General features: G+C 38.7%; 10 protein-coding genes across 10 annotated transcripts; 5 read left to right on the top strand and 5 right to left on the bottom strand.

Moving 5' to 3' along the window:
- Window positions 1–25572: 25572 nt before the first annotated feature.
- Window positions 25573–26031, top strand: EsH8_XIII_000028 (uncharacterized protein; the record flags this gene model as incomplete). Its single annotated transcript, XM_083273739.1, has 1 exon — window positions 25573–26031. The coding sequence occupies one exon, from the start codon at window positions 25573–25575 to the stop codon at window positions 26029–26031; it is 459 nt and encodes a 152-aa protein (XP_083120502.1).
- Window positions 26032–27998: 1967 nt separating this feature from the next.
- Window positions 27999–28311, bottom strand: EsH8_XIII_000029 (uncharacterized protein; the record flags this gene model as incomplete). The annotated part of the gene is made up of 2 exons (XM_083273740.1): window positions 27999–28246; window positions 28302–28311. The coding sequence occupies 2 exons, from the start codon at window positions 28309–28311 to the stop codon at window positions 27999–28001; spliced, it is 258 nt and encodes an 85-aa protein (XP_083120503.1).
- A 1249-nt stretch (window positions 28312–29560) lies between these two features.
- Window positions 29561–30913, top strand: EsH8_XIII_000030 (uncharacterized protein; the record flags this gene model as incomplete). Its single annotated transcript, XM_083273741.1, has 1 exon — window positions 29561–30913. One exon carries the CDS (start codon window positions 29561–29563, stop codon window positions 30911–30913), a length of 1353 nt encoding a protein of 450 aa, XP_083120504.1.
- Window positions 30914–32312: 1399 nt separating this feature from the next.
- On the top strand, window positions 32313–33128 carry EsH8_XIII_000031 (uncharacterized protein; the record flags this gene model as incomplete). Its single annotated transcript, XM_083273742.1, has 2 exons — window positions 32313–32363; window positions 32787–33128. 2 exons carry the CDS (start codon window positions 32313–32315, stop codon window positions 33126–33128), a joined length of 393 nt encoding a protein of 130 aa, XP_083120505.1.
- Window positions 33129–33998: 870 nt separating this feature from the next.
- EsH8_XIII_000032 (uncharacterized protein) lies at window positions 33999–34841 on the bottom strand (the record flags this gene model as incomplete). Its single annotated transcript, XM_083273743.1, has 1 exon — window positions 33999–34841. One exon carries the CDS (start codon window positions 34839–34841, stop codon window positions 33999–34001), a length of 843 nt encoding a protein of 280 aa, XP_083120506.1.
- Window positions 34842–35300: 459 nt separating this feature from the next.
- EsH8_XIII_000033 (uncharacterized protein) lies at window positions 35301–36251 on the bottom strand (the record flags this gene model as incomplete). The annotated part of the gene is made up of 1 exon (XM_083273744.1): window positions 35301–36251. The coding sequence occupies one exon, from the start codon at window positions 36249–36251 to the stop codon at window positions 35301–35303; it is 951 nt and encodes a 316-aa protein (XP_083120507.1).
- Window positions 36252–36876: 625 nt separating this feature from the next.
- EsH8_XIII_000034 (uncharacterized protein) lies at window positions 36877–38883 on the top strand (the record flags this gene model as incomplete). Its single annotated transcript, XM_083273745.1, has 3 exons — window positions 36877–38109; window positions 38199–38460; window positions 38534–38883. The coding sequence occupies 3 exons, from the start codon at window positions 36877–36879 to the stop codon at window positions 38881–38883; spliced, it is 1845 nt and encodes a 614-aa protein (XP_083120508.1).
- Window positions 38884–39159: 276 nt separating this feature from the next.
- EsH8_XIII_000035 (uncharacterized protein) lies at window positions 39160–41493 on the bottom strand (the record flags this gene model as incomplete). The annotated part of the gene is made up of 1 exon (XM_083273746.1): window positions 39160–41493. One exon carries the CDS (start codon window positions 41491–41493, stop codon window positions 39160–39162), a length of 2334 nt encoding a protein of 777 aa, XP_083120509.1.
- A 2674-nt stretch (window positions 41494–44167) lies between these two features.
- EsH8_XIII_000036 (uncharacterized protein) lies at window positions 44168–45277 on the bottom strand (the record flags this gene model as incomplete). The annotated part of the gene is made up of 1 exon (XM_083273747.1): window positions 44168–45277. One exon carries the CDS (start codon window positions 45275–45277, stop codon window positions 44168–44170), a length of 1110 nt encoding a protein of 369 aa, XP_083120510.1.
- A 588-nt stretch (window positions 45278–45865) lies between these two features.
- Window positions 45866–46796, top strand: EsH8_XIII_000037 (uncharacterized protein; the record flags this gene model as incomplete). Its single annotated transcript, XM_083273748.1, has 2 exons — window positions 45866–46298; window positions 46360–46796. 2 exons carry the CDS (start codon window positions 45866–45868, stop codon window positions 46794–46796), a joined length of 870 nt encoding a protein of 289 aa, XP_083120511.1.
- Window positions 46797–52379: the final 5583 nt, after the last annotated feature.

Consider the following 52379-nt stretch of genomic DNA (forward strand, 5'->3'; position numbering starts at 1 on the left):
TATTAGATAATTTATTTAAAGGTTGTGTAATATAGAGAGAAATATACTGTATTAAGATTTATTTATTTATATTAATAAAACAGCACATTATATAAATTAAATATTAAAGAAGAAAGAATCTTTATAATTATTATATACTTTAAAGTATAATAATAAAAAAATAAAGATTATAGCTAAAGAAATTAAAAGCTCTACAATAGAAAGAAGAATAAAAGATGGTTACAAACAGCAAGGTAAGGCTGCTGAAAAATAGAATAAAAAAGAGAGTATATTTTTAAAGTAATGTATTATATATACTATTATTTTAAAACCTATATAAAGTGAAATTATATAACTATAATAGCATATTATAATATTAAACGGTATTATTTTAACAACATAAAAAACAGATAACTTATATTATATATAGATAATAAAAGCTTATAATATAACTAGATAGGGAAAAGCTGTATGTTAAATAGAGAAGAAATATTTTTATAAAGATAGACTTCTTATCTTATAGATAGAATTACTAGAGATAAATATTATCTAGTATTATTGTAATAACTTGAAGTTAAACTATATATATATCTTTAAACTAACTAAACTAATTAAAAAAGAAACTCTATAAGTATTTATAGTTATTTTTATTATTAATATTTTTATTATAAAATAAATAAAAACTTTATTATTAGACTATTACTACTAGTAAGCTATTATAATAAAAGCAATTTATATAATATAATTCTACTTATTATTTATAGAATATATAATCTTCAAAATATTTATTTTATTTATAAATAAGTAGAATATAATATAATTTATAAAGAGGCTTTATAGGAAAGTTAAACATTATTTAAGTACTCTAAAAGAGGTAATAAGTAATAGAGATAAGGTTTAATTAACTTGTTTTAAAAAAAGTATATAGGTAAACAAATATATAAACGCTAACTAGTAATTATAAAGTACTTATAAGTATGTAAGTAGATAGAAAGATACAATAAACACGAAACTGTTATATATAGTTATTTACTAGATATATTTTATGTTTTTATATACTCTAACTATTTTAATTTAATTTATATTTAATAGTACCTAATACTTAGTATAAGTTAGTTTATACTTTTTAATAGCTTTATTTAACATAACTTTAAGTATATAAAGTATTTCTCTAAGGGAAATAATATAATAGCTATAAACAATATATTAAAACAATACTTAGATATAGCTATAAATAGTAAACAAATTAGAGATAATTAGAGATAGGTGTTTAAAAGTTAAACAAACACTTCGTTAATATTTAGGCAGTATACTTAAACTATATATAACAATATAATTAGATTCCTATATATACTATAAACCTAACTTGAATATTTTAAAAAGTTAAAGACTAATATTTTATAGCGACTAACTATACTAAAGCCTATTTACTACTAGTTAGTAATAACTTTAAGTTATTATGGATTAATAGAAGTAAAAAAAAACTTAAGTCTATAGATTAAGAGATATAGAGTTTTTATTTTTTTCAGTTTAAATTAACTACTATAACCTAATATATAAATAGTAAGTAGTTAAACGTTAAAACAATATTTTGTTATAAATAAATTAGACTCCTACTATCACCTTATAAATAAAACCTTTAAAGAAAGGTTAATATATAATATAACGAAAGAAAATTATTTATACTACTATATATTTTTATAATTTAGATATTATATAAGCTAAGCACTATATAAGATAGAATATTAAATTATTAATAATTATATTATTTACGATTTTAAATAGTTGACGTTAGTTTTAAAATTAATATATAGAGAATAATATTTAAAGAAATCTCTTAAAATATAATAAATAGAAGTACTTAACTTAGTGTTATAGAGTATATATATTTTTAGATATAACGTTTAATATAGACTTTATATATATATAATAAGTAATATGTAGCCTAATTTATAAATAGTAGCTTAAAAAGTATCTCTTAAGTATTTTTAAAATATATATATTATATACTTTATTGATTAAATATAATATATACTTCTAAAACAGCTTATATATAAGTTTTAAAAAACCGATATATTAAATATATAAAAGCTATTTAATAGGCTTTATAAAACAATTTAATTTCTAAAGGTGTAATTAATAATAGTAAAAGAACTTTAATAACTACTTAATACTATTTAAAAAATACTATCTTCTATTAAAGCTTTAATCAAACAGTTATATAATTTATAAATAGTAAAACTAGTTTTAATAAAAATAACTTAACTAATTAAATAAATATAGTATACTATAAAAATTATTTTATTAAAAATATAGGTTATATAATAAGTAAGAAGCTTTTAATAACTACCTTACTAATAGTAAATAATACTAGTGTATATAGAAACTTTTTTATATAACTTACTATTAAGTTAAAAAACTAACACTCTTATATTTTTAAATATCTTTAATAATTATATAGAGGACTTATAATTATATTATATTAAAATACTAAGTATATACTGTATTATAAATTACTAAGTATATAATATATTTAAAAAAATAGTATATATATACTTTAATATTAATATTAACTATACTTAATAATCAATAAAGTAAATAACTATAACTTTAATATATATATTAGTTAAATAGAATAATCTAACTATATTAACAATTAAAGTACTAAAAGTACTACTTAATAATTTACAGCTTATAAAATAAGCTTTAGTAAAAGGGTATTCTAGAGAACTATCTCTTTATATAGTAGTTTTATAAATAAAATATAAGATATTAATAGTAAAATCTATTTAATTATATTAAAACCTAATATATATATTGTTATTTTTAGACTAATAAATATCTTTTAATATATAAATAACTAAATATATATCTACCTTATATAGTTTTAACTTTATAAATAGGTATTATAACTTAAAATTTAAATACTATTTAAAAATAAATAGATAATAAAAGAAAATATTATATAATGAATTATATTATATTAGTAAAACTTATTATATAAACAAAACTAATAGAATCTATATTTTAACTACTTTAATATAGGTAATAAAGAGTATTCTATTACTAAAAAAGAATACTACTTTTTAATAAGCTACTTTAAAGTAAAAAGAAAGTATATACTAGATTAATATTTTAAATCTATAAAATACTAAACTAATTAACTTTATATAATAGTAAGCCGTTATAAGCTTTAAAAAAAATAACCTAATATATCTAAATATCTAAATATCTAACTATAATAAAATTATTTATAGTTAGTATACTATATGTTATAGTATACCTATTAAAGTATCTTATATTAAAGTATCTTTACATTAAAGTGTCCTAAACACTAAAATAAATAGATATATAATTTAGAGTCTATAAATCTATTTATTAATTAAAACTAGTAAAATAGAACCTTTTATTAAAATAACTTATATACTATATTTAAAATATAGTAACTTGTCTTTCACTTTAATTATATAGTATAAATAATCTAAAAGCTGACTTTAAGAACACTTAGTATACTAGTTGAAGTAAAATAAAGGGTTTCTTTATAAAATGCTAATTTAAAGATTATATTAACGTTCTAAACACGTTTATATAAAATAGTTTGATTAACTATAGAGATAAACTAGTTAATATAGTAAAATCAAACAATTATAAAGAATATATAAAAGTTTTATTGCTATTAATAATTATATAACTAGATCTTTTAATGTTTAATACTTACTAGTAAAGATCAACCCTATTCTAACTATAAGATTTAAAAAATTATTATATATATATATAAAGTAAAGATTCTTAATATTATAAATATAAAGATAAATGTTTTAAATACATCCCTATAGTATTTCTATAGATATAAAATATATTAAACGATCTATATTACTTTAAAGTTTAATTAATATAAAACTTATAAATAGACTATATAAATTTATTTAATAATCTTATAATAGTTTAGACTTAAAATTAATACCTAAATTTTAATAATTTAGTAAAAGAAATATAATTAGAAGTATATTAAGCACTAGAAAAATTTAGAGAATTATATAAACAGTTAATATATATATTATTATAATATTATTATTACTATAGACATAATGAAATTAAATATTAAAAAGATGTTAACCTATTTAAAAATATAGTTACTTTAACTATTATTAAATTAGTATTCTTTATATTTAAAACATATTTAAAGAATAGAATAAGTTTTATACTATCATTTTAAATAATATAATATTAAAAAGCTGTTTCAAAGACTAGAAATCAAAAGACTTTAATTATTAAAATAGAAATTAAACTTATTTACATAATAAATATTTAAAATAAACTAAATATTAATAAAATATTTTTATTTATGCTTTATTATAGAATATTTATAAGAAGGAAGAAAAGAATAACTATATTTATATAAATTTTTAAGTTAAATAGATATATTCTTATAGCTAATAAAATAAAACAATGTATTTAGTTTTATATAATATATATTAAAGACATTATAATATAAACAAACTTAAATTATTAAGTTAAAAAGCTATATAATACTTTAAAAAAGTTAATAAATAAAAAGTAAAAACCTTAAGAAATAGTTTATATAATGTTTATTAGAAATCTATAGTATATAAAAAATAGAAAATAACTATAACTTTATACTTCAACTTTATTTAACTACTATTAATATAATGTTAAATAGACTATATAAAAGGTTAAATATATTTAAAACTAATATATTAATTAAGTAAAGACTTTTTAAACATATATACTCTAACTTTAATAAGTATAACTACTTCAAGATTTAAAAAACCTATATAATACTAATAATTAAAAACAAAAATATTAACTTAATAAAGAAATTTAAGTTAAAATATAAAAGTATAAAAACAAAAGAAAATAAAGCATATTAAAAATAATACTTTATATATAATAGATAAAGTAAAAGCTAGTTTTAACTTTAAAGCTAAGACTTATATACATCTTCTTTAGAATAAAATTAGAACTTAAAAAAGTATTTTATTTATATATCTAATTATATAATCTATTAGTAAATAGTATTCTTATATAATTATTTCTAAAAGTTTAAACCTAATATTTTAAAGATATATAAATATATTTAATAAAGCTATTATGTAAACTAAATGAGTTAAAGCTATATTAGTTTAGAGTATACTATAATTATTATTATATATATTTAGATATAATAATATTATTATTAATTTATATTAACTGTATGCTATAAGCAGCTTTAAATTCTTTAGAATTATAGGTATCTAGATAGAATACACTTTTAGCTTTATTATTATATTCTTTCTATAAAGGTTAAAAAAAGCTAGTTAAAACTGATTTTAATATAATTAAGTAATTTTAAATTAAAACTAAAATATTAACTTTAATAATAGATAAACTAAACTTTCAAAAAGTAGTAATATATCTAGTTTAAAAAGATAACTTAAGTAGCTTTTAATAGTTAATATATAAATATGTAATATATAATAATAGTATATTAACTAATATTTATAAATTATACATCTTATACTTATCTAGTAGCTAGGAGTTTTATATAACTTATTAGCTGTAATATAAATTTAGTAATAAAGAAAAAAGAATAAGTTTCTTAATATATTACTATAACCCTAACTTAATAATTTTAATAGAAGGTTAATATATAACTCTACTAATAGAATATTAATGAATAATCATAACCTTCTATTATAATTAAATTCTACAACTATTTTAAGTTTAAAATTTAAAAGTATATAATATTTATTAAAGCTTTAAAAAATAAAAAACATTTATTAAAGATATACTAGCAAGCAACCTATATAGTATAACTATAACGTCTAGTATTAGTATTACGTTAAGTATAATGTTTATAAAAATTTAATTATAGAAAAAACTATTAAAAACTATAAAAAATTAAATTGTAAAAAGAACATAATTAAAAAGCTATTAAGAAAATAAGTATAACATTATTTATATATAAAAGGCAAAAATACTATATAGAGAGTATTTTAAAAATAAAATAAGTTAATATTGTAGTAACAAATACCTACTATATTTAATTTTATCTTAATATATTTGCTATAAAGTAAATTTTAAAGTTTTTCTAAAAAGAAATTATTATTAATATATATATAACTAAATAAGTTAATATATAAAAGAAATTTATAACTAGTTTATTACTTAAAAAACAAGATAAAGAGGATAAAACTATATAAAAGAAAACGTCTATAAAAAGAATAATATATATATTAAAGTTAAGTATAAAAATACTAAAATAATACTAAATATTTAGCTGCTATAAAATACTACTAAGAGTAATAAGTATAAACAATAAAACTTATAGTTAGAGCTAATATTCATTAAATTAATTTATTTACTTCTAGCTTAGAAAATTAAGGCTATAACAAAGAAGATAAAGAAAACAAGGCTAATTAGGAACTCTTTAGTTAAAAGACTATATATCTATAATAATAAAAGAAATATTAAAAGTCTAAATAGCCTAAATCTTTAAGCTTTAGTCTTTTACTATAGCTATACCTACTTCTTTACTATTAATCTTATTTAATTTCAAGATTATACCTAGCTATACCTCTTATAATATTCTAATTAGTAAAGGTCTTCTATATATTTAGCTACTATATTAATTCTATTAAATTACTAGCTAATATAATATATTATATATATATCAAAAATAAAAGAAATTCTATAAGATTTAATAGTATTATCTTATTAATTATTATTTTATATCTATTATAAAACCATTTTACTTATATATAATATTTTAAATATCTTATATCTAATATAATATGTTCTTTTAATTTTTATCTTTTAATTATTATATAGAAGATATTAAAAGGCTTAAGATGTAAAATATTTTATTTATTAGTACTTAAGATATTTATTATCTATTTAATTTTTAATATATACTAACAAACTCTTAATGTTATTTTAAGCACTATAGCTATAATAAAAATAACTATACTAATAGCTAATTTATTAATATATATAAAGTATTTAGATATAATTAAATATAAATATATTTAAAGTTAATTAGATTTCTTTTTCTTACTATTTTTTTAATAACTTACCCTTTATTATATATTCTATAATGTAGTATGTAGATAAATCTAGTATACTAAGTCTTTAGTTTATATAAAAGGCCTTTTTATATAGCATTAATATAGAGACTCTAAAGTAATAATAATATCTTTTAGTTTAAAGATAACTATAGAGAACCTAATAAGGCTATTTACAAGTTTTTTATAATTTATATTTAATACTACTCTAGTAAATAACGTTAGAAACCTACTTTTAAGCTACCCCTCTATTTCAGACACCTAAAAACACCTTATCGACTACTTTATTATTTCTAATTACTTATTACTAACATCACCAATACCTAATAGAATCCTATTCTTTTTAGTAAGCCTGTTATCTACCTTATAATGTTACCTAATTCAAGCCTATAGCTAAACCTGTTATAATAAGTAGGGTCTTATTTATAGTAAAAGTATATATCTACCTTTTAAACTATTAAAGTATATTACTAAATAGTATTAATAAAAGAGGTATCTTGCTGTTTATTTACCGGCTTATATATATTACATATTTATATTTATAAATTTATTTAAAAGTAGAAAGTAAGTAAAAATAATATATATATATTATTATTACAATACATATAGTGTGAATTAAATATGATTTAAATATAAGCCAATATTTTTTAAAGGTAATTACTTCTTTATATAGTATAAATTTAATAATAAAGAGAAGTTTTACTAACTAAATATTGTTTATATTACCTTTATCTTTTATTTTATATATCTCTTTTAATCTATATATAAGCTTTTAGGTTTATATTTCTTTTAGAGTATAGTATGAAAGTAAATATTATTTAGTATTTTATAGTAAAGATTTAATAGCCTTTCTTTAATAGTTACAACTTTAAGGGGTTAAATACATTAAGAATCTTTTAAACTTATAGTTGTAATATATTTTAAAGTATATATAAGCATAATATATTTATCTAATAAATAGTATCTATCTAATAGTTTTTAAATTTTTAGCCTATTAAATAGATTTTATTTATATTAAGAAATAATTCAGTATCGTTAAGGTTGTTTAACTTTATAATTTAATTTAATAATAATAACTATTATTTTATAAAAGTATATATATATATTATAATGGTTGCTATATATAGTTTCTTATAGATATTATTTACTTAAAGAGCTCTCTATATATAAATCCTTACTTTCTACTATATAAGGTATCTATTTTAATAGTAGAGGCTTTATATTTAGAATACTAGCTTTATTAATAATCTTTTAGGTATTAAGTCATTAAAATTTATAAATGTCTTACTATATTATATTATAAAAAACTGTTTATAAGTCAAAAGGTGCTTTATTAAATTAGTTTTAAAGTTAAAATAATTTTATTAGATTATCTTTATAAGGTTATTTATTTATTTATAAATAAAGTATTTAGTAGATTATTAGTTTATATAAGGTAATATATTTATATAAGGGGTTATTAATTACCTTCTATTAATTAGGTAAAAAGTTGTTAAAAAGTAGTTTCATAATTTTAGTTATCTTTTATAAAAGAATAAAAAAAGACCTACCTTAAGGATTTCTTTACAGCTTTAAAGGTAGCACCCTCTTTTTAATTCTAAATGTAGTATATAAAACCATAATTATATATTATTTAGAAAGTTATTTATTTTATTGGTGTATTCTTATATTTACTAAGCTATAGTCTAAATATATATACTAAAAACCAACCCTTAGAATTAATAGTAGTTTTATATTTAAACTATATAACTATATAGTTTTATATAAAGCTAGCCGAATTAGTTTAAGTTGTTAAAATTTACTTATATTATTAAACGGTATATATATATATATATATATATATATATATTACATTTAGCCTTTAGTTAATAGCGGCTTATAGCTAGTATACTATTATAGCTATTATTATTTTCTTTTATATAAAGTCTAATAACTGATCTATTAGTATAGTTACGTATTTTATTTAAAAGGTTGCTTTAATTAGTAAAGATAAAAATTAAACTTCCTTTAAAGCTAGCGTTGGTTTAAAAGTTAAAACCTAGTACTATATTTATAGCGTTATTATTATTTAAAGGTTTAACATCTTAAGTTGTCTTCTCTTTTAATAATTAGTAAGGGCTTTATATATACTATAAGTTAATATTATTACTATACTTATATCTATTATCTTAATTAACTTAAGTTTATCTATAAATAAATCCTATATATACTTATTAAATTTTATATATTTTAAACTAAAATAAGTATAATTATATCTAACGCTTTATTAATATTAGTTATAAGGTAAAACTTGATTTTATAAAAACAGATATCCTAATAATAATAACCTATTTTAGTAAAAATTTCTAGATCTTATAAAGGTTATATATATCTTATATATTGTTTTAGATATCTAATATACTTGTAAAGTTTAAGTTTTATTTACCTTTATTTTCTATCTTTTTTATAATTCTTTATTAAGAACTAGGCTTATAAGCTATATATATAAATATCTAGGCTTAATATATATATAACTTATATATAAATACTATTATAAATGCTAATACCTATTAAAAGACATACTATTGTATTTCCTAATATTTACTAGTATAAATACTTTATAAAGTATGCTTCTTTTTTAAAATTAATATAGTCTAATTATTATATAATTATAAGCTTATATTACATAGTTTAAAATATCTTAGTTAATTTAATACTTATTATATATAGTATATATTTCTTTCTAGTTTTTAAAACTATATTATTACTAAAACTTATAATATAAGTACTAATATATAAATATATTAAAAGATAAACTTTAAAAATATAGTAAGTTGTTAAAAAAGAAAGATTAATCTATAATAACTATAACTACTTTATTTAATAGAAAGGGTATAATATTTAACTTATAAACTTTCTTTTCTTTACTTATTGTTGTTTTTTATCTCTATATAAAAAGCTTATTTATTTATTAAAACATTATTTAATAACGCTATAAGTGTTACTAACAACTTATATATTGTTTTTTAATTTACTATAAAAAGTATAATTATAAGTCTATAGTTTATTAGCTTTTAAATAAAGTTAATATATTTATATAGATATTTAGTATAGTTGATATTATCTTAGTTTTAACTAACTACTAAAAATTATATATTCTATTTAGTTTATATAACTTCAATAAATTTATATATAATAGATTTTTAAGAAAGAAAGTTTTTTTATAACTTTTAAGAAAATATTAGTTTTTAACTTATTTTTATTTAGGAATAGTTTTTAGTTTATATATTATTTAAGAAAAGATTATAATTTACAACTCTACTCTATATAGAAACTTTCAAGAGTAAAACATTAATATACTTTAGTAATACTATAAATATTAAATTAAAGGTAAATACTATATTGTTTTAATAACTAAACTAATAAGTTAGTACTAAATAAAGCCTTTTAAATATCTTTTTATATCTTTTTTTATAAGTTTATTTATAGTCTTACTAGTTAATATAAGTTTTATTTAAAACATTTTAATACTTTTCTATATATTAAGATCTCTTAGTTTTTTTAAATTCTTATAAATATATAATCTTTTAAATATCTAATAAGACTATTAATAATAATAATAATAAATAAAGTTATATATTTAATATTATTAAGAAAGTTTTGTTTTATTGTTTTATAACTATTTTTTAATTTTAATCCCTCTACTTTATATAGTAAAAGCTATAAGTTTCTAAAGAGATTTTTATATTAGAAGTTAATCTATAAGAGTTAATAAAGTAAATAAATATTTTATTAATTAACATACTCTAGAGTAGTTTCTCTCTAGCTTTTTATTTTATTTTAGAATATAGGTTTATAAAGAGATATTTTCTACTAAGTTTTAAAAAAGAGTTAATACCGTCTAGACTAATATACCTATAGACTTTATATTTATATAGAGTAGATCTTAATATATAAGACTATACTTGTTAATTGTTATAACTACACCGAGGGCGGTGTGGCGCGGTGTGGCGCCCGCCTGCAGGCACAAGTGGCTGTGGGACACTTCCACTAAGCCTATTACTAAGCGCCTGGCTCTATATATATTCCACTACGCGCGGCGCAACAGCCTTCTAATATAACCAACCACTTTTGCCTATAAGAACCTCGTTCCTACGCTCCCAGCTCGTCACATTAATCTTTACATATTAAAACAGGTCTTTATAACCTTATTATAGTATATAATCTTACGTTTATATATTATAATATTTTAAGTTAGTTCTTTAGGTAGAATAAAATGATATAATCTCTATAGCAGTAAAATATATAAATTATTAAATTTGCTAGAAGTTTAATTATTAGTATAGTAAATTTTAATTAATCTATTATAATAACTTTATTTTTTTCTATATATTTACTTTAAAGTTAAACTTGCTTTTTAAATTTATTATTACTAATTATATCTTTATATTACTAAACTAAAACTAGTAGCATTAATAATAGAATTTAGCTTATAAAACGTTATTACTAATAAAATAATAATAGACTATTAATACTTACTGCTAATAGTAATTCTCTTAATAAACTTGTTTTATAATATAAATAATAATTTAAAAAGGCTTATAGCCTAGTTTTATATCTATAAAACTATTATTTATAAAGATTTTCATCTTAACCTGCTACTATATCTACTAACAGCTATTTAGCTATATAACTCGCCAGCTTATACCTTAGTTATTAATTACACCTTTACTGTCTACTGTTAAGATAAACCTAATAATTTAGAATAAACCTCTAGCTAAACCGATTCAACCGGTTTCTATTATTGTTAGCAGTAGACCTCTATATACTATAGCTAAACTAATACAACCTACTAATGTTTAACTTCTTTAAAGACCTAACTTTATAGTATTTATCCCTTTAATAGCTTATATAGCGGCATCTATAACGTCTTTAAAGTACTTAAAATAGCTAGCGTTATTAAAGCTATTAACTAAAAAAGGCTTTTATTATAGATAAGAAATATAGGTATAAATTAACAGCCTTCTTTTCCTATTGTTATCTTTAGCTAGAAGCTTAAGGCTGAAAATAGTAATATTAAGCTTTAGATTTATTAAAAGCTTAAGAAACGACGTCTCCTTATTAACCGCCTAAAGTCTAAGACTTTTAGTAATTACGCCTATTTATAGTAGATCTCTATAGGTAGTATATAGAGTATAGTAATCGTTAGGCTATAAAAGATGCTATAGGTTGTAGGGAGTACTTCTTAATAATATTATAAAGTTTTCTAGTTATCTACTTTAGATTATTTACTTTTACTTATATTAGTTTAAAATTAAAGATAGAGAATAAGCTAAAAGCTTAGCCTACTTTTATATGTATATACTTATATTAAGCTTTTCTATAAGGTTCTAAAGGACTTTAGGTGAAAGCACTCTCTATTAAGCGTAACTTACACTATAAGGTTTTTAATAACCTTAGTAGAAGGTTTAATAAAGCTATTGCCGTTAAGGTGGCAGCTAGGGCTCTTATTAGTACTACGTCTATATACTACTCCAGCTTCGTTTACGTTTATATAGTAATAGTTAAAGTAATATCTAAACTAGCAGTAGTTTTATACTATTAAGTTTTTTAACTATATTAAAATACTAAGATTTAGTATAGGCTAGAGGTGTTATTATAGGGTTATATATACTATAATTTACTTTTAGATAAGATGAACTATACTAGACTGCTTGTAGAGGGCTAGAATATTAACTACTACTAAATAATAAATAAAAAAACCTTACAAGCAAGCTTTTATTTAGTCTAGTATAAAATAACTATTTCTGTCACGAGGCGAAATTGGGCAGGTTGACACACTGCTGTATTGACCTATTTGCGAAGACTTGAAGGTGAAGAAGGAAAGATTCTCTACAGCGGAGCTGGGCTGGCCAGCTGTCCCTTTGTGGGCTGCAGCAAACGACCTCCCGTCACGTGCCCCGTCACGTGATCACAAGTCGGCCTCGTCCAGCAGTCCTCCCCATGCGTTCCACCAGCGCCGTGACATTTCTTTATATATTATTAATTATACTATATACTAGTTAATTTTAAACTCTATTTTAATACCCTTTTTAAAAAAGGCTAGTTAGCTTTTAACTTACTGTTTTAATATTAATTCTAATAAATATAAAACAATATCTTATTAAAAATCTAGCTTCTATTTGAAATATAGATTTCTATAATATAAACTATCTTTCTAACTAATATTTATGTTTTAAATCTTAATAGAATATAGGTTATCTTCTAGTTAAAAATCATTAAAGCCAACTTAGTCTTTTTAACTAATTATATAATAGTTTAATATACCTTTATACTTTATTAGTTAGGTTATTAAGATAAATAAATATAAAAGCTCTATAGAAGGGTAAAACAATTATTATATATTAGAATTTTAATATAGTTAATATAACTACAAGTCTAGCTTTAAGGTATCTATATACTTACTTACTATATTTCTATCTATATAATTAAAATTACTACTAAGACTATAGGTTTATAAGTTAAGATTAATACTAGTAATATAGTATTGTTTAATAGTAGTTTTCTAATTCTTTACTTATCTACTAAGATATTTATAATAATAAAGCTCTTATAAGCTAAAAAGAACAAGATGCTAATTTAAAAGCTATATTATAAAACGTAATAAGCAACCTATATACTTAATAGAGTAGCTAGCAGCTAAAACCTATAAAGAGGTCTATTAAAAGGCTATTTAAGATTTATAAAAATAGAAAATAGGTATATACATTAGGTTCTATAATCTTAAATATAAACATAGTAGGTAGACCTTTAGTTTAAAAACCTACTTTTACTATTATTATATAGTTACATCTATAGTTCTAGAAATTTTATAACTAAGTAAACAGGATATTTATTATATAATTATAGAACTTATCCTGCTTTATTAGTTTATAACACTATATTAACTTTTATAATTAAACCGCTAATGTTTAAAATATTATTTAAATTAAAATATATTATTATAAGAATTTATTATTTTTATACTATTTAATATCAGTTCTTAATAAATATTAAATAAATTAAAGAATACATTATATAGTCTACTAAGGTATTTAATTTAATATCTATCTACTTTCAGCTTATAGAAATCTTTTTATCTATATAAGCTTATTCTTAATTAAAGCTTCTAATTGTTAATTAGTTTTTATATAATATTAATAAGTTGATATTAGTAATTAAAACAATTAAAATATTACTTTTAGCATTATTGTTTAATAATATATTAAAAGTAATATAAATGTTATACCTTATATACTTTTAAATACTATAATATTTTTAATGTATTTCTTATAATATATATATTATATAGAGGTATTAAAAAGCTGAAACTAACTATAAAAAGATAGATAGATATATATTATCTATTATATTATTTTAGTTATTAATATATTTAGGATTTTATATAATATTTAAAAAAAAAACCTAAAAGGAAAAACTACTTTATTTGCTTTTTATATATATATATATATATTTAAAAATATAAGTAAGTTAATAAAGTAACCAGCTTTACTAATATATATAACATTAATCACTTAAACGTTTTATTATTTAATTTACTAAATAAATATATGTTAAATCTATGTTAAATATAGCATCTAGTTTTATTTAAATATAAGCAGCAAAAGTCTTATATTTATTTTAATAAATATCTATTAGCTAAGTAAATAATACTTTATTTACTAATTAATCATTATTATAATCTATAATAAGTAGATAAAAGCGATACTAAATAAATAGCTCCCTAACGTCTAATAACAGCTTTATATTTATTATAAACTTAATAACTAAAATTTAATTTAAATGCCTTTAAACTAGATATATTTATATTAAAGTATAGTAAATATATTATAATAATTAGAAATTAGTTAAGCCTTAATATTTATATTAGTTTGAAAATATAATTAAATATTACTATTATTAATAGCTATTATTTTAATTATTTTAATTATCTTTATTACTTTATTAACGTTATATAAATGTAATTATACTTAAAACCTATTCTTTAAGTAAGTTTTTTAAAAAAATAAGGTTAAAAGTATATAAGTAGAATTTAAAATGTTTTAGTAAGCTTGATATAATGTATTCTTTAATATAGTTTAATTTAATTTAAAAGCAATACTAAGTATTAAAAAAGCAATATCTATTCCTAATAAGCTATTTTATTTTCCTTTTAAAAATATAATAGTTATTATTTTATTTAATATAAGTTTAATCCTTTATATTAGTATATTATCTATTTACAAATAACTAAATTATCTATTTTTATCTAATAAGAAAGTATAGTTTTATTGAAGTCTTTAGAAGTTAACTTTTTCTAGTTTATAGTATTAAATTTCTAACCTAAATAGTATTAATTAGAAGTTTTAATAATAAGGTTTTTAAAGAAGTAGGTAAATAATTTATAATATAAAAGATATTATATAGTTAGACTTTCTATAGTTTATATAACTAGATATAATTAGGCTGTAACTTTAGTTTTAATACATCTTAAGAGAGAGTGACTTAGAAGTACTTTAAATAAAAAATGGAAAGGAAAATACTAATATACTTATCTTTACTATCTTAATAAAAGTATATTACACCCTTTACCTTATTAAAAAGCTAAGTAGCAACGCCTCTCTATATAAGAGTAATATCGAAATATTAATTTATATTATCAAAAACTAAAATATAAATACTAGAGTATAAAATATATAATTAAAGTAGTAAATTAAGAACTTTAAAAGAGGGCTACTACGTATTTAATTTAAAACAAAATTTATATAAGGAGATATATCTTTAATAGTATTTTTTAAAAATAATAATCTTCTATTGTAATTAGCATCTATAATTATTAACTTAAAAATATAAAGTAGTATTATCTATTAAAGACTTAAAATTATATAAATGTAAAAACAAGTATACTAGTAAGTAAGTTATATAAATTTACTACTAGATTTAATAACTACTATATTTAATAAATAATATATCGCTATTCATTTTATATTAATAAATATTAGCCAAAGTTTATATATTATAAAAGATAATAGAGATATATGATAATAGGTAAAGCTTTTATGAATATATATTAATTATTATTACTAGTATATAGATAAATGTATTAGTTATTATTTTTACTGAAGATAGCAACTTAGTAAAAATTAAATAAAATAGTTATTAGCGTTATTAATCCTAAAAGCTATATTAATACTTATATAATAAGACTATAAATAATTCAGTAAGTATAATATTAATAAAACTAACATAATATATAAAAAGTAAGTAGTTAAAGATATTAATATAAGTATATATTTTATTAGTATTTATAAAAAAAGGAAGATAGATATTAAAAATACATCTTAAAAGAAGAAAAATATAGTTAGTAAAAAGGTTAAGTCTATAAGAAACAGAAGAAGAATAGGAGTTTTTTAGAAAGTTTTATTTAAACTACTAAAAAGTATTATATAGTTATTAATAATAAATGTTTTAAAATAAACCCCTTTATATAGTTTTTCTAAAGAGGCCTAAAATATATTATAGCTTTTTTGCTTTTAAATGCTAAATATAATAGCTATTGTAATAAAGAGTAATTTAAAAAGCCATCTCTATATATATTATCTATTTTGTTATTAATTCTCTAGTAGATTAAAATATTAATACTTAACTCGAAATATAGATTATTATTTTACTCTATTTATCAACCTTTAGATAAACCCTTATTAATTTTATTTTTAATATATATTTATCTAGTTTGTTTACTACTAATTATAGCTAATATTAACTAAAAAGAATTTACGTAGTATATTATATATTTTACTTTACTGTTAATGTAATTTAATAAAATATAAATAGAAAACTTTTATATAATCTATAAAGATGTTAAAAAGTATATAATATTAATTCTTTATAATTTAAAGTCTCTAGTATATTTTAAGAAAGATTTAAGCTTTATTAAAGAATATATTATATAGGTTTTTAATATAATTTCTATTCTTTCTTTATTTTATTTAGAAGATAGAGATCTTCTGTAGACTGTTTATTTTAATAAAATGTTATATATTCTATCTTTTAGATATATTTATATTATCTACTATTATTAAAGTATCTATAGAAAACGTTTAAATTTATATAAACTTTATTTTAAGTAAAATGTTTAATATAACTAAAAAGTTTTATTTAGTTAGCTTAGTTACTACTATATAATATATTTTAATAACTATTTAGTTATTTATAGATTATATAGTTATTTAATTATAGTCTAAATAAAAGACAGTATTTTTTATAAAATATAATTTATAATTTATAGTTCTTTACTACTTTAACTACATCTTAAATATTTCTATTATTTTATATAGTTTTACTTATAGTTTCTATATATTTATAATCTAGATAACTTTTTTTAAAACTAATTTAAACTCCTTTATAAATATATAATTTACTTAATTAAATTAATATACTATCCATTATTTAAATCTTATAGAAGCTAGTTCTTAAAGTATCTTTTATAAAGTTGACTAGATAATATCTATTATATATATATATAAAGTATTAAGCTCTAACTATAATAGCTCTTTTTTATTACTAATTTATAAATCTTATAATATAAAGTTAATATATTTCTTTTGTTATAATAATAGGATTTTACTTTTTTAGTTAAAAGTATAGTTTAGTTTATAAACTTAAAGTGTTTATTAGTAATATTATTAGTTACCTATTATATTATTTTATATTATATCTAGCCTATATAGATATATAGTAGTATATATAATGTTTTCTAGGTGTTATATATTCTAGACTTTTATTTGGTTTTTATATAAAAAGACATAGTAGATAATTAAGTTATATAGGAAGTATAATAGATTATTACTATATAGTTTAATTACTTAGTTTAAACTTACTAAGTGATAGTATTTAATTTTAAAAGAACGTATAAAGAGTATATAACTCTATTATTTACACTTAAATCTTATTACTTTACTTTTACTAATCTATAATTACCTAAAGTAATTACTAATTAGTACTTAATAGACTCTAATATATATGTATACTTAGTTTTATAAGTATAATAGCTTTTAATTAGGTATTCTCTTACTAAGTCGTTATATATACGTAGCTAGAGATTAACTTAATATATAGTTAATCTCTAATTACCTACCTTTAATTATCTCTAGCTGTATTAAATTATATATTTTTACTAAAGTGCTATTTTAATAATTTAGTTTTATTATTAATAAAAGGCTAAAGCAATAGTAATTTCTCTAAGTAAGTATTTACTAAGTTACTAACTAATGTTTAATTTACTTTAGTTTCCTATTATTGTTACTAGCTGTAATAGGTAAGTAAAGGCTATAATTTATATACCGTTGTTAAAAGTCTATTAAAAGCTTTACATCTAATATATTAACTTTAACATTATATTTAAAGATAAATAAAATATAATAAATGTTTTATTTATAGTAATAATAATAATAACTTTTATAATAAAGACAATAAAATAAATAAATTAGTAATATAAACTATAACTAAATTTAATAATAATACTAAATATATATAGTATAATATATTACTAAATTATATTACTCTTTATATTTATTATAATATCTTTATAATATAAAAGCTAGTTTTTTATTATTTATTAAATTATTTATAAAATAATATAAACTTACTTCTATAAGAAGTTTAATTATAAGTAACTTATTGTTTTATATTTATATATAATATATTAACGTATAAAAGCTTATTAATCTAACTACTTTATTTATAAGTATTAAAGCTTTAGTATTTATATTAATTTTTATATATAGCTAAAATTTAATAATAATATTAAGATGTATTTCTTAATATTTTAAATACTTTAATTAATAAACTAATACTATATAGAGTATATATAATAACTTAAAGCTATACTTTATATAAGCTAGTATAGTATATAATTTTTTTTAAAGCTATAAATATATAGGTATTTATTTAAAGTACCTTAGTATAATTTAAATAATATTTTCTAAATATACTTTAAGTTAATTATAAAGTAATACTAACTATTATTAAAATTAATACCTCTTATAATAAGATTATTTCTATAATCTTAAAAAAAAGTATAATAATAGATATATTATATTTAATTAAACTAAATATTCTTCACTATTATAAAATATATTTAAAGATAGTAAATTTAATAAAAATTAGTAAGTAGAAAGCCTATCTTCAATAGCATTAATTTAAAATATTTTCTTTTAGTCTATATTACTAGATTTTTAAGTTTAAATCTATAAATTAAATTTATAGCTAGCTAAAAAATATAATATATCAAGTTTTATTAAATAATAAATAGGTAGCTAGATAGATTAGTAGACTATATATTAGCTAAATAGTAACTATATATTAGGCTGTTTTAAAGCTAGAATATACTAATAATAGCTAGACTTATATAGTAAGTAAGTTAACTAAATTAGCTAAATTAAAGTTAGACTTTAATATTATTTTATTAAGAAATAAAAGGCTTATTTAATACTCTAACTAGATAGAGAAGAATATATTATTATATAAATTTATACCTATTATAACTAAATATATAAGATAGTATTAAAATGTAAATTAATACTCTATAATAGTAGTAAGTAGTCTAAATAACTATATTAACTATAAGTAGCTAGTTACTTAGTAATACAAATACTTTATATTTCAACTTAAAATACTAAAAAGATATTTCTTTATAGCTATAAAGGTAATAGTTTTTAGAGGTAGATCTTTATAGCTATAGAAAGTAAAACCTACCTCTTTCTTATAACTATAAAGAGTTAGCCTTCTAAATAGTATTTTATAGCTATAAAAAAGCTTTATAGTAGTGTTCTAATATAGTATAAGATAGCGGTATATTATTATACTTTATATTAGTTATAAGCCTAGCTTTAGCTTATTTATAAGCGATAATATCTTACCTATTATAAAGTAGTATATTTCCTAATACTACCTTTTTTATCTATTTTCTTCTTAATAATCTTTTTATATAAAGAGCTAACTTAGAATATCATCTTATATAAACGTTAGATTACCTATTATAATAAGGATTTAAAGACCCCTCTTAATATTTAAATATTAACAGCTATAGTATAATATATTAAAATTTACTATATATAAATAGAAAGTCTAGAAATATATTAATCTAGATAATACTACTATTCTTTTAGAATTTATAGAAAGTATTTCTCTAGAGGCCTATATTTTAGAATAAAATATAAAGCTATAAAGGAATTACTTTATATAACTCTAAGTATATTAAGCTTTTATCTTATCTACTACTATAAATAAACTTATAAAGTAAAAACCTCTTTAAAAACTAATAGCTTTTATTATATAAGGGAAAGGCGTTAAAGATATATTTATTTTATATATCTAATAGTTATAAAATTATATAAATAAGCTTTATAAACGCTAATAAATATATAATTTAAACTTGTTTTAGATCTTTTTAATAGTTTTATTAAATATTATAGAGATAGTTTATCTAAAGCTTTTTAACAACTTTAAAGATCTAAGTATTTATAAGATTATTAAACTACTTTAAATAAGATTTATATCTATTAGTAATATATTAAATAAACTTATAAAAGAAAGATATAATAAAGCTATTAGAAAGCCTTTATTTAGTATTAACCTATGAACTTAGTTATTAAAATAGTATAACGCCTTTTTATAGGCTAAATCTTATAGGATTATAAAAGTATATAAAACGCTTGCTATTAAGACCTTTTTTTATATAGTAGAACTATAAATCACCTTATTATAAATAATAGTTAAACTAAATAATATTACTAAATAGAAATAAGTTAAAAAAGTAATATTTACCTTAAAGTAGTATAAAGACCTCTTTAAAGATATATTATATATAAACCTACTAAAGTTATATAAAGTAACTAAGAGATATATAACCTTTAGAGGTTAGCTATAATTAAAAACTACTAACTATATTAATTACCTATATAAACGCTTTAACTATATCTAGAAGCTAGTTAACTATATATTTATTAAATTCGCCTTATATAGTAAATTAACAATATATAAAGAGAAGCTTTTTAATAAAGCCTATAACGCTGTTAAGAAGAAGGTCTTAATAAATAAATAGGCTTCCCTTTATATAAAGATAATAAGTTAGTTAATATAGAATTCCTATTAATTAAGATAATTATATTTATAATAGATTTATTTCTACTTTATAACAACCTATCTTTTTCTTTTAACTTATTACTTAACGTATTTATATCTCTAGTATTTAGCCCTTATTCTTTTAATAATAATATAGTTTTAGATAACTATAAAGAAGCTTATATTATAAATAATAAGGCCTTTTTTAAGCCTAGTTTATTTAGACTTTATATAGATAGTAGCAGGATTAAATTAAGTATTATATTATACATAGTAGAAGGATATAAATATTAGTTATAAAGAACCTTATAGATAGAATTAATAGTCTATTAACTATTAACCTTATATTAGAAAACGTTACCTTTATTTCTAGATTCTATATTAATATAGTATTAAAAGGCCTTTTATATAAATTAGAGATAGCTTAACTATATACTTTAGTTTAAAACATATAAAAAAAAGCTAGATAGTAAAGCAACTAGTTAAAAAAAGAAACCTTATTTTCTTTAAATATGAACCTATTTAACTATATCTAGATTCTATAAATATACTTAATAAACTACTTATTAGTCTAGCTATATTTATAACTACTATAGTTTTTATAATAACCTTTAAACTATCTTAATATATACTAAAGGATTAAAAAAAAAAGATATCTCTAACACCATTAAATAAGATATCTTAAACCTAAAGCTTTTATATATCTTTTATATTATACTTAAAGGGTGAAGATTAAAAGACTAAATTATATTAAATATTAGTATTATATAGTAGTATATATAAGTAAGGTAATCTTGTAAAATATATTAGGATCTTTTTAACTTTCTAGACGCTTGTAATAAATTACGTTAGCTGCTAGTTATATAAAATAAAAATACTAACTAAGATATATAATAAAGTATTTCTAGTAATTAGACGCTTTAAAGTATAAGTTAGCTAGTAATATAGCGTAAAGATCTATAAGATTAAATAAGATAATAAGATTATAATAATTAGTATTAAAGGTAGTATTAAATATAAATACTAAATAAATAAACTAGATATTAATTTTAAACTGCTACCTATAAATATAAAAGAACTAGTAGGTAGTAGTAAACATATAGGCTAGAAAATTATTATAAAGGTAGTAAAGATGCTTTTAATATCTAGCTTACTAAAAGATCTCTAGCTTAAAGTAGCGTTAGTAGGGATCTATGTATATAATATAAGCTTATTATAATATAATAAGTAGATTATACTAATTAAAAAAAAGAAGTATAGTTTGGATAATACTTTTACTAGTAGATACTAGTATATATAACAGCTTTTATATATAACTTATTTCTATATTAAGGCTAGATATATATATATATATATATAGCTATTAAGTCTATCTTTTAATAGAAGACTATAAAAAAGGTATTAAATAATAATAGTTTAAGGTTAAACCTTAAAGATATATTAGATATCTAATAGGATATATATAAAATATATATAATCTTTATAAGATTTAGATCCCTTTACTATAGTAGATTATTATTATAAGAAATATATACTTTAATAAATTAAAAATTTATTTTATAAATAATATTAAAGAAGTATTAAAACCAACTGAAGTAATATAGGTTGTAAATATTATTAAAGATAATAAATATATAAGATTTATTTATAGATATATTTATATTAATTAATATAATAAATATAACTATAGTAATAATACTAACTTTATAATAAATAGAAGACCTTTATTGGTAATAAATAAAGAAGATAACTTAAAACGTTAAGCCTATTAATAATAGTAATATTATATAAAGGTAATAATAGGTTTTAACTTTTAAATTAACGCTAGCTCTAAAGAAAGTATACCTTTTAGCTGTATTAATTAAAAGTAACCTTCTAAATAAAGTACCTAACTACACTAGTAGATAAACAGTAGGACTTTATATATAAAGAGATAGTAATAGCTATAATAATATACCGGCTATAAGCTGTTTTAAATTAAAGGCTAGATACGTAATATATATATAGATTAAACCGGTTAATAATATAAGTTACTTCTAATAATCTAATCTAACTAGGCTAGCTTTATATAAACTTATATAGCTATATAACGTAAGTATAAAGCTAGTATTAGAATTAAGGTCTAATCTATAATATATATATTTAGATTATAGCTAACTAATTATAAGAATAAGCTAATAGATTAAATAGCTATCTAAACGATATATAGAGCTAGTAATATATATATAACCTCTAGATATAAGAAAAAAGGTAGTAACCTTAAAGCTATAAGGGAATCCTTTAGGTAGGCCTTTTTTTATCCTTTTATAAAGGATAACTATAATAATAAGCTGACTTCTTTAACACCTTTTTATCTAATTAATAGAAGGCAACTAATAAAGCCTTATATAGATATATTATACTATATATAGTATTTTATACCGCCTTATATAAACCGGTAAACTATTAGTTACCTTACTTACAACTAAATAAATAATACTATTAAGATAGTTTTATAAAGACACCTTAATTCTAAAAAGAACTTAGTAAACTACCTTTTAACCTCTAGGAGATATATAATTTAGATAATAATAGATATTATAATAAATAGGTAGTAAATAGAAGTAGTAATAAAAAGAATAATAATATAAAGAAGAAAATAAATTAGTAAAAGCTTATAGAGAGGTAGATAAAAGTAAAAAGTAAAAAAAAAAAACTTATAAAAAACTAAAAATAAAGTCAGTAAGGGATTATAAAAGGTTAGAAAAATTAAAATAAACTTATATAGTAATAAAAAAAGAAGTTAAAAGTAATAGCTAGTTAGAAAAAAGAAAGAAAATATACACCTAACAACTTAATATATCAACTAGACGACTACCTAGTAGAAAGTAGTTAAAGTATTTATTATATATTTACCGCTAAGTAAACGTAAGGTTGTTACTAAAGAAAAGATAAATAATAATATTATTATAAATATATATTTACTACTAGATAGACGTAAGACTATTAGTAAAAGGTTATATAAGGAATAATAATATTATTATAATTATAGTAGACTAAAATATATAAAAACTTTAGAAGTTTTATTTATTATATAAATAAAAACCTAAAGATAATAAAAGAAAAAAAGAAAGTAATAATAAAGAAGCTATAAAGACCTATTACTAGAGTAGTAGACTAATAATAATATAGAGAACTATAAAGATAATAGATATAAAGGTTGTTATCTATAAGGGCCTATATATAGGCTTAGTAAACTAATTAGGTAAGTTATATAGCCTTAAGAATTAAAGCTAGATGGGAAGAGAATAATTATAAGAAATATAGAAGTACTAACACCTATTAGTAAATCTTTAGTAAAAGATTAATTATTTATATCTAGAAAAGAAAGATCTATAGCTATAAGGGTTATAATCTTTAAGCTTTAGTCTTATAATATAGTAATATCTAACTATTTACATCTATTCTTTTTACCTAATTTAAGCCTATAGCTAAACCTATTATATCTACTTTTTATAATAGAAGATATAAGTAGAGGGCTGGTAATAAATAATATAAAATTATATATAACTAATTAGTTAAAAACTAGATAAAATATAGTTAGATAAAAGTATAAAAGCATCTAGGTAATAGTTTTAAATGCTAATTAGCTGGAATTAATGTTTTAAAGCTCTAATTAGCTAAATAGAACGTCTATAATACTAATTAGTTAAAATTAAAATATAAGATATTAATTAGCTAAAGGGAAGCTGCAACTAATAAATATTAATTTTTACTTATAGAGGCGATTAAGATATAAATCTTTTTTCCTCCTTATGGATAAAAAAGTTAACCTTTCCTAACGGAAGGTATAAAGCTTTTTTTTATCTTATAAGTAGATAAAGAAGTTAACCTTTTCTAACAAAAGGTATTTACTTATCGTCACTAACCTAACTATTAATCTAGCCCGTCTTAAAAACTCTTAAGTATAAATAGAAGGCGTTATTATAAAATTTTTATTATAATAGCCTTATTCTATTAAGCCTTTTCTTTAGCTACAACACTTAATAGTATATATATCTTATACGCCTATATATAACTAGCTTATAGGATCCCTACTTATATAAGCTCTTTATTATCTTTTTACTTATAGAGAATATAAGATACTTTTCCCTATAAATCTCTTATACCTGCTGTAAGCTCTCTCGTTACAATATTTTACTACAAGTAAGAAATTAGCGGAATATATTAAACTAATCCTAAAATAGATTAAGTCCGTTTTAACCTATTTCGCTCCCTCTAGGCGACTAGTTCTAATTAAACAACACCTTATTAAGCGCAGCGACACCGCCCCCTTTTCCCTCCCTACGCCCTCACCTGATTTATTTATTTTGGCCTCCCTCCTACTTGAACGCAATCACAACCAACCATGACAGAACCTACCGGCGACAACCTCACTAAGCTCCCCAGATGGATCCACACTCCTCCTGCCCCGCGTTTCACCGGCATCACCGACCCTGAGACCACACGCGACGTTCGTAACCGCTTGGAAACTGTCTTCAACGTCTGTCATGGCCACAAACCTGAACACTGGGGCTTTGCCGTGGTGCGCACAGTCTACTCGCCCGGCTCCGACGAGCGTTTCCAACACGCAATCGCTCTCATTCAACGCGTAGCTAGGGTGTACAACGATGGAGAGATCGCGTCCGTAGTTAATCAACTCGAGCGGGTACGGAGCGATGGCCCAATCCACCTCAAAAACTTTCCCCTAGATGTCGACCGCCGTCTTAATAACGAGTTTAAGCGCCGCTATCATATTGACGTCCTCCAAGACCAGGACCGACTAGATGGCGCCGATGTGGCTGTTGTACGAGCATACTTCAACTAATGGACGGTAGAGATAGGGGGTAGACCAAACACAGGAGACATTCGCTTTGCTTCATGTATTTTGCTTGACGACGAGACACTAGAGCATCTCGCTAATGTGCCTCGAGAATATCCCTCTGCCGATGAGCCGCTGTATGGCTCGCCATACTGGGTTAAGATGGTGGAGGCAGAACGCAAGCCGGAGCAGCCGTTCCGCGTCCACCTCTTTGGGGAGTTCGGCCTAGAACCATACTGGTTTAACCAGAACATCACCCGCAATGTTATGGAAATGCTTGGCGTGACGGATCCGCAGGACCCTAGCATCCGCTATTATGGCATAGCACGCCCGTCTGTTCCCGCAGAGCTCCTACTCCCAGGTTTTCCAAGTCTTATAGGCTTTTAATAAGGAAATGGAGAGGATAATTCATAGTCGTCGTTTTGTGTAAATTGACTGTATGGGGCCTGCCTGCGCCCTATGGACGATGTATCTGGCCCCTCGCGCGTTTGATAACGCCATGTCTGTAGTGTCGTCAACATCGCCGCCGCCCACTACTGCCTGTTTAGGCTATTAGGTAAAGACAATTAACTTGTCAGTTCGTATGGCGCCGAGTCAAGTTTGGCCCATTGGCCGCGGACGAACCCCATGCACCTTGAAGATTGGGAATTAAGTCCAGGCACACATGTGCCCACGACAACACTCCGTCCGCTAAGTGTCTTTTAGTTACAGAGAGACAGACATAATAGTGTATGTGACGAATACACCCACCTCAAAGGTAACAGTCGGTGGATGCACTGCTGCTGTCGTTCCAGAAAACATGAGTACAGACGTGCGGCTATAGTTGCACCTGATGCGGCGAACTTCCGAAAGCCTTCGGGGTAGATCTCCTATAGATTTCCGACAGACGCTGGCCAAGTCCGACCAATGTCGTGGCAGAAAACTCGGAGCTGGCTGTTGTTCCAAACACTGGCCGCTTCTCCGCGCCGGCTGGTGGCGATAACAGCACCAGAGGCAACAGCACGGTCGCCGGACGCCACGGCGTATACTTGCAACAGCTAAACTTCTTCCCAGGATGTGCGTGATAGTTTAATACCTCCAGGGCGCCATTCAACAGCTAGTCCCGAGCCGCAGATCGTGGGCCAAAGCGGACGGTGGCGTTCGCGACAAAACCGGGACGCTGGTGCCCCTACCTCTTGGTTGGATTCCCATCCGCGATGGTGTTGGTCATGCTGCACGTCTTCCTCGGGAACCTTTCAGGGTCAACGAAGAGCAAAAATACCAACGCTGTCACGGGCTGGGGCCGTCCTAGGCGGACGGCACACTGCGTCGACTGCTACTGAGTCTCAACTGCAGGCCTCCCCAGCCACACCCACAAGAAATAACTTGATGGTGGTCCACTGAGGGCATTAGGGCGTTTGTTTCAAGTTAAAGTATCCTGCTGGATGGAAGGGGGAGAGGGGCGGGGGAGGCGGCGATGTGGGCATCGTGGACGCGTTATTTTCGACGGTATCATAGTATATAAGCCGTGGAAACAGGAGCCCTGGGTGCGTGCAAGGAGCAAAGACACTATCTTGTACGCAGTCAGCCAAAGACACAAACAGAGTCCAGGATGGAGTAGGAATGCATCGATCAACTAACAAGCTACTCTCCCTGCTAGAATACTGAGCCTTTTGGGGTCTGCTAACTGTTTAAACTAGCCCGTAAACGTCATGTTGGAACCCCCTCCCTGTTTCATTGCACCCCTGGAGCTGCTTACGAGGTCGGGGCAAGACTGGCGAAGACTGATCTGCAACCACTGCGAAGAAATTTACAGACTGCCGCTGCAGCATGGATAGTTCCAAGCGACCCACCCCGTAAGTGCTGTTGCACCTCGACCTCATCCATCTGCCGCAGCAAGGGGCTTAAGAACATGCCCCACCCCCTCCGCGTTGGTGGCTCCATGGCGGCCCGGCTCTCGTCCCGTCGCAGCTCAGGAGGTGCCATCACGTCCTTCAGTCGCCGTCGTTCTCGGGGAAGTCAGCGATGCCGACAACGGTTTCTGCGGCGGCGGCGGCGGCGCATAGGATGGCGGCAGTGGGGCTCTTGAACCTGCGGGCCGAGGGGCCGAGGGCGGCAATTGCGCGCGACAGCTGGACCCAGATGTCGAAGAGCGCGGCGTCGTCGGCATGGGTCGCGCAGGATACGAGCTCCTTGAGTGGCGCCGGGAGGCTGCGGAGGTCGAGGACGGATGGGGGCGTAGCTGCTCCGCGTTGGTTAGCGGCGGGAGATGCGAGGGAGGAAAGGGGCCGACTTACGGGTGGGCATTTTAGGGCGGCAGGCCGGTATGTGGCTGGAGGGTGTGAGATGCGTGAGATTTCGAGGGGTTGCGGATTTGCAAATGTGTGTTGCGTGCGCCGCTCGCTGTTCCATAGGTAGTCAAGTCACGATGCAGACCCTTTTTTGCCCTGAGGGCTGGCCGCTTGCAAATAGACGGCAGCGAATCAAGAAGGAGACGGATGCGCAGAGTGGCTTATTTATTGCCTGTTGGCTTGGTTGTTTTGGATGACGCGGACAAGGATGAACGGGTGCGGCGAGGTTGATGGAGGGTCGGTGGGCGGTTGATGATGGTGGCAGCGGCGAGATGGTTGGATGGTTGGATGGTTATATAAGCACAACCAGCCAACTGGGCATGACCACCGGGTGGAAGGGAGTAGGCGACGCTACTTCTTGCCATGCGTAGCCGACTTGTTTGTAGAGGAGGAAGAACCGTTCGTTCTCTTCACGAAGACATGCGCCGGTGAAGGGCAGGCACAGGGCGGAGGTGAGAGCAGTCGCGACGCGATGCGAGATGGGCGCGGCGGGTGTAAGTGAAGTAGGCGGGTGTACGTACTATGTACCGTGGAGTACGTATACTACTACCTAGGTAAGGTAGGTAGGTAGATGGGTGTACGGGTGGGTGGGTGGATGGATGGGTCAGCCCAGATCGGGGTGTCCCATGACTAAGGACGGACTTTGCCCAGTGCCCAAGAAAACAACCCCCCCCGGGGGGGTGAGTGCGGTCGGAGCCGATAGTTGGCCGGGGTGGGGCCGAAGATGATGCCGCTGACAGGCAGTCGAGCCCTAGACAGCATCAGTCTCAGCACCAGCCTCAGACCAAATACTCCAGCGCCGCACACAACGACTTACAACAACAGAACGCCATGGTGACTACCAACACACAACACCTGCCCCGACGCAGCCTTGGGCATTGACTGCAATGGTTATGCCCTCAATGCCCCCCGCGGTTCCTCTGTCCCTCATGCCTGCTTGACAACCGCATAAGTCTATACATCGCAGCTCCCTCGGTTGACAATGCAAGCACCGTAAGGTACGTCCCCCATCGTCCCATAGCAATGGCAGTGTTGATGTTGACTTATTCTCTCCTCTCCCCAACTGGAAAAACCCTCCTAGATGACGACGACGACGACAACGTCGCCATCACCACCATTCCCTCGTTTTCGTCTTGATAACCGTTGTCTTTTCGCTCTGCCTCCGCGCGCGCACAAACGCACACACACACACACACACACACACAATGGGCCCCCGTGTCCGCCTAGAGACTGAGCGCGACATCTCCCGCTCCCTCGGCCAGCTCCGCCAGGCCCAGAGCCTCCACGCCGAGATGCAGACCGGCCGCAACGCCATCCCCGCCGTCTGGGCCGACCTGCGCCAGCAGTTCTGGCACCACGCCTGGCGCCGCTACATCGCCGACCCCGTCGCCGCCGCCTCCGCCCCCGACGGCGACGTCCGGGACTTCGCCGCCTTCCTCCGCGTCCAGCTCAACCCCGAGCAGCTCGACTACGTCCTCTTCGTCGTCTTCACCGACCACCGCGCCCGCCTGCGCGACCCCGCCCGCGCCAGCGCCGAGCTGCGCCGCCGCTACGCCGCCTTCCGCGGCAACGTCGCTGGCCGCTCTGAGGACGACTGCGCCCTGGTCCTCGGCACCACCGTCCTCGCCTCCATCTCCGCCCTCAAGAACCTCAACTCGCTGCTGAACCCCCGCGCCGCCACTGCCCCCGCCTTCCCCGCCGACGACGTCTTCGCCGAGGTCACGAGACAGGTCCTGGCGAGGCACCGCGACGCCGCCGAGCCGCCTGAGCCCACCCCCGCCGACGTCGCCGCCGCCCTCATTGGTGAGCCCCCCGCCCACCCCTCGGGAGGGCCCTCTCCACCGCCTCGAGGAACAGAGTTGCTGACGCGAGTGTTTGTCCTTCTAGCGCTCCGCGGCAGAAGGGCGTCCACCGCCTCCACCTCGGCCGGTCCCACCCCCACCCCCGAGCCCTTTGGCCGTCGCCCCGCCGCGGGCGTGAAGAGGCCGGGCTCGCCCGTCGTGGCGCCGCCCCCCGCGCGTCGTCTTCGGTTGTCTAGGAGCGTCGAGGACGAGAACGAGGACGCGGACGACGAACTTGCGCCCCCTCCCACTCCCCCGCAGCCACAACAGCAGCCACAGTCACAGCCACAGCCGCAGCCGAAGCCGCAGCCGGAGCCGGAGCCGGAGTCGGAGCCAGAGCCAGAGCCGGAGATCCCCCGCCGCGCCACGCCCCGCAGCCGCCCCGACTCCCCGGAACCCCTCGCGCCCCCACCAACCCCATCGGCCCCCTCCACCACTCCCCCGCCCCCCGACCATGGCATCCCCATCCCCGGATCCTCCTCCCCCGTCAACTTTCAGACCCCGCCGCCCGCGTCCCGCGCCGCCATCCGTCGGGCCGTCGTCGTCGAGACCGAGCGCTGGAAGGACATCGCGCGCCAAGTCGCCGAGATGCCCGAGCCCCAGGGTTCTGTTCTCTGGCGCCTGGCCGTCGGGTCGCTTCGCGCCGCGGCCTTCGCGGTAGGCGCGTGGTGTGATCAGATTTTGGACGAGGACGCGCTGGAGTCGGACGAGGCGTAGGGGGAGAAGAAGAAGGAGAAGAAGAAGAAGAAGGAGAAGAGCAAGTATGTTTTGGCAGCTGTTTCGTTTCAAATACCTCTCCCCGCTTTTTTCACCATACCGTAGATGCCTGCCAATGTTGGGGGTATCGGTGTGAGTGTCGGTGTCGGTGGCTGTGCCAGCCCGCCTCCGTCGATAATGGATCGTGAGTGATCAGGTCACCCACACCCACCCCAAAGGGGGGGGGCTCCCGGGTTCTGGTTGCAGTGTTGACTTTAAGAATACCTGAGACGGGGGAGAAGCATTGAACACCCCCCCCGCCCGCCCCCTTTTATTTTTATTTTTATTACTTTCTTCATTTTTGAGCGTTTGCGAATTGGGTGGCGACATGTTGCGCCTGGATTCGTTTCCTTTGGTGACGTTGTTCGTTGCCATTAGGGTAAAAATTCTCGATGACGCGGTCTCGCGTGCAGACGCCATCCGTTGTGATCCCACTCGGGGCCGTGGCGTTGCAAAGATGAAAAGGTCAGACCCCTGGAACTGTAAATACACTGCAACTTGCCAGTGTGAGTTGTGGCGAGCACATGTCGGGGTTTCTTGGAGCAACGGCCGCAGTAGAACGGCCCATGAAAGGCGAGGCAACTTAGGAGACGGCAGCCGGGCGCAAGCCGTTAGGTCAATATGCCATTTTACACGTCAAATGCTGACGTGCCGTCCAAAGACACCAGGCCAATGGGCCTTCACGACGCGGTCAAGCATTGGCTGCCGTGTCGCCAGACCAGAGGGCCAGTCCGTGGCATCTGTTGCTCGGGCGCCGGCCAGCCAGGAGTGCTTCGGGCCTATGGACGGGTGGCCGAAACAGTGCACGAGGTGTAAGTAAATGCGGCCGTTGAGAGAAGAAAAGCGGCAAAATAGCGGCTGCAATCCGGCATTAATTGGTTGACGCCAGAAAGGTGGGTCAGCCCGATTTCGCGCTAAAAGTCGACTTGCGGTCGTCAAAGGGATAGGTACAACACCCAGGATCCACCCACCGCTCATGCTTACTTAATCCGTCCACCCAGCTGTTTACAACCGAGAGGGGGAGGGACCCTTAGGTAGGTATTTCGGCTTACTTGATGCGGGTGGCTGACTAACAGACGAATCTAAACCCAACAACATGCGATTGCGCTTCTGCACTTCTCTTCTGCACAGGACCCCCCCCCGGGGTATCGTGCACCATGTGTGGATGTATTATTATGCATTGTTTGCTGGCCGTCTGGCACCTCCGGCCGGTGCTGTGCGGTGTTGCTGACGGGAAACGGCATCAAGATATTGCATCGACTGCTCCCAGTCTCCTAAAGGAGGTTATTGAATGTTTATCCCCAGCCCCCAGCAGGCTCTCTCCTCTCGGGAGAGATGCACCAACTGCCCACTCGACAAGATGCTGGATGACCCTATGACACTGCCTGGGACGGCTCTGTCTCCCTTAACGGTGGCTTTCTGACGGCGAACCCCCTGCTTATTTCGGCGCCTTGCTCCTTCCTCCCACCTCGTCGCCTGTGTTAATGCGTCGTATTCTCCTTTTCTCCTCTTCTCGTCTCTCTCACATCCGCCCGTTCCTCTTGATCCCTTTCCTTTCCTTTACTTCCCGATGCATTCCCCGAAAGTGCCGGCGCCTCTGCTGCTCAACACGCCGCCATCGCGCCCATGAACGGCCAAGCCGTCAACAAACCCACGCTCGTCGTCCCGGACGACATCTCGGCCGCGCACATTGAGTCATTCTACACCCTTACCCTCCGCACCATTTGGATACGTGCCATATTCGCCTGCTTCTGCCCTTCTGCCGCCGCAAATCGTCCCCGAGCTCGTCCACCTCCTCGCTCTTGACGTCTCCTCCCTCGCCACACAATCCCAGCCTAAGCTCAAGTCCATCGCCAAGACGTGGTGCGTCCCGCCCGGCGGCGTCCTGTTCTTCGTCGCCTGGGACATCCACGAGCAAGGAAGGCCTTTCTTTACGTCTCTGGTGGCGTTAGCCGCTCTTTGTACCGACCTGAGGGCGACCGCCGAAACCCTGTGCGGCTACGCCGCCGCTCAACGCGGCGTAATAGGCTGGGGCGACGAAGACAGCGGCGACGGCAACCGCAAACACAAGTGCCAGGGCGTCATCGTCAACGCTCCTGGCGTCATTCTCTCCGACGTGCTCACCGCCATCGCCGCAGCGCACCGCGTCGAGGGCACCGGCGAAGGTTCCGCCTGAGACCTGCGTCTAGAAACCCCAGAGAAGGGACGTCGCCAGGACGAGGAGGACCGAGCCAACAGCCATAGTCCGCAGAAAGACGTAAACAACCACTAAACGGGTTGCGCCTCCGACGCGAATGTGGATCATTGCGGTCCTGAAGACCGGGACGGCGGGTCTAAGGAGGTTGTAATTAAGGTTGTAGTTGAGGGTGGAGACTCTAGAAGTGAAGATATCGCCGTGGGCAGACTGGAGGTATAGTATTGGAGTTCCGCTATAGCCGTTTCACGGTTGCCCCTATTCTGGCCAGATAATCCAACATTGACAGTCTTGGTACACCCTGGACTGGTTGTGGTTCTATCGGGCTGTAATATGTTACCAAATAATATTCATTTGTTGTCGCAAAAACGACGCCGTTTATTGCGGGCAGCAATTAATGCCTGATATCCTTACGACATCTGCCCAGCATTTTCCGTCGATTATAGACCCATCAACTTCAAACGCCGTGCGACCTACGACACCATGCCGACTATAGATAGAACTCGGGAAACAGCTTGAGATTCCTCTGCCAAGCGATCATCGAGACTGTTAAATCCAGAATGACAGCAAGAAGAGTAGAAACAAGACGGACAATCGACCGCTCCTCCAACTCCCATGTTCGCGCCTCTTACTCTGATGCCCAAGTGCAGAAGAAGCAGTGTGAAGCCGTATCCTTTGTCAAACAAGACCGGCCTCCTTGGCACAAAATGCTGGGAACGATAATTTGGCTACGAACGCAAGCAAGGTATCACGCTTCAATTCGGAATGCCCCGCCCCTGTAAAGGTATGGTCCCGATGGCGGTTTAGGGCTCGCCTTTTACATGACATGAACTACGTCTGTTTGGACGACCTTTACGCGCCGTGTCCGTGGCCACGTGTTTCGCGGTACCACCGATACCATTCTTCATCAATACGCGGCTCTACGGGCAGCGGCGGCACCACCTCTCGGGCAGCCGTCCGAGACAAGCCTTGGCTTCCATCCTGTTCTTGGGCCGTTGGCTTCCGTCGATTGCATAAATAGGGGTCGGGAGAGCCTGCCGGCGCCTGGAATTGCTGGTGATGACGCTTCGATGACGGCTGAGGCGACGGTGACGTCGGTTTCGTCTGCGTCTCTACGATAGCGGTGTTTGTGGCAGATGTTTTCTGCTCCTCGATCCCGTTCTGCGTTCGCTGTGGTGCGCTGGAGAGAGACAACACCGAGAGGCGCCGCCGCGCCGTCTCTGCCGCTCTGGTCTCGAACACGCTCTCAACATCGCCTGCGGACGCCACCACGCCAGAATGCCGTGGCTGTCGGCCTTGGTCCGAGTTGTGCTCCTCCACCTCCACCTGCGCCTCCGCTGTCGCCCCGGAGACGCCCGCTTCCAGGTGCTCCCCTGCGGAACTGTCGCCGCTCACACTGTTCCCCTCGTTGTCGCCGCCTCGATATTCGGCAACCCACCTGGCAAAGTTCTTCTTGATGTAGCCGCCCAAGACGCCTGTGCTTCTCTCCCAGTCAGCGAGCCATGCCGGCTCCTCCGGCTGCTCGGGCGCCGAGCTGGCCATCGCCGCCAACGCCTTCAAGCCCGGGTCGCACCTTTCCATCTCGGCCCCCGCGAAGTCTCGATGGGGTTTAAGGGCAGAATCGGTGTTGACCAAGAACCGGCGCAGTTGGCGGGCCCTCAACGCCTTGTTAGTCCCGAGGACAGTCGTCGGCATCTTTATATTGTGCTTTGCCGTCAGCGCCGCTACAGAGCCTGGACGCCAAGGCGGTCCGGGTTAGCAACGACGGGAAAATACTTCCGACGACCGTGAACGCGGCGGCCTTGGCCGGGGAAAGAAATCGGCCAGGTGTGCACTTACTCGACTCTGCATCGACGACTCGCCTCCCTGAGAAGTCGCCGGCGTTGACTGAGCATCCGTCGGGATTTGTCGCGGGGCATTGTGCATCTCTGTGTCGTTGCATTCTGCCACGAACCATGCGTCCTAAGTGGATAAACGTTGAGTGTTGTCAAGCTGATGAGATGAAGAAACGAAGAGAGAAGAAATGGACTATCCAGGCATCGGCCTTGAAATACGAGCACCAACTACGCTGAAAGGTAAGAAAATGGCATCACACGCCTAACAAGACAGCCTCCTCATCACATTCTCCAGTTAAATCTTAACCATTGGCGTCCGCTACTCCTTATCTCCATCCTTCAAAGGCCATGCACCGTGCCCGACGCAGACCCGCTTCAGCCAAGACATCATGATGGCCTTCCGCTCCCGCTCGGACCCGGCGCTGGCCCCCTTTCCCTGCTTCTTCGTCTTCGCGTTCCCAATGTCACGGCCAGCCGCATCTTCCATCTTAGGGAGCAGGTCGTAGATGTACAGCAAACGCGCGTCCGGGTCCTGCAACGTCACTGCGACCAGCAGCATGGCGTCGGCGACGCGCTGCGTCGCCCAGTCGTCTCCAGCGCCAGCGCCGCCCGCGTACCGGCCGTTGACGGCCGCAACGTCAACAATCCCCTCGTACACCGTAACCCAGCCCCTGAGGATGGCGTCTTTTTGGCGAGAAAAGAGCTCGGCATACGTGGCGGAGCAGTCTTCGCGCGGAGTGGAATGGGAGCACGAGGACGACGAGGGCCCGGTGCTGAAGGGCGGCTCCGTGACGTCAATGGCCAGGAACTCGGTCAGCGTCGGCCATGATGCCGCGTGGGCGAGGGGAAGGCTCGAAACGACGTGGTGAGCTCGGCAAATGGCCTTCATCTCCCGCGATGCCGTCTCGCCGGCTTGTGCGACCGCGGGTGCTGGGCGCGTCCTGTACCCCGCCCTCGGACCTGCCGCGTCCCGGCAAACAAGGGAAATGAACAGGACGATGGTGGCGACGACAATGGCCATGGCAATGGCGATGATTGGGCCTGTTATCACAAACGTCGCCCTGGGGGGTATGGCGACGGCCCCCTGGTCTTGTTCACACGCGGGTCGGATGCTGTTGGGGACGCTGCCGCCGCCAATGCTGCTGCTCCGTTTGCCCTCTTGGCGTTGGTTATTGCGGCATCGATGCTCCCTTTCATGGAGCTGACTTTCATCAGCTGGGGGGACATGTTGTGACGACAAGAGGTCCTGCGAAGATTCTTGGTTGGGCATGACGTGTGTGTGTGTGTGTTGCCTAAGAAAAGGAGGAGGAGAGTGGCGGGCAATACCGCGAGTTGTGCGTTTATAACGCCGTGTCCAGGGTTGCCCGGAGATGAAAGTCGTCGCTTACGCCTGTAAAATTTACGACGGCCATTGTTCCGGAAGAGTTTCTTGGTGGCAAAGACGCTTCTTTGCGCTCCATTTGGGGTCGTGTTTGATGTGCCGCCACAAGACAAAGTCCTCTTGCACTTGTTGCCCTCAGCTCCCGACGACCGCCTGTTTCTGTCAGAAATACATCAGTGGTTATAATTGACAGAGGGTAGCAATGTCACGCTCTTTGTAAGTTTGGTAGTTTCAAGCACCACATCCCCTCCTGTCTCTCCGCCTGTTGAGCTCGTCTGTGCCAACCACAGATAGCGGAAGAGAGAGCATGAAACGATATAGATTTCCAGGCCACTTCATCTCTAGGGCTGCGATAATGAGAATATATCCGTCCCCTCTCCTTTGCACCGCCTCTCACTACATCGTCGCTTGTGACTCTTCGTTCTTCTCCATCTCGGCTCTCCCTGACCAATGTCCCTTAATGTTCCTACAGTATTTGCCTCCCCAGTCTATCCGGCACGTTTCGCTTCGTAACATGCCCCTTTTTTCCAAGCCGCCATCCTGCGATGTTGTTGCCACGGCCGGGAAGCATCCAGGAGGGACCAGCGACGCACCGTTTCGCCTCACGGCGCCGCCCAAGGGATTCAAGAACGCCAAGCTCAACGTCAGGCGCGTCATGAGGCCGCAGCACGCCGCATCCCGGCCAGAGGAAGAACAACAACAACACCAACGATCAGAAGAAGAAGAGAAGCAGGGGGGAGGCAGAAGAAGCAGTGATCTTGTTACACAGACCATGCCCGGTGCCTTCGTGACGCCCCAACAGGGCCAGCTTGCGACGAGCCGGCTCTCCAAGACGGACATCACCACGACGACGGCAACGACTAACAATATCTTCAACAGCGACCGTAGTACTACAACTAACGTCAACCACTATTACGGATCGAGGCTGCGCGAGGGTTGTAGGCCTCGTGGCCAGGCCACGCCTGCACTGGCACCTTCGCCGTCGTCATCAGGGGCGGCAACCAGTTCGGATCCATGCGACGCCTTGGACTCCAACTCGAGCTCCAGTTCCAGATCCGGCGCCGGCTGGCCTCTCGCTATTGCCAAGTACCTCTTCGCCATGGCGACCTCGAGCTACACCATCGCTCTGGCTCTATTTTACGTCGCTATTTTCCTCATCGTGAGCGTCCTGGCAGCCTGCGTCTCATCCGTATCCTCCCTGGTTGGCCGAGTCGTTGGCATTCCCGCCTCCGGGGCACATCGCCTGTGTTCCGCACTCACGTACCTGTTCGGGCTGAATCTCTCCCCCTCGGCCTTCCTTTTCTCTCCAGGCGGCGGCGGCAGCGGCCCGGCTGCGCAACAGGCGGCCGGCCGCGAGAATCCAGTAGCAACGGTCCCTATAGCGTCGGGCTTCACTCCCCAGGCGGTCTCAGCTCTCCAGCTCCAGGCTCCCTTCTACGGCGCAAAGGCTGTATGCGGCACTGTGGAAAAGCTGCACGCCGACATCAGTCTGCTAAGAGACCAGCCCGGCGCGCTGCTGCTGCCGTCCTTCGCGGACGACCTCTTGAACACGGTGCTGGGGCCCTTAGCAGAGTCGCAGACGGACAACATCGGGTTGGTGGTGCGGGAGCTCGCCGAGCTAAACGACGGCTGGCGGCAGGAGATGGCGGAGCAGTCCGCATACGAGGCGCAGGGAGCCGCGTCGCTGATCGAGGAGATGGCGACCGTCGGCGGTGGCGATAGCAGCTCCGACAAGACCGTGAAAGAGGTGTGTTGTCTACCCTTTCCCCGCCCCTTGTTTTCCGAGTTATGCCAGGGAGGACCGTTAGTGACGCGGAATTATGCGAGCGGCACCAGTCTGGAGTAGGCTCTCTTATCTGGAGCCGTGTGCCCAGGTCGTGGCGGCCACTCCCCCTGCGCCTCGTCGTCGCGCGCCGGTGCGTGGTCTCTTACCGGGCCCTGCTCTCGACGGCCCTGGCCCACCGCGACAGCATGATGCGCCGCATGGAGGCGTGGCCGCGCAATGAGGACCTGTGGCGCGCCCGCCAGAGGATCTGTCTCGTCAACGATATGGTCACGACAAAAAGGAAAGAGATGCTCTTTGACGGGGTATATAGCGGTAGGATCCCCCACTCCAGCACTCTCCCTTGTGACTTGCTATCAAACCGGGCTGGGTTCACGCTGATGATAAGACAACAAAGTACCAGCGACGGCAGACGACTTGGTCAAGGACGGCGGCTTGACGGAGCCGGAAAACACCGACACGAGCAGCCGGGTGCTGGAGCGCGTAGAGAGCGCGAGCAACCTCGTGTGCCAGCTCGCGAGCGGCATGCCGCAGCAGAAGAAGCGGCATGCTGACGCCATGGCTGAGGAGCGGCGGTGGCTCCATAGAGAGCTGGCCACGTCGGAGGGCTGGCTGAACCAGATCGACCAGCAGGACCTCGACCCTAGACAAACCATGCGCAGCATCGCCCGCGGCGTGGGGCGCTGGGAGGGTCTCAAGGCTGCGTACTTGCGCGAGGGTGGGAGGCGGGAACCTTGAGACCGCGGTCTGCCTGGAAGAAGACGGGGTTTAGGTCTTGAGCGGCCAGAGATGCGACAAGGGTGAGCGTGCGAGCGAGAGTGACAGTGACAGTGACAAGGCGTACATGAATTCACAGGCGAAATTGGGCGATCGCGGAGATGAGCATCAGTATGTACTGTAGATTTATCGCGCATGATAATCACAACTTGCAAGAGTTTCTTCCGCCTCTATCCGTGGAACCACGGCGCGAGGGCGGCAGCAGTTGGCAGGAGAGTAGAGCAGTCCTATTCATCACTACCGCAGCGGCACGCCGGCAGACGTCGTAACTGTCGGGGTGATGGCGTCTCGGACACCCCTCGGCGCCGAAGCCGAAGCCGCGGCATGCAGGCGTCCTTCGGCCGCGCGCAGACGCTGCAGACCGGCCGACACGTCTCGTCCGACGGCCTCGATGCGCACACGCGACTCCTCAACCATATCGGCCTGGGCGTGCGGGCACGGCAGCAAACCATGCGTCAGCAGCACTCGGGGGAGGGACCGGAGGTACACGCGGCCGTCGTGGATCGCCGTTGGGAACGACCATGCCGCCTCGTTAATAAACGACATGCTGGCCCAGCCCAGCCCGCGCCGAAGGTCGCGGACGGTCGAGGATACGGCCGAAAGCCGCGTGCAGGCGTCCCTGACTTCCACGACGGCGGCCACGGCGGCCACTTCCCGGTCGAGGATGGCCGAAGCGCGGAGGGCGGCAAGGCGGCTGGCGGCGCGGTGAAGCTCCGACCTCGCGGCGTGCTCCTTTCTCTTGTTTGCGCTGCCCCCGCCCATGCGTCTCTCCCACAGGGTCGGAGGGGGCGACGGGGGACCGCCCGCCAGCGGGTCCCAGAACCCCCATGTTCTCGTCAGTGCCAGGAATGCGTCAATGTCGCTCGCCATGGTGGCGGTGTAGAGGGCAACGGCCATGATGTCGGGCTCGTACGGGTTGCCGTCGCGGGCAAAAAAGTCGCGGCGTCGGCGGCGGCCATGACTGGTGCCGTGGCTGGCATTTGCCAAGGGGCCGCGGTCATCGTGGTCGGGGATGAAGACGGCTTCGCCGCCCTCGCGGTCGACATCGCGCCACTGCTCGAGGAAGCCGACGAGGGCTCTCACGTCGCCCGGGGCGCCTGGCTGCGGCAGCATCTGGCAGATGGGATGGAAACGATGCGGGGCGAGATACTGCAGGTGGGAGTGCATGTCGTGGGCCTCGCCGCCAGACTGGCACAGCTGGAAGAAGGAGCAGTACTCCCCGCCTATATCCTTGTGCATGAAGTCGTAGGCGTCAAGGACATGGCGTACGGCATCAGGCATGTGGAAGACCGCAATGCGGTTGGCGTCGCCATCGTTGCCATCGTCACCAGTGATGATGTCTAGACGTCGCTTGAGCGGGTTGAAGGGAAACGAGCCCGGCGACGAGGAAAAGAAAAGAGCGGCAGCAGCTTCGTCGTCGTCGATCTCGTCTCGGTCACCATCAGCAGCGGGCACGACGGCGTCTCGCAGGCGGTCCCGCAGGAAGGGCAGGCCGAGGAGCACGGCGGGAATCCATCGGAAGCCGGCCTTGGACTCGAGGTCAGCGTCCCAAATGCCGGCAATGTCCCGCACCGACTGAGCAATCTCGGCAGCGAAGACCTCGCCGCATAGGCGCATGGCGTCGGCTTGGTTCGGGAGGGCAGTGCGGACTATGCCGAGGATGATGGTGTTGACGAGCTCGTTCACCTCATCAAGGGGAGAGAGCCTGCTGGAACGCGCCACCAGGGGGGCGTTGGTCGACCCCAGACCGTCATTCCAATTGAGGACCTTGTCGGCATCCAGAAGGGTTCTGGGTATTGCTGCCCAGTGTTCGGTGATGGAGAGGAGCTCCTCCAAGACGCCGATTGTAACAGTGTCGTGTTGCGCTTCGACGAAGAGCTGTCCCCCGGGGGATTCTGGAGGTCTAGGTGCAAGGCAGAGGTAGTAGACAGCGAGAAAAATACAGGACAGGACTGGGATGAACAGAAGTAGAACGTAGCGTCTGCCCCTCACGCCAGGTCCTTCCAATCCCTGACCTCGGGCCCTTCTTTCGTAGCCGCCCTCCAAGCTCTTTCTCTCGCTCTCGCGATGCCCGTTGTTTTTCTGTACGGCGTCAAGCGTCGACGGGCAGCAGATGGCAATGGGGTTGTACTCGATGATGTAGCATGGGGGGGTCGGTGTCGATAGGGCGGTCGTTCCGGACAGGAGGGTAGGCTGCTCGTCGCGGCCGTCAAAGTGCACAGATAAGGGGCTGTCGGGGTCGGGGACAAAAGGCCGATGGAAGCAGAGCTCGATGCCCTGCAGGGTATGTTCATGGCCAATGTGACCTGGATCGGCGGTGACGGGAGGGGAGGGGAAGAGGATGCTGAAGCGCAGGGCGCTGAAGCCGTCGTGAGGGTGTTCAAGCGCCGTCGAAGGGGGCTGAGCCGGGATATGAGAATGAGGCCTGGGTGCCACGGATGAAGTAGAAGATGGCGACGAGGAGGGGGAGGAGCGGGAATATTGATGAAGCTGTCGAGGCGACAAGCCAGAGTGCTGGTCGTCTTGGGTACCAGAAGGCTGCCGGTCGCGACGTCGACGAGGTTGTGCCATGAGTGGAGAGCAGACGGACCACAAGCCGGAATGGAGGAAAGTTGCAAATGGACGGCGGAATAGACGAGCTGGAGACAGAGGTTGTACAAATAGAAAGGACAGATCAGAATCTCGCTCGTTCATCGAGAGTGGGGTGGCGGCGGTGGCCAGTCAATAGCGGGCGAGAAAGGGTTGGCCCAGAGAAAGGAAAGGTGCCTGGCTATGCTGGCCCGTCTCTCGCGCTGCGCAAGCATGTCGGATGGCATGGGCTGCATTCTGGCCATTTCATTTGGATTGTTTGTTAGTGTTTGCAGGTTTGCTTCCCCATCCACGAATGCCAGCCCCCGGGCCAGGGTGTAGCATCATGGCATAGCACGCCTCATCTCGTGCGGTCCTCCCCTGCGAACTTGCGAAATGACCTTGCCGTGCAATAATTAATTGCACTAGTTGCGAGGAAATGAATGTGTTCCCAAATCGTATTGTAGGCGTATCCGTAGTACGGACGACAAATGCGGCTGGCCGCTCCGATCCGGCCCCCTCCGTGGTTCCGGTGCATTATGTAATGCACGCCTGATGCAGGTACCCGTCAGCCATACTGCGCCCCCCGGCCCGACACCCGGTGGACTGATGCGCTCTCTATGCATTACATAATCACCACCTCCGGGCTCTCTAAACATGCGGTAGTGCCGATGTTACCCGCTCCATGAGTATACATTACAAGCCCCTAACTGCATCGCATGCCTCGTCTCGTCTGCCGCCCCTTATGATTTCTCTCTCTCTTTTTTTCTCCCTTTTTTTTTATTTTACTTTCACATATTTTACTTGTTTTATTCCCTGCATTCTCCCCCTTTCTTCTCGTCGTCATCGCTAGAAACAGGTCACAATTCAGCCGGAACATGGGTGATCAGGCCACGCCCTGGACTTGAACGGACCGCACTCTCAGGCGACCTCTGTGCAGGTCGCGCATGCGAGCGAGCGAGCGAGCGAGTGAGAGAATGAGAGATAGACAGAGAGAGACGGAGACAGGCTGAGAGAGAGACACACAAGAGAAATAGAGAGAGAGCCGCGCCCTCAGCCCCGAAGCAAGCCCTTCCATCCTGGCTTCATCCTTGTGACCCTCCGCGAACAGTACCACGCGACGCTAAAAACCCCCTCCGCTCAACCTCTTTCGCCCTTCTACCCGCAAATATCTCTTCAAGGTTTCTATCCTAGCGGCTGGCCAGACCACCAAGAGAGAGTCCTCAAATCGACACCCGGGGAAGGAATAGAGGGAAGGGAAGGGCTTTTGCACTCAGCGTTGGTCCCTGGCCCAGAAGGAAGATTGCACCTAGGCCAAATTGGTGATTTGCCAATTGCTGGTACCAAGCGAACCGGCGCCTGCAATCTATCTCGACCACACTGAGGGACACACTGAGGGAAGGCGTCGGAATGCGGCCTTGTTGACAATATTGACCAACATTACCTGTGTGGGGGAGTCCAGGCACTACCTTCTCGACCTCATGTAAGAGGGAGCCAGGTAGCAGCCCTCTCGACCCCACGCCAAGGAGGCAGTCGTTGATAAAGAGGAGGCAAGGATGAGCCCGGGACACAAACAAATGCAAGCGGCAAATTCTGTCACTTTTGTGTACACCTGTGACTTGGCCATGATGCGTGAAGTTCAAACGCGGCATTGATGGCGCAATCGTGCGGAAAGCCTATCACTTCAGTTTTCTGTTAGCGACCGCATGAGAAGGACTGGCGACCTTGGCTTCTGGCATGACGAACCTTGTGGTTTTTTTTCCATCTTTTTACCCAACCTTCCCGGGCCTTTAGTGAGAGCACACTGGCCCAGTTGGTCCTTTCTGCCAAGTTGATTGCTATTGTGGTTTGGTTCATGGTGGTGGTGGTGGTGGTGCTGATTCCTTTTTTGTGGGAGGGTTGGGGTTGGGGTTGGGAGTATTCTTTTGCTTTTTTTGCCTGCTTGATAGATGCTAAAGACTTCCAGTGCAGACCGCAGCAATCGCATGTTACGGTGCGGGGAGCCATCTGGATAAAATACGCGCTCCGGCTTCTACATTGTAGGTGGATGGCTGATTGACATCAGCAACAGCAGCCATAGCGGCCGCAGCAAACCCCCTTTGCCCCTTTTCTCTCTGTCTCTCATCCATAAGAACCAGCGGAAACCCAACTTGCATCGATCTACGCTTCTTCTCTCGAGACATCAATCACCATTGCCGTCTACAGGGCCATGAATGAACGGCCAACAGCGCCAACTGCGATTGAATCGCATGGCATGCCCGTGTTTCATCGCCAGCGCAGCGGGCTCTCTTGCCCCAGACATGAAGCGGTGAGGCGAGAAGGAAGAAAGAAGAACATGCCTGCCGCTTGCTCTTCTCTGTTGCGATTACGAGATTACACCGTATAACCCCCCCCCTCGTGCCGACTGGTTCATGCCATGAAGGCAAAAGAATGTTCATTCTGTGTGGATTGGCTTTGTTTACACTAGAGACAGCCGGCGACGACTAATGGCCGCGACCGCCACGACGCATCGACCCCTGGGAGCCGATCCCGAGACTGCTCCCGAGACCTCTTCAAGTCTCCTTCACCGCATGTCTCGTCCATGAGATCCCCCCCATCACCAAGACCAACGAAACCAAGACATGTCAGAAAAGGCCAGCGCATCCAACCTAACTAGTAACCAGCACACGGCCAGACCTCATCCATGCCGGTCAAGAAGCATTCCCAAGACACGCATCGCCATGGCCCACGCCCGTACGCCACAGACGGCCACCGCGGTGCCTAATTGGCCCCAAACGAGCGAGCACTCCTGGACCGCACGGGCTAGAGCCAACACCTGCTGCTGCTGATTCCGTTGCCGGACGCGCTGTGGCTGTGGCTGCGCGGCTGCGCGGGCTGCGTAGCGGAGACTGCGCGCCTCGGCCATGCTGTCGATCAATCTGATGCGATGGGCAATGATGATTTGGGTGGGAGATGCTGCCACAGTATCTGCGTCAGCGCCAGTGCCTCGTTCCCGGATGATGCTGTTTCCCCCTCCATCGCCGGGAGCATGGTTCTCGACGATGCTACTCTCCTCCTCTTCTTCTCCTCCTCCCATCACGACGCCCTGTTGGTCCTGGGGGTGGGCATGAAAATACGACGGGATCTGTTGGATGTTGGAGCGCACAGGAAAGGGATTTTCCCCGTCGGGGGACATTTGGGCATCATGACGCTGTGGTAGCGGTATCGTTGGGTTATCCCGGGTCACGGGGGTCATCTGGCACACCGGGTCGCGCTGGTCCTCTCCAGCCTCAGACCCAGACCCAGTCCTAGGCGATGCCGAGTCTGTCGCCGGAGCGGGACGCAATGCCGCACCGGCCTTCTCCCAGCTGGATCGCGTGGCCTCGTCCCAGACGAACGTGTCGCAGAGCGTCTCCCGGTTGTACTCGCGTCGCACTTTGCCCTCGTCCACCCACCGCGCCATCTCGCCCGAGAAGTGCATGAGCATTCTGTCCTTGATGCCGAGCCATTCGAGATCGCTGATCCGATCGGTGTCGAGCCCGATATCCGCGGCCATCTTGCGCAGCGCCGCGTCGGTGCAGCCGCCGCACGAGCCGCGGTCGGCGGCGGAGACGGAGTCGGGGGAGTGCGCGTGGCGTGCGAGGAACGCCCGGAGAAGGACGCGGTCGTCGACGGTCCAGTGGATTTGCGTACGTTTCTTCTTCTTGATGGCGCCAGGGACCCTCGCCGCGAGCTCGGCGAGGCGGTACGTCCGCCACATATCCAGCTTGGATGGCCTGGGATCCGTGTTGCCGCCGCCGTCTGCCATTGTAGGGTTTGAGAATATGCGGTGTGTGGTCGAGACCCCGAGAGGGAGAAGAGGCACGGAGAGAGAAGGGGGAATGACTAACTGATGGCCTCGTCGTCAGACCCGGACAAAACACCAAGTCTAGGGGTTTCGTTGCTCGACATGTGTGAGGGGAACAGCAGGCGGTGTCGCGGCGTTTGGACCTCGCCTTCACCTCTCGTCGCCGTGTGGACCAAGAAACCAGCACGCGTGGGCTCGAGCTGCGGCAAACGGCCATTAGGTTTGATTCATTTCCATGCCGCTCGCTCGTGTTCCGACCCATCTATCCGTCTGCGCCATCCCGCTGGGCGTTCCCCCTCCCATTCTTTGGTTCCATGGCACGGTCCACTCTCCAACCTCCGGATTGCATCTACCACCACCACCCCTACATATCTTGTCTTTGTCGCCAGTCCATTTCATTTCATTGCATCATAATGAAAGGTCTCCCGCCCATATTCTCCATGAGCCGCTCCCTCAACCTTGTCATCCCGAATATGGTTCGTCTCCCTCTATACTCTCAACATCTCACCTGCCTCTTTTCTCCCATACTCCCCTCGAATCGCAGCCGCAATGTCGTTGTCGTCGCAGGACCAAGACATCCCGCCGATTAGTGACAAGTCAGTCCGAAATCTCTGTGACCTCCAACGCGGCGAGCCCATGGGGAGGCTCTCCTTCTCACCCGCCACGCTCAAGGCCTTGGGGCAGCTGGACGAAGGCGTTGACTGGAATACCATGTCCCTCGAAACCAGGGCCCGCGTCTTGGAAATCCAGCGCTACTGTCCCTCCATCTTCCAAAGCGGCTCTGCATCCGTCGCCATGTCCGACATCAGCAGCCTGAACACTTGGCCGACCGACCCCAATGAGCTGCCGCAGGATGCCCTCCACCAACGTCAGGCCAGGACGTGGGTCGAGTTCAACTCAACTGGCCTCCGCCACGCTCAAGCTGCTCCCAAGGCCGCTCCGGGCCACCTCAGAAGTCCCGTGACGCTAGATAAGGACGCCGGTATGTTGTTATTGTTGTTGTCTAGTGTTCGCGGTTCCGTCCGTGGCGGGCGGCGTCCTAGACTTGGAGACCGTGAAGAAGGCTCACATCCGCTCTAGTCCAGGACCCATCCTCTTCCCCGTCTCTGTGGTACCAGCCGCCGTCGCCGCCGCCGCCGCTCACGCCACGGGGACCGCTACGCCACACAATTTCCAACATGTTTTGGCCGTCATCCCGGCCGCCGCCCCCTACCCGACAACGTCGACAACACCATTTCCCGAGCCTAATGGGCCCCGGCATCCCGTCATCGCCTCAGGAGCCCGCTCCCAGCACGGCTACCCAGAACGCCGCCTCCCTCCTCGAACCCCCGCCGTGGTTTTCGCCGTCAACGTCGCGCCCGAACAGAACAGACCTCGCTCCCGAACAGCCGCCCCGTCATCCGCCGAATCCCCTACCCGATTCTCCGCCCTCCCCCCGGACGCCGGCACGACCGGCCCTCGGCCTCGGACGGGAGCTTGATGCCCTCGTGCGACGACACCGAGAGGCCTTGGGCGTTTGGAAGGAGCGAATGCGGGCCGTTCTCGACGCGGAGACGCAGCTAGCGGCGATAGAACAGGAAACCACGGCGGTCACTCTGGGCGGCGCCTCGGCCGGTGGGCACTACGCGTCCCACGGCAACAGGGGGTGGGAGGATGCGAGCGGCGGAGGAGGCCGGCCCGGGGGTGGCAGACAAGACGGTGTCCGGGACAATGACCCCCCCTCGTCACCCACCCTCGCCAATCCAAGGCATCGTCATCGCAACAGAAATAAGGGCAAAGGCGCCGCCTTTTCCCATGGCGAAGGTCCTAGACAGGGTCAAGGGCGGTCGGAAGAGGGTCCATAAGACGCGGTGGAGGTGTTTTGTCCGTCAGTTCATGAACTGATGGAAGTTTGAAACGGGCGCTGAGTAAGGCGGATGTCAGAAAGAGTAGGAGGTCACCATAGAAATACATGAAAGAAAGAAAGACAACCAGACCTAGAGTTACATGACACTGAACCATGATGACTTGATTAATGTATTGTTGACAATTTGTGGGTGTCCGTCGCACCAATTCGCTGCAACTCTGCTTTCGTGGTGGAGCCCCTCTGTGCTGGGCCGCGTCGTACAGGAGACACTTTGGCAACAAGGCCCAGCGAGACCCATGATCACCTGTTCGTGTACGCTGCTTCGTCCCAATGGAGATTGCCGGCTGTCCCATGCTGAGAACTGTCCTAACACATACTCAAGGATCATCATATTCTGCAAGTCAAACCGGCGGGACACCTGCGGCTAATTGTGGTATTTATAACGGGCGTGAGGAAGCTCTCGACTGTCCAAGGCCCCGTTTCCCAGCATATCGATCGCTTTCACTTGCTCTACTTCCCGGGAACTACCATGTATGTGTGCTTTGCGTCTGTCCTCTACGTCCTTTCCTTCATGACAACAACATTCACTCCGTTCGCAGACGCAACACCCGTCATCGCAAGGGATTTTGCGATTCTTGGTGGAGGTGCTTCCGGCGCCTATGCTGCTGTCCGACTCCGCGATTCGAATAAGACTGTCGCCCTTGTTGAGAAAGTGGAATGTCTTGTAAGTTCATCGGTAAACAGTGTGGATTGTTGATAGAGAAACTGACACGTACTTAGGGTGCCATGTAGCATCATTCACCGACCCTCAGACAGCGCGCTGTATGACTTTGGTGTCAACTCGTATACCGACTACGGCGAGGCCCGCGAATCCTTCGCTCCACTCAGTATCCTAGTTCAGAGTCCGGCTCGTCTAGCCTTGAAATTCATGTATGCCAACTTTAACACTGGCCATACGACGAATTCTCTGACGTTAACCTCAGCTAAAGTTAAAGTTGCCCTTGAGGAGTACCTCGCCGTGTGTGATAACTACGAGTAAATACGTCAAGTTTCCGAACACCACTGATGGTATCTCCAAGAGCTTGACGCTCAAACTCCTTGAGTTGACGAGAAGTACAACCTAAAAAATGCCATCCCGCGTATCTTTCACTTTACTGGCTTGGGTATGGGCAGTCTTGCCAGTCAGACAACCCTGTATGTAATGCAAGGTTTTGATGTAGACCTTACCTGTTCACTGCTGAATAAAAGTCTCTTCCTTCGTGCCCGTTTCCGAAAAAAAAAAGAAAGTATCTCTGCTATCGCTAGGATCCAGAGCCACGGCATCTTCTTCTCGTCTGTAGCTGTTCACATTACTCGGACGCGTGAGGTCGGCGAGGTTTAGGTCCGCGGCGCCAACAACCGATCAACTATCACCCGCGCAAAGAAGCTCCTTGTTACCTACTTTGGCTTAGTAAATTCTACCAAAGTCAGTCGAAGGAGAACGTATTTATTCATATAACCCTATATGCTATCATTTGATGGTTCATAAGTATATCTGGGGCTTGACTCGCGTGACGATTTAATGGCTCCCCGCTCCAAGTAAGGGTTAGGATGCTAATGTAACTCGAATTGACTTGATCCGTTAAACGACGGTGGGAAGGTGTTGGAAGCTTGGCTTGGATTGGTCTAGCAGGTCAAAACCAATTTGACGCACTCGAGTTTCTTCAATAACTTGGATACCGCAGCCACGCAGGCGCAAATCCTACGGAGGTTTACTTCAAGGGATATGCCGTTCGTCAGAACGTGCTACGACCTGCAGCTACTGATGACTCACGAGATGATGTTAGCTGACATGTGTCCAAAATGAGATCGGACCTGCCTTGCAGTTGATCCAGAAGGATACAACTGATGATCTAGTTAGTCGTGGTCCTGAAACTCATATCAATTCCTGTGCAAATCGCTCAAGTTGTTCAAGGTGCACTGCATCTAGGCTGAAAAATCCCTGTGATGAGAAGCTTCTTCTTGAGGGGCATCTGAAGCTCGAACACTATAGGTAGTGGCAGGGCGAGTAACACGATATCCATGATGACATGTAATGAAGCCGTTGCGAGGGACAAAACCATGGTGTCCATGGACGAGTCTTCAGGACAAGCGACGAACAACAGTGCGGTTACGGTGAGAGTCGTAAAAGATACAGCCGACATTGTAGTGTAGACTGCAAGCTTGAACCATTTCATCCCATATTTGAGGCGTCGATAGAAGAACAGGATGGACATGTTGCACAGCCGATGGATTACACAAATGCCGCCGCCACAACGTGGCTGAGCTAGAATACCTCGTCGGTGGTCCTAACAGCAACGCAAATTAGCGATGGGACTTGCCTTGACGTAGACTTTGGACTTCTCTGATGGTTATTTCACTGCTGTAATAGGACATGCTATTCAACCATATTGCGTCTACGTGAACTTGTAAACATTTTTTGCCCCCGATGTCAACGGCGAGAAAACATATGTATCATGAGGATTCACATGACAGCTGAGAAAATCTAGCCGTCTACAGTTGATCAAACCAAGAAACCAAGCAGAGGGCTGTGAGCCACCACATTTAGCCATGAAAACGACAGGAACATCAGTGAGCGAGAATCAGCAATAACGTGTCAGTACATTGGTCGCTGTCCAGAGTACGGTTAAGTTCAGCCAGATGTCCGCCATGCAATTTCGATACAAACGTAATAATTACAAGGGTTTGGTCGTCGCGAAGAGACTCTCGAGGCATCAGCAGCGCTTACAACGCGCCAGCATCCCAATTCTCGACGACATAGACTGGCCCTACAGCATGCTCACGTCCGGGGCCCAACATTGCTGGCGTGGCGGTGCACTTTAGGAGACGGCCGCATATGCATATCTTGCTGTGTGGTCCGAGTATGGACCTCGATTGGCCGCGCTCTTCCTACTCTAGCCCCAAGTCGAAAGCATGATGCTGTTGCATGGATCCTCAATACCCGACGAAATTTCATGCAAGGTAGAATCACCTTTGACGGCTCAAATCCGAATTCCCCAGCGCTTACGGCTAGCACTTGTGTGAGAAGGCACTCGTGGGTGGCATGTGACGGTATCATGAACTGGCGTGCAACACGTTACTGTGAAAGTTGGGAACAAAATATGTCTTTCTCACCACGTCGTATTACTCCTCTGGTTTGTTGACATCATATCCAGGCTCACAAGCTCTTAACGCTAGCAGATTGTGCCTCGCCGACACCTCTCGGCATCTTCGAGCACTCGCGGATTCATGACGCAAGGGCGACGTACTCAGCATCGATGCGACTCCAGCAGACGAGCAGCTCTTCTTCAGCGTCTTGCACGCAGCCCGCAAGGTCTCTGAGCTGGAGCAACGTGTCTTGTATCGCTGTGTTTTGGGCGTTTATCTTCATCGGCCGCATTTGCCAGCAGTGTGTACGTCTGATGCCGCCAATCGAAATTGGCCATATCAAGAGAACCGCAATGAATGAATGGCCTGGGACGGCCCGAGACGAAGCTGCCGAAGGAAACAATTATTGGCTGCTCGCTTGATGAACACATTCTTAAACACCTTCATCACCCAGGACTTCTGCTCGCCAAAAGTGAGCACCACCGTGCACAGCTGCCGCTCCGCAAACCCGATCGGCTGTTGATGGACCTCCTCCGACGCCGCGCAGACGCATAGCAGTGCGTTCGCGTACGTGTTGCCGCCTACGCTTCGCGGCCCAGGTGCCACGATAATAAGATGATGACGCCCAGGACTAAAATTCATTCTGACCCAGCCCAGCCCGCCCCCTCTTGCCCTTGAATGGGTGGCAGTATGGCGCCGACCGCGCCCTACCTTACGTTGGCTACATCTCTCTCTCTCTCTCTCTCTCACACACACACACACACACAATCCCAAGCAACCAGTTCTTAACCCTCCCTATAACACACAGGGCCATTTGGCCTCAGACGCAATCCAGTTCCAAGAAACAAGTTGACGCAATTTTACAGCTACAATAGCAGGTAGCTAAGAGAACTTTTCCTTGCAGGCAGAACGCCTACCAAGCTCTCATGTTAGCGAAGCAAAATATCAAACCAAGACAACGACCCCGTGCGAGACTGGAGCCAGATGTATAGAGCATAGATACAGCGAGCACCGACCGATTGCTTAACGATGCTGTTATAAACACCATGGCACGCCGTCTCGAGCTCTCAGTCACGGGCCAGTCAGTCAGCGTGCGCGGGTGTCGGTAAGGCATTTCGGGCCGGCCCATAGGTGGTGGGGGTGACCCAGAAGTGGGTTGCCCGCCGGATGGGCTGACATAATCTCTGCTCACCTTCGTCTCCCTGGTACGTACACTCATCCTACAATGGCATGTCATCCAGCTGGCATGCGTTCGTTCGTTCTTTTGCACTTCAGTTTGAACTTCAACTTCAACCGCAACATCTACCTCGAGTAAATATCTTCCAATCATTTCCTCGTCTCTTTCTTGGCCTTACACGCAAAGTCGTCGCCCGTGATTCAATCCACCGCCAGCTATGTCATTCAAGCGAAGCACGACCCCCCATCTCCGGCGTCACCGCTTGTATTTCTTTTGCTGCCATCGACGGCACGAAAACGCACGTCTTACCGCAACCCTTCGCATGCCTAGTGTCGTCTGTATTCCATTGGCGAATTCCGTGTCTTTTCAATTAAAATGGTCAGCCTCTTAGCCGGTCGATATGCCCCAACGTCGCCACCGCTGGGCCATGAACCGACTTCAAGCGTGCGTCCCCAAGCAAGCAACAAGCCTGGCCTAGCACATATCATGCAAGACCAATGTTCTTTTGTGGTGAAGCCGTTGGAACCATGCCCGATCGAGTGCTGCTTCTTAACGGGCGCTGATGATGATGAGAACTGGGCCTTGGTTGGATTTGACTCATGAAGACTGAACCAGTTGACGCGAGGTGCCCAGCTGCCCTGCCTTGGGTGCTGGGCCGGCTAGGTTAGCTAGGTAGTGGCAGAGCCCTAAGGACTAGGTACAGCGCTGTAGTGGGGGGTGACTGGCCGCCGTTGCGCCGAGTCGGTCGCGCGAAAACGGCATCACACCCTTTGGGCCCGGATACCTTGCCATGTCCGTGTTGTAGTTTGCGCGGCGGGTGCAGGTTTCGATGCACTTGAGCGATTTGAGCGCCACATTGATGTGATATGCACCGCCGACTGAAACCATCTAACCTTTGATTCAATGCCGTGGAC

Source organism: Colletotrichum jinshuiense, chromosome 13 (genome assembly GCF_051148585.1).
Source record: "Colletotrichum jinshuiense chromosome 13, complete sequence".
Taxonomy (NCBI): Eukaryota; Fungi; Ascomycota; class Sordariomycetes; order Glomerellales; family Glomerellaceae; genus Colletotrichum; species Colletotrichum jinshuiense.